The sequence below is a fragment of the Hippopotamus amphibius genome, chromosome 16, assembly GCF_030028045.1.
Source record: "Hippopotamus amphibius kiboko isolate mHipAmp2 chromosome 16, mHipAmp2.hap2, whole genome shotgun sequence".
NCBI lineage: Eukaryota > Metazoa > Chordata > Mammalia > Artiodactyla > Hippopotamidae > Hippopotamus > Hippopotamus amphibius.
In genome coordinates, this window is record NC_080201.1 from 26,855,973 (window position 1) to 26,928,061 (window position 72,089).

At 44.9% G+C, this 72,089-nt stretch overlaps 1 protein-coding gene and 1 pseudogene across 1 annotated transcript; one reads left to right on the plus strand and one right to left on the minus strand.

Moving 5' to 3' along the window:
* The first annotated feature begins 2,612 nt into the window (after positions 1-2,612).
* Positions 2,613-15,606, plus strand: LOC130838047 (inactive serine protease 54-like; annotated as a pseudogene).
* LOC130839375 (coiled-coil domain-containing protein 113-like) lies at positions 15,388-45,822 on the minus strand. The gene is made up of 9 exons (XM_057713619.1): positions 45,756-45,822; positions 39,016-39,142; positions 37,869-38,030; positions 35,012-35,167; positions 33,954-34,034; positions 31,448-31,603; positions 26,681-26,788; positions 17,092-17,247; positions 15,388-16,132 (listed from the first exon to the last, which is right to left on the minus strand). The coding sequence occupies exons 2-9, from the start codon at positions 39,106-39,108 to the stop codon at positions 16,007-16,009; spliced, it is 1,038 nt and encodes a 345-aa protein (XP_057569602.1). The 5' UTR covers positions 39,109-39,142; positions 45,756-45,822; the 3' UTR covers positions 15,388-16,006.
* Positions 45,823-72,089: the final 26,267 nt, after the last annotated feature.

The following is a 72,089-nucleotide window of genomic DNA, read 5'->3' on the forward strand; positions in this document are numbered from 1 at the left end:
CCGAGCCCCCAGGACATGCTGCAATTGCAGATGTCCTTTGAGAGTTAGGATTTTCCAACTTAACGAAAATAAAGAGTAAAAATAGAAAGCGACATGTTGAAAAAACGACCTATGTTTCATGCTGTCACTTTCCTGGGTATGGAGCTCTTGGCGTACGATTGCAAATGAATTTCCTCTCAAAGACGTAAAAAACATTTATGGTTAACCTTCATAACCAAATAATTATTTAAAACGTTGTGATTTACCTAAAATTTACCTGAAGTTGACAGTCTGTATTCAGTGGCCCAGAGAGAATGAAAATTTAAGGCCCGCTGTCTGTAAGGTCTGCTGGGCCCCTACAGGACTCTGAGCCTTTCTTATTGTGGGTTATGCTAGATTCTTCCTGTGAGCAGACAGAGAGTTTCTGGCAGCTTGCAAGTGGCTTCTTCTCATGCAGAAATTTAAAGAGGAGTCTGGAGAGAGCCAGGGTCTTGGGCACTAACCTCAGCATCCCCACTCTTAAAGGGCGGCCCCTGACGTCGTGCCAGTCACTGTTTCCACTTCCATCCCCTCTAAAGGCAGCATGTGGTCCAGGCTGAGACAGGCAGACTTGGAGATCGTTGACCACCCTGGAGCCGGAAGGATCTGGGTTGGAGTCCTGCCACGTTCTCCAGGTGTTCGGCTTTAGGGACGTGACTTTCCCACCCCGAGGCACTGTGTTTCCATCTGGAAAGCGTGGGTAATTCCCTCATCCTGGGAGGGTGGCTGTGAATCCTGACAGCAAATGTGAAAGCGCTGAGACCTGCCATGCGGCAGAGTGAAGGATCAACAGCTCCCGTGTCTCCCACGGCCTGAAATCTTTCCCATTCTATGCTCCCAGCAGAAGCCAAGCCCTGCCAGGTGACAGAGGCTCGCGAGGCACATGGGATGGGCATCAGGAAAACCAGGAGTGGAAGCAGAGAGTGGCTTCTCTCTAGTCAGGCTTTGCTTTCTAGCCAGCCATCCTTCCCCCCATCAGCCATTCATCTGTGTGTCCAACAAAATGCCATTTACGTGCCTGCGCCAGTAGCCTGCGAGCCCTCTGGTTCCGTGGAGTTACATCTTACCACCAACATTGTCAACACGTTTCTGGCACTTGTGCTGAAGCCAGAGCGGTTCGTAGCGGCCAGGGTGCAGATCCATCTGGCCCTGTGGTCTGGCAGGGCCCTTCTGGTAGCTCCACGTGGACACACAAGCCAGGGGGCTAAAGAAAACTGGGCTGAGCTTCCAGGAAACCACAGTGGGAGTGTAAGAATGTCGTCAGGGATGGAAAAACCAAACCCACCCAAGTCGTGGGCGTCCTCCGTCCAGTCAGACAGGCTCATGTAGACACAGGGCGGGTGCTGAGGAGGCAGACAGACCACGGCCACGACTGGACAGGAGTCTGTGATCTAGTGAAAGGGATATCGTCTCAGCCAGACTCCGGGAGAGCCAGGCTTCCAGAATAGCCCTGCCAAGTTTAGAAAACAGGCAGGCTTTTCACCCTGACTCCTCCTGCATCCCCATGTCCAGACGTTTGCTTGGTGGCACCATGGTAACCGTGATGCCACAATGGAACATTCTTCCCAAGGTGGTAGAAGGAATCCCTCTGTTGAGCTGTGCAGTGTAAGGTCAGAGTGAGTTCACGTCTCCTTTAGCAGGAGCAGTTCACGGAAGAACTCTGAGAATCATCCTGACGACAAGAAACATTCTGGTGTCATGAGCGGAACGTGGTGACTGGAAACGGCAGGCAGGGCTTCCTTGGGTTCTTGTGCATTGCTTGAGGCAAGGGTAGGCCTGGGGGTGCGGCGGATGGCGGAGCACGCCTGGGCTTTGAATTCCAGCTCCACCACTTGGCAGCTGTGTGACCTGGGGTGGGATTCTCAACATCTCTGAGTGTCAGCTTCTGAATCCGTAAGATGGGGACGATGCTGGTGTCCACCTCACAGGGTTACTGTGTGAATGAACGGAGAGACGTACCGGGGGAGTTACTATGTAAAAGTAAGAGCTGTCACCAGTTAAGAGAAATTCCAATAGAGTTTAATAGGAGGGACAAAACCAGGGTGGCCTTTCACGGAATCCCTGCTTTTTGCTTTCAGCAGCATTTTACGGCTACAGACTTAAGGCAAGGGTTGAATTCCACGAGTCAAAAAATGACCCCTTGGGCTTCCTAGGTGGCGCAGGGGTTAAGAATCCGCCTGCCAGTGCAGAGGACATGGGTTCGATCCCTGCTCCAGGAGGATCCCACATGCCATGGAGTGACTACGCCCGTGTGCCAAAAAAAAAAAAAAAAAAAAATGACCCTTTTCTGAGACTCAGCTCTGTGGAAAACCCGGGGACCCTGGCTGGATTGTGGAGAAAACTGGCCGGCGTGGCTGCCTCCTCTTGCTGGGCCGTCTTACGAGCTGCCGGCTGAGTATTGGGGCTAGGCAGCTGGTCCCTGCCTCATCTCTGCACGCAGCCAAAAAATAGAGACGTGACAGGTCTGTTTCCCATGTCTTGGGAGTTTTGTCAGTGGAAAGGAAAGAGGCAGAAACTCTGATGGGGGAGGGAAACCACCACCTTGGGGAGGAGGGGAAAAGCCCGTGCGTCTGGCTGTTCTGTGTTCACAGCTGCCCATGGTGCCTGCTGCGGCTCTCCTTGGGAATGGCAGCGATGAGAGGGATGCTCTTGGTGCTGTTCTGCGTCTCCCGCACTTCCGCCAGTGAGTGTGTTTCTCTCTTCCTTCATGACTTTAGCCGATCGTGTGACATGGCAGGGGGAATCGTCTCGGAAAATGAAATGGTCCTTAACGTGCAGAGAGGGACTCAGGGGGTGGGTGACTCACGGCGCTTTGCTCTGGGCAGCACGTGTGTGTGGTGGGAACCAGGCAAAGAAGCGGGACGTGGGGCGTGGATGTAGGAAACTATGGCCTCAGCAGCCTGATGTCAGGCCTAGTCCTCAGTGAGAGTATGGTTAGGAAAACAAGCCTCAGAATACGGAGAGGCCCTCTGGGTAGAGGGGGTTGGCATGAGGCCTGCCTCCCCACTCACAGCCCTGCCCTACTCTTCCTGGGGCACATCTCCCTCTGTCAGGTGGGGGACATCCTTCCTGAGCCTGTGTGGGGACCTGAGATGTGTCTTATGCACTTGGGCACCAGGCCTTCCCTGTGTTTCTATTTCAGCATCACTGTTCCGATGACGCTCTTTATCCCTAGACCTTGATCGTTACCTCTAAACTGACCCCCAGCTGCAGGACTGGGCCCGGGAGCAGGGAGGTGCCTTAGAGGCTCCCTGGTCTCTGTCGGCAGATGTGTCAGCTGCAGTCCTCTCCGACTCCCAGCTTGTCCAGGGCTAAAATTCCAGCCTGGAAAGGGGCAGATGGAGGAGGGGCACTTGATGAAAGCGGTCTCTGCCTCAGCTTCTGCCACCCCAGCTGCTCTCTCCTGGCTTCCTGGAGTTAGATGGGAGAGATGAGCGAGCTCCCCGAGCTCTCACGCACGCACGTGTGTGTGTGCGCGCGCTCAGGAGGACCACCCCGCTTTCCCAGCTTCCTCCACTTCCTTCCAGCCCAAGGAGACAAAACACAGAAAGGGCGTCTCCTCCCTCTTAAAAAGCCTCATGCGAGTGACCTGGGGCAAACATTTCATCTCTGGGTCAGATTTCCTCATTATATCCTGGCCTTTCAAGGGCTTTATAAGGTCAAATGAATCAGCCAGCTAGAGCTTTGAAAAAGCAAAACTCATCACACACCTGTAGGTTCTTGCTGTGTTAGGAAGGGTTGGCTAGCACCGTGTTCACCACAGATGGCCCATGTCCTGTGGGAAAAAACAGAATTCTTGTCTCTGGTGACCCTGAAGTACGTGGTGGCCTTACAGACATCATCTTGCTAACAATCAGCTCTCGCTGTTCCAGCAACGTCTCCAAGTGTCCATTCATAGAGATGTAGAGATGTTTGATCACATGATGCCCTAGCATGGAGAGGTCTGCTGTGGTCCTTTATGACTATACTGAATGTTCAGTCAACGTCAGCATCTTGGTTTGGCAACTCTCTGTCATTGGTGCTCACCTCAAAGGTCACCTCCTGGGGGAAGCCGTCCCAGACTTCATGTTCTGGGCAGAATCCAGAATCCCCCTCCTGTGTATCCTCCGGGCACAGTCCCTTGTGTCACAAGTCTCTCTGTATGCCGTCACTCTCCAGCCTGTCTGTCTCCCCTGTGCACTGCGACCTCCCCTGGGGTGGGGACAGGATCCTGACATCCTTCCCTGCCAGCCCAGCCTCTCACTCAGTAGGGCTGTGTGTGTGGTTGGATGAATGGCTGAAAAAGAAGCCACCCATGACCTGACTTCGTCCGCTGGTGCGACCCCACCATGTGACACACAGGACCCAGGGCCAGCGATCTAGAAACCAGCACTGGGGACTCATGCGGTGGCACCCAGAGCAGTGGTTTACATGCGGGAAAAATGGGATTGTCCGTTGGGCTTGGCATTACCGGTCACGGGGACACACCTCTCCTCTTGTGCGAGGCGTGTGCTACCCCAGCTCTCACAAAAGGACACTGAGGCCCAGAGAGGGGAGTGGCTCGTCCCAAGGCTCAACACATAGTTGCCCCAAGGCCAGCTAGACTTGGGACCCTGTGTCCAGAGCCTTCCTAAAACACTAGTGGTTCTCAATTCCGAACACACATTAGAATCTACCAGGGGAGCTTTTTAAAAAATGCCAGTGCCCAGGCCTTGTCCCCAGGGGTCTGGCAGGAGGTGGGCAGCAGGCGGAGGAGGTGTTCCGTCGGGTTGAGAATCCCTGTGCCCCACTCTGCGTAGGCGAGGATGAGATGGGCACCCCTGAGTCCGCTAAGGAGGCCGAGGATGGGGACTCATTGGGACGCGGCACGTGGACGAGCGGGGGAGACCCACCAAGGCTCTTTTATGCGGAAGGAGACCCACTAGGAAAATAAACGTGGGTGGCAGAGTTAGTGGTGACCAAGACAGAGAGCCAGAGTGGGGGACCAGCAGGAGAGCGAGCGGGCCCTGGGCTCTGGTGCGGTGGCGGCGGCCACAGGCCTGGACTCCTCGCCCCAGCAGTGAGGCCCCTGCACACCCCCTGCAGGTTGCGGCATCCAGAAAGTCAATATTGTGGAAACTTCCGAGGAGGGCCTGGTGGAAGACGAGGAGTTCCCGTGGGTGGTGTCGCTGCAGGATTCCCAGTACAGCCACCTGGCTTTCGGCAGCATCCTCAGTGACTTCTGGATCCTCAGCATTGCATCCCCCTTTCAGAACAGGCCAGTACCCCTGCTCTGGAGCCCACACAGCCCAGTGAGGCGGGGCGGGGGCGGGGGGGGGGGCTCTGTTTCCTGCTCAGCGTGGGGAGGCCTGGAAGGTGGATTCCTGGTCACAGGACAACAGAGCTTTTTACCAGTTCAGCGCTTGCTGTGAGTTGGGGAGGGTCCTAAAATCACCCGTTGCCGAGGTTGGTGCAGTCTGTGTCTTTCTGCTGGGAGGACTGCCAGCTGCACAACTGCAAAGTGAAACGATGGCTTCTTCATCCACTGCAGGAAGGCTATTCATTCCCATCCTACTACAGTCACAAAGGCACAGACTCCAGATACTAGAAGTCCCTACCGCTTACCGTGTTAAGCGAGTTGATAGGAGCCCCTGACCTTAAAACAGTTACCTGGGGCCTTTACAATGTGACTGCCACAAACACACGCACGTAGAGGAAAGACTTGAAGGAAATGCGCCAGCACTTGAGGAGCGCCCATCTCTGGGTGCTCAGAACGCACACGGTTTCTGTTTTCTTCTTTGAACTTATCTGTATGCTCCAAATTTTTTACAATGAATGGGCATTTTTTTAAACCATAAAAAAAAAAACCTATCTGTGCTATTAAAAGAAAAACTTTTTTTTTTTGTAAAACAACTCACTTTCAGACCCAGATTTCACTTTTGGGTATCAAAATTAAGGAAATAATTTTAACTATTAGAAAAATTTTATGCACAAAGTTCTTCCTAGGATGGTTACTTACACACAAAACACTGGAAATGTAATGTGTGATTATCATGCATAAATAATGATATAGTTACTCGTTCATATATAGTTTATAATATATGTTATATATAACACACATTGTAGTATATAAATACTATATGCAATTACATATAGATCTATCTATATTAGATACATGTGATGTATACTCTATATTATAGTATAGTATATATACTATATATTATATACTATTTATACATTATATATTATATACACACACACAGTATGGGGGGAGAGAGTATAATTACTGCAGCTGGCTAAATACATTAAAGTGTAAACCCCTGATGGAATATTGTGCAGCTGCTGAATTTTTTAACATGTGATTTGTATTTTTTATTTGAAAATACATGTGATACTATGATGTTCATGAGGAATCAAAGGGCATATAATGAAAAGCAGCTCCTCCCTTCCCCCCCCTTCAGTCACTGCTTCCCTCTCTTGAACCATTTCTGTCACCAGTTTCTTGGGCGTTCTTCCTGAAAAACTCCATGCACTCATAGATAGCTATATACCTATAGGTCTATCTATATTGACTTTTATATCTATTGACAGAGAGAGAATTTTCTTTCCCCCTCTGTATTAATTTGCTGGGGCAAATACTACAGACAGGGTGGCTTAGACAATAAACATTTCTCACTGTTCCAGAGGCTGGAAGTCCAAGATCAAGGTGTCAGCAGGGCTGGTTTCTCCCAAGGACTCACTCCTTGGCTCACAGACTGCCACCTTCTCTCTGTGTTCTCCCATGGACTTTCCTTTCCTCTGTGGGCACACACTCTTGCTGTCTCTTCTTCTTATAAGGACATTAGTCCTATTGGATTAGGGCCCCACCCAACGGACTCGTTTAATCTTAATTACCTCCTTAAGGACCCTATCTCCAAACACATTCACTTTGAGGGTTAGGGCTTCACCTATGAATCTAGGGGGACACAATTCAGTCCATAACACCTGCCAATACAACTGGTAGCACACCATACATGTTTTTCCACTCAGCTTTTTTCACTCTGCCATGAATGTTGGGTGATCTTTTCTTATCAATACATAGAAAGCTACCTCATTATTTTCATCAGTGTCCCACATGGATGTTTCATAATTACATAGTCCTCTAATAATGGAAATTTGGGTTGTTTCCAGTCTTTCACTAGTAGCAAAAAATGCTGCAGCAGATATACTTGTATACACATTATTTCATATATGTGGAAGCATATTGCAGCACGAATAACATAGGAGTGGAACAACTGGATGAAATTTTGATAGCTGTTGCCAACCAGGCCTCCAGAGAGGTTCTGTTTTCTATGTAGTGTTTTCCTTACTGCTGTTTTCTATCTGGTCTGCTGTTTTGGTTTTGATTTCCTCTTTGACTCTAGGTTTTATTAAAGATCACTTAAAAATATCCAGGTGAGAGGGTATTTTGTTTTGTTTTCTAACATAATTTAATTTTGAGTTAGACTGCATGATGATCTACTCAGTATTTTGTTGATGTTGTCTTTGCAGTCTACTATGTGGTCCATATGAATAATTTCCCAGGTAAATTAAAAAGCTCATTCTCTGTCCTTGGAGTACAATTGAATACATGAAATTGGGGCAGGGAGTCCACTTGATCTGTGCTAGGCTGACCAAGGTGAATTACAAGCTTCTGGCTTTTTCTCCTCCTATTTTCTGGAATTTAATTTGTGAACATTGTGTCACTGCAGATATTTATAACTGAAGTCTTCACTGTAGACCGAACTCCTTACCGTCATGAAAAGCCTTTCTTTGTCTTATTGCATGCTCTTCTGCTCTGATGTTCAGAATGAAACTCCTGCTTTTTATTTTAGATTGTTCTGTTTTTATTGCTTCCTGTTTTTCTTTTCATTCTATGGCTTTGTTTTGTATGTCTCTTCTGACAAATATGGAAAGTTTGAATTTGTTCTGGTGTTCATCTTACAGTTATAATTTCACGGAAGACACCCAAATCTTCTGTTTCTCTCTGGATGGTCCTCTCTAGACTCTTCTGTGGCCGATGCCAAAATTCTTGTCTTTTCGCTTCTTCCCTCCTTCTTCTTGATCTCCCGATTTTAGTAGGTTATTTATGTACTTTAATCTTTACCTTGATTCATGTACATATTTGCACACCCTTGTTATTTCATATATTAGCTGTAAATACATAATAGTTTCGACTCCCATAAAAGATGAGAAAATTGGTGTATACACCTTCCTCTGCTTTTATTTTAGCTTTAGTTACACCATTTGATTATTGCCAGGGTTTACATCATTACTCCAATCTATAACTTTAAAAGTTTTTCTTTCATTTTAATTTTAGACCCATATTGTAATGAATTCTGCACTTACTGATAGTCCCTTTGCTGGATTTTTTCCATTCAACACTAGAACTGTCTAAAATTTGTCATCAAGTAGTTTCTTTTTTTCTTCTTTTTTTTGGGGGGGGGGGCACTCAGCACAGCATATGGGATCTTAGTCCCCTGACCAGGGATGGAACCTGTGCCCGCTGCAGTGGAAGTACAAGAGTCCTGACTACTGGACCACTGGGGAAGTCCCTCCAAGTAGTTTCTTAAAGGGCTCCCAAGAACCATGTTTCCTCGGGTTTTACATATTCAGAAGTGTGGTGCTGCCCTGAATGACCACGTATGTGTAGAATTCACAGATCACGCCTGCTTCCATTTGAGGACTTCATAGGCACTCCCACCTGCCACTATCCCTCAGCTTCGGGTATTAAATCTTGCTGTGGAGGAGTCTGAAGCCATTCTGATGTCTTCCTCTGCAGGCGGGAGCCCACACATCCTAGTACTCCCCCCGGGCGGGGCCTGCTTTACACTTGTTATCCTATCTTAGCACCCCTTTCACTCTCACAAGTTCCCCGGTTAGACCATAAATGAGAGGCCAAACTTAGGATGACTTAATCTGTTTTGTGTGGTTGCCCAAGGATTCCTTCTTTGTCACTGAAGTCCAGCAACTTTACTAGCTTTGCTGAGTCTCTCCCACCTGCCCCTCCAGACCCACTCTCAACTCTTTTCCACTCTGCTGGGTCCCAGGAGGCTGACCTGTGTGGGTTACACCAATGGGCGCTCTTGCCTCCTGGGTTCCAGTTGGGTTTGGCCAAAGGGAGCACTGGTAAGAGATCAGAGGGAGGGAGGAAGTGAGGTCAGGGTCCTTATTCCCCTGACAGGTGCTGCAGACTGGCTGCCTCCTCCAGCCGGGGGACCCACTCCCACAGCTCTGTCTGACCACGTCCTCCCATCAGCACACTGTTGTTACCTCAGCAGATAGCTGTATATGCCACCTGGAACCCAGCACACTGTACTATTCTCTGTGATTTCCCTACATCCTGCAAGACCTTTGTAAAGAGTCCCTTTACTAAACTTCCCTCAATTTACCTTATTTGAGTGTGTCATCTGTTTCCTGCTGGGAGCTGACCAGGGTATGTCTCAGTGTTAATCATTCTGTATAGATTTTCCCCTAGGATATGGGGTACCCTTCCACACTGTAGACACAATTCTTATTTCTGGAAACCTTTCCTAAATTAGATCTTGAAATATTTTTTTCTGTTTCATTATTTTGGTTACCTTCTCTGCAGTCTGCTGACTCTCCATGGACCGCCATATCTGTTATTTTCTCTCCAGCCTTTTAAAAATCTCTGTTAATGACCATTTCATTTTGGTCCTTTCTTGGTCCTACCTTCTGTGTCCCTCATTGTGTTTTCTGTGGTCTCTACTCTCCTTTATGCTGCTTCCAACTTGGCTTTCATTCTGGTCATGGTTTCATTTCTCTACTTTCCATTTCTTTGCTGAGAAGTGTGTTCAACCAGCTTTATCTGACTCTGCGGCAGTAAGTAGCATCTGTAACTCCCTGTCCTTGTGTAGTCCTTCTACTCTCCTGTCAGCCCTTTCCCTGATTCCAGGGTTTGGATGCTCTAGCGTCTCTTAGTTTTATGGTGTTTTCAAATGTTTCTCATTATCGTAATTCCTCGGGTGATTCCAAAGAGGAGAAGGGGAAACATCCAATTGAACTCGATCACCATGAAAATCGAAATTTCTCTGAAGTGTCTATGAGTATATAATATGAAAAGATGCTTGAATTAAAATGTCAAGTGTGAAAGTCAAGAATCAAGATTACATCTTGGTTGTGACTACAACTATGTAAATATATATGTATATATAAGATTATCAGCCATAATATGACAGATTATCTTTGGGTGGTAGGGCATATGCCATTAAGACAGAAGAATCCTCAAGATCCTATGGGCTCACAAAGGAGGACACAAGTCTAGGGGTTCAGAAAAGATTTCCTGACAAACAACTACATATAAAATAGATAAAAAGACAAGGTCTTACTGTATGGCACAGGGAACTATATTCAATATCCTGTAATAAACCATAATGGAAAAGAATGTTAACATTCTTTGAATCACTTTGCTGTACACCAGAAACTAATACCATTTGTGAATCAACTATACTTCAATAAAATGGGAAAAAAAAAAGATTTCCTGGGGACTGGGTTCAAAAGGGTGAGTAAAAAGTAGCTCTAGGAAGATGAATTGGATGAGTGTTCCAGGCTGAAACAATAATAAATGTGTAAACAGGGAAGTGTGAGGCTTCCTCGCTGTTTGGGCTTCTGAAGATTCCCTTGCTCTCTCCCCAGGAAGGATGCTGTCGCTATAGTTGGTATAGCGGAGATGGATGCAAAACTGATTGCTCACGAAGAGTATCCAGTCAACACCATCATCATCCATGAGGACTTCGATAATAAAACAATGAAAAATAACATAGCCCTCCTGAAGACAGACACAGCGATGCGGTTCAACAACCTGGTCCGGCCTATCTGCTTCCTCGGCAGAAAGCTGCACTTGCCACCAGCCTTGCAGAACTGCTGGGTGGCAGGATGGAATCCCACAACTGCAGTTAATCCCTTCTTCTCCTAGAGGAGGCTGTGTGTGTGCTAGCAGTGGGGGTGACTGAGATGAACTCTTCTAGGGCTTAGCTCAATAATTCAGGGGGCCCAAGGTTCTAGAGTTGGGCTGGAACCCTCACTTAACCAGCCAAGATTCCCAGCGCTTGCCCTCTTTGAGACCATTCTTACATTTGGTCCTTTTTCTTCTATTCCTACACCAATATTGGAAGTACACTGGAAGTACATTGGAAGCAAACAGCCTGAAATGTGTGCAAGGTTACCGAGGGGGCAGGGGACATTATTCCTGGAACCAGAGCTAACAGCCCTCTTGTCTGGGCCATCCTTGTTTTCTTTTATTCTTGGGAAGTAAACAAGGAAATGCATTCATGCTCTGTAGATGTGAAGGAGGGGTGAACATGTTCTCTGCCTATTTTCACATTTAAGTTCAAAGCAAAGGTAGTTTTCAGTAAAAACTCAGACACAGGTTCTGATTTCTATGAGGAAAAGGGGGTTTATCAGAACATTTCCTACTCACTCCCATCTGGATATGTGGGTTGTAGTTGCGTTGACCTGGGGGATGTCTTCTTGTTAATAATTCTTGGGCTCTCTGTTGTCCAGACGGGAAATCACATGACGATGAGTATCCTGAGGAAAATCTCCGTGAAAGACATCGACTTGTGTCCCTTAAACAAAGTTGAGAAAACAGGATGTGGCCATCACATAGAGATGGAAACCGATGCCGTCTGCTTGGTAAGACCGCAGTGGCGTAGAAGCCACATGCTGAGGGTAAGCAGTGGTCGCTTCACGGGGAGCCTGGGGACTCGCCCTCGTTGTGTTGTGAGCTCCGTGAGGGCAGGGACCGTCGCCTGGGATTCACGGGCGTCTCGTGGGCGAACAGCGCTTGGCAGGTAGCAGGTGCTGCATAACAACCTGCTGAATGTACTAACCAGTCACCGATTTCACTGGGATATGACGAAGCGCGGCTAAGTCACGTGTTTTCTCATTCGCTAAAAGTTTGCAAGAGTGAGTCCAAACCACACATGCAGATGCACGCGGAGCACGCCTACAGCGTGGGCTCGCTGTGTTCAGCTTCTTTGGAACCTAGACTGATGCCGTTGCTCATCAGTTACGGGATTTCTTTTTTCCTGTAAGAAGCCCGGCCCTCTGCCTGGATGTGGGCTGTCCAGATGTGGCTGTCCTACTGCCACAGGAAATGCGTAGAATTCACAAACACCTGTCCAGGGCCCCTCGTATCCACATCTGGAAAAAGTGTGGCTTATCCGGGCCACACGGTTACTAACCGTTAAAGACGAGAACCCAGGTCTGCCAGATTTCCGGACAGTTTCCCTCCTCGCCTCTAAAATTGTCCAAAACACTGATCATCCACTTTTCTCGAAGGAACCTTCAAGATTCCCTGATGGGGAATTTTTTTTTCCAGATGATCTAGAGAAAGCTTTTTAGAGAAAGGGGAAAAATACGTGTACGTGGACGGTTCTTTCTTAAAGTCATTTTATTGCAAAAGCATGAAGGACTGTCTTTCATCAGGCAATAAGTTTGCCCTTCCAAAGCTGGTTCAACATTTATTGAGTGCCTATGTTGTCCTGGGCTCTTTGCCAGGTGGAGGATTGTAGCAGCTTCTTAAATTAGAGAATGTGTTAAAATACAGTAGAAGATGTAGCTACTTAACAAAATCCTGCCATCAGTCACTCCATCAATCTAGTGCCACACTTCATCAAATCCAAGATGCTGTCGGTTGTAGAACGCACTATTATTTTATGTAACACTGAGAAAAAAAAAATGCTGCCACTGAAACTCTGGAAGCAGCTGATTAAAAGACACATCCCATTTCAAAGATGTTAATTTTTAAGAGCATCTTAGATTCACTGGAATATGGTACGCTGCTTACACGCTAAATGATCACCTCTTTAAACCACCCACAAAGTTCAGATTGGTTTTTAACTGTAGCACACCTGCAGACAGCCTGTTTTTTAAGAGAATTATGCTTGCAAACCGTCTCAGACCAAAAAAAAAAAGGTGACTTGTCTACCTAGGATCCTTCCTAGGAAATGTGTTCTAGTGTACAGAGGTTCTCAAAGCCACACTTCTAACATGTAAAATAAGCCACCCAGGTTCAGTGTCTGCCTTAATGGGTGCTCAGAAACCCAACAAAAGTAGAATCACTCTGAACTCACCCCTCCTTTTTTCCCACAACTGTTAGGGCTTTTGCTGAATGTCAAGGTTGAGGTTCATGCAATGAAAGGGCCCCTCTATGACGGGGTTGCTCCCCTGAGAGATGAGGTGGGACTGCTCCAGAGGAGCACCTGGTACTTTTGGCCTCCATTGCTTGAGCTTCAGAAGCCTCAGCCTTACACGTTATGGGGAAGAGAAAAAGTAGCATGTTCTACACCCGAGTGGAACGGCAACTTACAAAACCACACGATAGCCAGGGATGTTGACCCCACAATCATTTGTCAAACTATTTGTCCTGAATTGCATTCTTTTTCTTCCTCAAGCTGTAAAAGCACAGTTAAAACAAACTGGGCGTGGGACTGGTGAACAGAGGGGAGGCCACTCCATTCTTGGCCAGAGAGCCTCTGTGCCCCAGGCGGACACAATGGGGTGCAGATGAGAGCCTGTTCACCAGTCCTAGGAGGACCAGCCAGAGCTCAGGGATGAAATCTCGACCCTCTGCCATTTGGCAGCATGGGATGCAAACAGTAGAATGTGAAAAGCTGAACGATGAAGAGTTCCACACTCAAGCACCTTCTTCCATCTAATGAGAAGCACAGAGTGAAGTCTGGAATGTCATCCTGGTGTGTGTGTGGCCATGGGACAACCGGGGAATTAGGGCAGCCTTGCAGAGCATGCCTGCCATGGCCCTGCTTGCAGAGTTGCTCTTTTCCTCTCCCATTCACCTGCATTTCTGTTCTGGTTTTACTTCGCCAGAAAAAGGAGGGTTTAGTGAAAGAGGCTGCATGTGTGTAGAAACCCAAGAACGCTCAGACACCCAAGCCTGGGAATGGGCAGGGGCTGAGGTGACCACTAGAGGCACTGTTTTGCTCTCTCTAATTCTCATTGTTGAGTCTGTTCAGATTGTTTCCCATGGTCAACTGCAAGCCCCTCCCTCCAGGCCTCAGTTCAAACAACAAGAGCAACGTGTGACCGTCCAGCCCTTCTCGCCTGGCAGGTCACAGAGGTCAAAGTGGCTGGCCAGCCTTTGATGATAAACCCCCTCTTGGACCAAGATGGACTACAGGTGGGGCTGGGGTGCAGGTATTCCTTTAAGAGGAGGCCTTGGTGTGCTGGGGGTGGGGGGAGACAGGTAAGCTATATTACACCTAGTAGCTGTCTTGTTGCTTTTCCCACATTCCTCAGTTTTTCACATAAAAATGATGGCCTTTTCTCAACACCGGGGTAATAGCAGCTGTTTCCTGAGTGCGTGCAGTATGTCAGGCCCTGTACCAGGAGCTCTGCCGGTGTTACAGGCACTACACTTGTCCCCACGTTAGCTCAGAGAATTAGGTAACCTGCCAGGGTCACGTGTCCAGCCAAGTGTGCTGGGCTTCTGCCCACCCACCTGCAGGGAGGTAAGGTCCGTGTGGCAGAACTCCCGTGGCCCAGAGGACGGCTCCCGAGAGCGTGGCCAGGGGACGGGGGCGCAGGGTGCACTGGCCGACAGCTGCCCGTCTGGAAAGGCTGGGAACCCAGCCCAGTGGCGTGTGTTCCCCAGAAGTCTGACTCTGACCCAAGCAGGACTGTGAGCAGGTGTGCTCAGCTTAAACGAAGGATGGAAACAAAAGAGAGAAGAGAACGGAAAACGGGAGCATCCCAGGCCAGAAAGGAATAAAGTAACATTTGAGGAGTGAGAAACCAAAAGAGGGGGAGCCTTTATTCAAAGTACTGGAAAGGGGCAAGAAAATGTAACGGGATCCAGGAAGCGACAGGCAAACTGCAGGAGCCTACACACAATTTGTATAATAGAAGGAAAAGTCATCTTGTTGGAATTTGTGGTGCGGTGGCCTGGACTGGAAATATTATCCTATAATTTACCCCGTTTCCAGTGAGAACCAGTGTAAAGCTTTTCTAGAACAGATAGTAAATTGCACAGGGACATATTAAAAAAGAAAACTTGTTCTAAGACCTGAAGCCTTCTGTCCTTTGTCACAGGGGGACCCAGGGAACCCAATGATGTGTCAGCTGCAGGAGCTGAATCTGTGGGTGCTGAAAGGAATCCTGTCCCACAGTGGTGAGAAATGCCCCGGTGTCTTCCTGTACATCAGGGTGGAAGACTACAGCAACTGGATCACGTCCAAGACCAAGAAGACCAGCCCGCCCCTGTCTTCCTTCCACCACTGGGAGAACCCGATTCCCTCCCCCAGCCACTCATCACGTGATGTTGTGACACAGAAAAAACATGCCAGGCTGAGCCAGGTTGGAAGGTCCCAACCACACTTCCAAGGACAGAAAAGGGCCACCATGCATTCACGGCCAGCAAATGGCGCTCAAGTGAGTCTAGACTTTAGGGAAAAGGGTCTGACGGAGTCAGACCGGTCTGAGATGGCCATCCAGCCCATGTACTATGACTACTACGGTAGGGAGGCTGGGGACAGTGTGTCTCTATCAGGCCAGAACAGGTTACATCAGCCCCAAGCAATTACCTTCTTTTTCTTTGTGCTTGTTTTCTTTGGTAACGGTATCTTAGTCTAGGAGCTAACCCTCCAAACTGAAGAGTCAGCTCAGAACGCTGAGTGCCAGGCATTCACCACGCTGTTTTGGTGTCTCTTTCTGAGAGTTGCACAGCTGGGCTGCCGCGGACAAGGCCCACAGTACACACTGGGCCAGCTCTCCCTCTTCCGTCCCACTCCCACATGCGGGAAGGTCACTGTCATGTGTGCTTGTGAACTAAAGGTGGGCTAACAAGTGTCAAACCATGAGAGTGCCCTGTGGTTCTTTCAGTGTTAACGGTTCCCAGAGCCAGGCTGTGAAAACAGTCCCCAGGGTCCGAGGTGGCCTGGGAGGTGACCCGCAGCCTGGCTGGAGAACTGGGGACACCAGCCATCACAGGGAGCAGGGAGAGGACCCCATGACTGGAGAGGAGCCAGTTACTTTAATGGGTCACTTTTGGGTCGGCAGCCGTAGCCTCCCTCTGGCTATTTCCCAGGGGGGCAAATTGCAACTGCTCGTTGGTGGTTTTCATTTTATTCCAAGCCTTGCGGTAGCCTTTTAAGGACATCTGCAAAAAGGAGAAAGGGGGAGGAGGGAGAAGGTCATTTGGGACAAACGGATTATGCCTATTCTACCCGCATCCAGCCCTGTGATGGTGTGGATGACCTTGTATGTGGGGCAGTGTCTGCGTGCATGCGGCAGACACGGGCCACCTTGGGGCGTCTGGAAGAATCTTCTAAAGAGCTTGTTTCTGTTCCACGAAGGGAGGAGTTGCAGGTTTCTGCTGTGATTCTCTACTACTTCCTAGCCCAAGATTTGTCGGGCCTGAGTATGGATCCTAACTTACCTTTCTGCTGCCAAGTGACCACCGGAAGGGCAGGAAAAAGGACCGTGGGAAATGGAGCTGGGGTCTAGATGTGAGAACACCAAGCTTCCCAACTGACCTGACTGGGGTTTTAAGCTACTCTAAGTATGTCTTAAGTGCCCTCAGTGTGCAAGCTGGCCTGTGGCAGTCTCAGTGCTTTCCTTTTTTTTTTTCTTTTTATGCCAGCATATGGTTTGCACTTTGCTTTTTTCTCCTCCATGGCTTACGAGGGGCAAGGGTGCTTCTGCGCACTCTGTACCATATGAAAAGGCTGTGGGGTGAGTCAACATTGCAAAGACCCATGGCAACTATGTACATGCATGGAATCAGGTTCTGAGTGATATTAAAATCCATTATTATCTCAGTTTTTAAAAACTTGGTTTCTCCATGTATAAAATAGCCATCAATCATCAATGGCGGGGGGAGGAATTCAGAGGCTCCCAGAATTCAATAACCTGAAAAGACCCTGTCCCTAACAAGGAGCTTTAAGGAAAAAAAAAAAAGCCATCCTTTATTTTGCTGTAAGAGTCGAAGCAATGGCTGGGATTTCTCACACATATTACAAGTCTAAACGCCAGTATTCTTAGCTCAGAAAACAAAATCCTAAACAAAAATGTGAGGGGCATAAGACACGGCAGGTCTCGCGACGCCCTGTGACTCACCTCTGCGATCTCCACTTTCCTCTCCCACATCCTGATGGTCTTCTCCAGGTCCCCGTTTCGGATCTTCTCCTGGACGTACAGCATCACCTGTGGCGCTCGGAACTCAGACAGCTGCTTCCGGAGCTGCTTGTTCAGAGCCATGGCCTTGGCTCGGTCCTGGGTTGGGAAGGACCAAGTAAACATGGGGCTCCCTGGCAGTTCTAGCCTCCCGGGACTTACTGACCCTGGCATCTCTCCCCAGTTTCCATGTAGTTCTAAAAACGTCTACATTTGCAAAGGAGTGAGTGAAGTCACGAGATTCTGATTCTTTGCAGATCGCAACATTTTCATCCAGTGTAGAAGCACTAAGTACAGTCTAAAACAGGCTTTTTTCTCTCCCTTCCTTCCTTTCTTCCTTCTTCCCTTCCTTCCTTTATTAAGCAATATGCTCTCCTGTTGATTGCTTAGGGGTTTTTTTTTTGCTTTGGAAAAATTATGTATTTAAGTATACTTTGACTAGATCAATTTCAATTCATTTTCCTGTCTTTTTTTTTTTTGGCAAAATATACATAACATAAAATTTCCCATTTTAACCATTTTTAAGTGTACAGTTCTGTGGCGTTCAGTACACTCACACTGTTTCGCAACCTTCATCACCAGCCATGTCCAGAATTTTTTCATTCTCCCCAACTGAACCTCCGTACCCATTAAACACTAACTCCCCAAACCCCCTCCCCATAGGCCCTGGCAGCTCCCTTCTATTTTCTGTCTCTGTGAATTTGACTACTCTAGGTACCTCATATATGCAGAATCATACAATATTTGTCCTTTTGTGACTGGCTAACTTCACTTAGCATAAATGTCTTCAGGGTTCATCCATGTTATAGCATGGCAAAACTTCTTTCCTTTTTAAGGATGAATAATGTTCTGTTATATATCCACACAGCTCATTTTGGTTAGTCATTCATCTGTTGATGGACACTTGAGTTGCTTCTACATTTTGGCTACTGTAAATAATGCTGCTACAAACATGGGTGTACAAATACCTGTTGTTCAAGTTCACGCTTTCCATTATCTTGGGTATATGCCTGGAAGACAACTTGTTGGATCATGTGATTATTTGATTTTTTTTTTTTTTTTTTTTTTTTTTTGGGCACACGGGCTTAGTTGCTCCGCGGCATGTGGGATCTTCCTAGAGCGGGGATCGAACCCGTGTTCTCTGCATTGGCAGGCGGATTCTTAACCACTGCGCCACCGAGGAAGCCCGATTATTTAATTTTTTAAGGAAACTGTCTTTCTAAATTTTATTTTTAGAACTATTATACAGTAAAATTAACTAGTCTTTTTCTTTTGAAAAGTGGCTTTTCGAAGAAACATTGTCCTTTTAACAATTGTTTTGCATAGGCAACACATTCAATTCAAATGGTATAAAAGTACACAGTGACAAACTCTCAACCCACCCTTGACCCCAGGCACGCAGGTCCCCCTTCCAAGAAGCATACACTATTTTTAGGTTTTGTGCATCCTTCTAGAAATCTATATCCATACAAACACATGTGTTTACCTTTTTTGACCCAAAGAGTAGCTAATTCTATTCACTTTCATTCATCCAACTTTTGTTTTCCACTCGATAAATCTTGAAGGTTCTTCTGTATCAACACATAAAGAATGTACTCATTCTTTTAAACAGCTGCATAATTTCCCATTGTATGGATGTACCACACTTTAACAAGTCCCCAGCAGTCACTTAGCTTCTCCATCTCTTGCAATTACAACAGAGAGTTCTGTGATTATAAATCTTCTGGGTATATAACATTTTGTAAAAATGCAAGTGTATCAGTAGGATAAGGTACTGAATGTGAAATTGCTTATTCTAAGGCAGTGGTTCTCAATCAGAAGCTATTTTGCCCCCAGGAGACATTTGGCAATGTCTGGAGACATTTTTGTTTGTCACAATTAGGGGAGTGCTTCTGGCGACTCGTAGGTTGAGGCCAGGGATGCTACTGAACACCCTACAGTGCACAGGACAGCCCTCACAGCAAAGAATTATCTGATCTAAACTGTCAGTAGGGTCTTGGTTGAGAAACCCTGCCCTAAGCATAGGTGTTTGTAGGGTAAATTGTGTTAACTTGCCCTCTATTATAATGATAAAGCCAGTTATGCTTCTGCAGCAGTGTCTGAGACTGTGTTTTCCCCAGTTCTCTAGACACAATCTTACTTTTCCATCTTTGTCAATCTAACAGAGGGAAAATGGTAACTCATTATATAGCTTTATTTTCTGCTCCTTATGGGTGAAGAGGAATATTTTTCATATGTTTGAGATTGTTTAGCTTTTCTGTAACTTTATTTTTTTTAATGCATAAATTAAAATTTTAATGTACTGTGTTTCAGTGTGTAACTTTAATTCTTTGGCCCAGTTTTTTTTCCTATTTTTTGTTAGACTTTTCTTGTTAAATTTATGACATTTATGTTTTAAGAAAATTAGCTCCTTGTGATATCAGATACAATATTTTTCCAGTTACTTATCTTTTGGCTTGCTTATGATGGCTTTTGCCGTGCAGCAAATTTTTTATTTTTATATAGCTGACTTTATTGATTTCATGGTTTATAGGTTTTATATTTTAAAAGTCTTCCGCATTCCAAGATTACAGTAAAACCGTTCCCACTATATAAGTTTAGGACTTCAGTGCTTTTATTGTTAACATTTAAATCTCTGATATGCCTGGATTAATTTCACCATTACATATAGTTCCAAATTAATTTTTTCCTAAATGGCTACCCAGTCATTGCAAATCACTTACTGAATAATCTGCTGTCTCTCACTGCAATGCCATCTTTATCATAAACTAAATGGATCAATATCAAAACTATCAGATACTTGATCATATACATATCATATATGATCTGTATTGGAGTTCATCATACGGCTTATACTTTTTTCTTTGATCTTCCAGTCTATTCATGGACTTGTTTTGTTGTTGTTGTTGTTGTTGTTGTTGTTGTTGTTTTTGGCTGTGTTGGGTCTTCGTTGCTGCATATGGGCTTTTCTTTAGTTGTGGCAAGTGGGGGCTATTCTTTTTTTTCTCCCCACATGTTTATTGGAGTATAATTGCTTTACACTGTTGTGCTAGTTTCCACTGTACAACAAAGTGAATCAGCTGTATTTATACATATATCCCCACATCCCCTTCCTCTTGAGAGGGCTACTCTTTGTTGCGGTGTGCAGGCTTCTCAGTGTGGTGGCTTCTCTTGTTACGAAGCACGAGCTCTAGGTGCATGGGCTTCAGTAGTTGTGGTGCATGGGCTTAGTTGCTCCACAGCACGTGGGATCTTCCTGGATCAGGGATTAAACCCATGTCCCCTGAAATGGCAGATGGATTCTTAACCACTGTACCACCAGGGAAGTCCCCATGGACTTGTTTTAAATACTGTAACTTCATGACATGTTTCAGTATCTAGTAGGGCTAGTCTCTTCCTTATTAAGAACTTTGTGGATATTCTTATTTATTTTTCCAAAAGAATTTTTGAGTCAGCTTATTTAAGCCTTTAAAAAAAATCTCCTTGTTATTGTAATTGGAATACTAGTATTTCACAGATGAACTTGAACAGAGCTAACATTTTTATGATGTTGAATCTTCCTACCCTAGTACTGTATTTTGATTCCTTGATTCACAAAGTACAATCTGTGACACTGGCATCACCTGGGAACTGGGTGAAAATGTAGAGTCTCAGGCCACCTGAGACCTATCCAATCAAAATCTGCTTTTAAGAAGATCCCCAGGTGACTGGTTGTCACCTTCTGGTTTCAGAAGTGCTGCTTTAATTCAGTTTGAAGCAACCCAATACATTTATTTTTTTATTAACTTGTTTTCAGAATGCAACAAAAATTTGTCAGGAAGCGTTCAGTGCATGTCTGCTGTCTAGCATGACATACAACTGTGGGGAGACCTAAAAAAGTACCCAGAACCATCAGTGGACACTCTTGTGAGAATGGTGATTAGAGAACACCTAAGATAAAATATAACGAAGTAGCAAGAATTAAAGCATTAAAAAATAAGTACTAGCTACGAGGGATATTCTGAGAAGACCAGGGACTGCAGTCCCTACCCAGCACCCCACTCGTAGAACAGGGGTGAAACTACAGGAAAGGCAGGCCACTGTTCCCACATCCAGCTCCAGGGCAACAGTGTAGAAATTTTGCCCAAGGGGAGAGGCTGTAAAACAGAAAGCTCTGGAATGCTGCCTAAGAAGATGAGCTTTATTTGGAACGGAGTGTGGGGAGTTCATGCCTAAGGACTTTGTGGAAAAGATTGGAGATCTTTGGGGTGAGCGATTAAGATCAATCTGATAGCTCCATATTAGTAGCAACAAGCAAGAAGTAGGTCAGCTAGATGTTTAACTTAACCAGAGAAAGAGACAATTAAGAAGAGCCTCACGGGGTTAGAGCGAGCCTCAATGACTGGCAACACTTTGCCCCTGTGATGGGGCCTGACTTTAGATCGGAATGTAGAACAATTAACGTCTCAGGGCGTTAAAGCAATAGAGTGATCAGCTAGTAATTAATGGAGGCTGATAGCTGGGTGTGATACCAATAGAGGTAGACTGGCCAGAAGTTTAGCTGGAAGATGGAGGCGTCAAAGAGAACTAAGCTGAAATCACCCTGGTTGTCAGGGAGATTGCACCCATGATCAAGGCTGAACCCTCTGGGGAGCCACATCAGAGGCTACTAACAGCAGGAGAAATAGACTTTACTGAACTAGTCCAGCCAAATCACTAAACAACAAGCAAAACCAATGACAAGACCGAGATCAGTATCCAGTGATGCTAAAGTGTACTATCTAAAACGTCCAGTTTTCAACAAAAATTATGAAATAGGAAAGAAACAAGGAAGTGTGACCCACACAGGGAAAAAAGCAGGCAACATAAACTGCCTTTCAGAGAGTCCAGATGATGGACTTAGTGACGTCTTCAAAGCAGCTGTTATAAAGATGTTCAAAAAATGAAAGGAAACCATGTTTAAAGAATTAATATATGATGATAATGTCTTCTCAGAGAATACCAATAAAGAGGTAGAAATTATTTAAAAAATAAAAAAGAAGAACCAAATAGAAAATCTGAAGTCTTTCCAAGCGGAATGAAAAATTCACTAGAGGGGATCAACAGTACATTTAAGCCAACAGAAGAAATAATCAATTAAGGTAAATTGATAGAGATTATGCAATATGAAGGATACAGAGAAAAAAGAAGAAAGAAAAATCTTGGAGAAATGTGGAACACCCCTAAGTACATCAACACACGTGAAAACTTCCCACATTTGATGAAAAACATTAAGCTATACATCCATGAACTTCAACAAACTCCAAGTAGGATTAGTGCAAAGAAATCCATACCCGGATACTTCATACTCAAAATGTTGACCGACAAGGCAAAGAGAATATATTGAAAGCACCAAGCGAAAACAATTCATCACATACAAGGGAAGCCCAATAAGATTAATAACTGACTTTTCATCAGAAACCAAATGGGGGCCAAAAACGTGGTGGGATGATATATTCTAAGTGCTGAAAGGAAAAACAAAAAACAAAAAACCGTCAACCAAGAATCTTACATCCAGCAAAACTGTCTTTCAAAAATGAAAGAAAGCAGTGAGCACACCCAGATCTTGGTTTCCAATATTAACCAAATAAAAGGACCCAGGACTCCCTGGGGAAATGGCTAATTCTAGGACTGGGGTAGGAAATATACAAGAAGAGCCTGGAGCATCTTCTATTTCCATAAAGGAAAGAGGTGCTCAAAACAAAACAGACACACATATGATGACAACAACTGACAAAAATAGGGATATGCTAACGGGACACAGGAGCTGACTGAAAGAGCTCCCAATGGCCAAACTGGAACAACGGGAGCAACAAAATAAATAATGTCAGATTATAGCCCAATATATAAAATTAATATTCATGAGTTGCTGCTATAAATAATTTTTAAAATAAGTTTATTTATTTAATTTGTTTATTGGCTGCGTTGGGTCTTTGTTGCTGCACACGGGCTTTTCTCTAGTTGCGGCAAGCAGAGGCTACTTTTCCTTGCAGCGTGCGGGCTTCTCATTGCAATGGCTTCTCTTGTTGCGGAGCATGGGCTCTAGGCATGTGGGCTTCAGCAGTTGTGGCACATGGGCTCAGTAGTTGTGGCTCACGGGCTCTAGCACTCAGGCTCAACAGTTGTGCTCACGGGCTTTCGTTGCTCCGTGGCATGTGGGAATCTTCCCAGAGCAGGGCTTGAACCTGTGTCCCCTGCACTTGCAGGCGGATTCTTAACCACTGTGCCACCTAGGAAGTCCCCAATGCTGCTATAAATAATTTTTAAAAGAAACAAATGGGGAAGATTTCCAAAAAAATTTATAACTCCCTACTTCTTAAGCATGGGCTGTACACAGGACCTTCCTCCCAAAGAGTAAAGTCTGAAAAGTGGGAAAGAGTACCTCTGCAGTGGAAAAAGCTGTGAAACACCATCTCAGCCAGGTGATCAAGCTTAACATCGGCAATGAAAAGACATGTTGACAGGATGCTCCCTTGATATGATGTGATGAAAATGGCACTTTACTTCTGTAGAAGAAGACTACATCCAAGAAAACAAATAGCACAAGCAAAGGTAATTATGTAGGTAATTATAAAAAAACAGTATAATTGCATATTTTCCTGCTCTTAATTGATTTAAAAAGCATTTTCATAAAATAATGTATATAATTTTATATTGGACCTATAACATATAAAATGTAATATATTTGACAATTATAGCACAAAGGAGGCAGGCTGAAATGAAGCTGTATTTGAGTAGGAAAATAACACCAGATGGTAACTCAAAGCTACAGGAAGAAGGGAAGAGAACCACACAAGTGGTAAATAGGAAGGTTAACATAAATTCTATGAACACACTGCATCTCCTTTCTTCTTTTAGCTTTGGGAACCCTTTCTCACACCATTTACAAAGTAACTCACAATGGATCATAACCTAAATTTAAGACATATAAGACTCTTAAAAGAAGATGCAGGAGTAAATTTTCATGCTATTGGGTTAGAAAATGATTTCTTAGCTACAACACCAACAGTACAGGTGCAAAAGAAAAAATAGATAAATTGGAGTCCATCAAAATGAAAAAATTTGTGGGAATTCCCTGTGGTCCAGTGGTTAGGACTCCGAACTTTCACTGCTGAGGGTAGGGGTTCAATCCCTGCTTGGGAAACTAAGATCCTGCAAGCAGCACAGCCAAAAAAAAAAAAAGCCACAATTTTTTTAAAAATGAGAAAAACTTTTGTGCTGCAAGCAATACCATCAAGAAAGTGAAAAGAGGGCTTCCTAGGTGGCGCAGTGGTTAAGAATCCGCCTACCAATGCAGAGGTCACGGGTTTGATCCCAGCTCCAGGAAGATCCCATGTGCCGCGGAGCAACTAAGCCCATGTGCCAAAAAAAAAAAAAAAAAAAAGAAAGTGAAAAGAAAACCCACAGACTGAGAGAGAATATTTGCAAGTCATATACCTGATAAGGGATTTGAATCCAGAATATGTAAAGAATTCTTATAACTCAGTGATATAAAAAAAAATACTCAATTAAAACTGGGCAAAGGCCTTGAATAGACATTTCTCCAAAAAAAGATAGACATGTGGCCAAAAAGCATATGAAAAGGTGCTCATTGTCATTAGTCATTAAGAAAATTCAAATCAAAACCACAAGGAGATACCACTTCCCATCCACTAGGACAGCATTAAAAAAACACCTGAAAATAACAAGCGTTGGTGAAGATGTACAGAAATCCCCATTTCTGATGGGAATGTAGAATGGTGCCACTTTGTGAAACAGTTTGGCAGTTTCTGTAAATGTTAAACCTAGAGGTACCATATATATAACCCACAATTCCACTTTCAGCTATATGTCCAAGAGAAAAGAAAACATCTATTCACACCAAAACTTGTACATAAATGTTCACAGCAGCATTATTCATAATAGCCCCCAAATGAGGACAATGCAAATAGCCATCAAACGGATGAGTGGATAAACAGAATGTGGTACCTACAAGGGAGTATTATTCAGCCACGAAAAGAAATAAGTACTGCTACGTGCTACTACGTGAATCTTGAAAATATTATTAAAGCTAAAGGATTACACTGTATGGTCCCTTTTATGTGAAAGGTTGAGGAAAGGCAAATTCACAGAGACAGAAGGTTGATTAGTAGTCATGGCTGGAGGGTAGGAATGCGGTCAGGTGAAATGGAGGATTTCTAATGGGTCCGAGCTTTCTTTCTGAGGTGACGAAAATGTTGTAAAATCATTATGTTGATGGTTACACAATTCTGTGAATCTACCATAAACCATTCAAATATACACTTTAAATTGGTAATTTATTTAATATATGAATCATATCCCAATAGAGCTGTTTTTTAAGAAGTTAAAAAAATGAAAATATACTAAGGCGTGAATGCTAGGCTTTTAAAAATTGATTTCATGTTTTACTTGTAATCTAATAGATATCAACTCAAACAGAGAAAGACCACAGGAACCCTGCGTAGAGAGAGCACACAGACTTTTGCTTCACCTTTGTTACAGGCCACTCTAGTGAGACCAACTTTTTTGCAAAGGGTACTGGTTCTCCTTCAAGGATATGGTACGGATGCAATGGCAAAACTGAGTTGGAGGTAGTAACCCTGTGGCTTTTTGGCCATTGTAGGTGGGTTTGGGGTCATACACACTGCTGGGGACACGTCAGGTTTATTCCAGAGAATGACAGTAATAACTGAACTAATGGCTTTAAGAGGTTGACAAAGCGTCCTCTTATCTGATTACCACAACAAGGGCTGTGACATCTTTTTCACAGATGTGGAAACTGAGTTCTAATTCAAAGCCTTGTTCAAGGCTAGAGACTGGCAACAGCAAACCTGATGCCAGGCCTTCTGAATACAAGTCCAGGACTCATTTTCCCCCACCGTCCCCCCAAAGTCCCCTTTGAGTCATACCCTAGGTGCATTGAACTGGTGGAAATCAACTCTACATGCTCAGCAAAATAATGAGAGCACTCAATCCCAGTGCAGATGTAGGGAGCTCAGAGGACTCCACACATTTTCACAGGGTGACCGCACACCCTGGAGTGTGTCCGGTACAGACGTCACAGGTCTGCCATTCGAGCATCTGCTGTACTGAGTGAGAACGCCATGTTTAAAGAGCTTTCTCTCCTTTACATAGAACATTATATTTGCCATGTGTTCTTTTTCTCATACCAGTTACATTCTCACATGCATCATACACTTTTTGCCAGACTGAACACACGACACTTTGAATTTGGTAACTTATGAGTCACTTAAGGAATTCTTGAGAATCATTTGGACTCTGTAATTTCTAGATGACTTTGAGATTTCTGACTCCAGATTCTAATGCAACACCATGGACTGGGAGCCTCCAGGGCCCACCTTCTCATTTGAGGGCCCAGAGCTATTTTGATTTTTACGATCTAGGTTTTTCTAGACAAAAACCAAGGTGGCCTAGATCTTGGTGAATGCTGACTCAAGCCCTTGTAGACAGAAGGAGAAGAACACCAGAAACAGCATGTTTTACCCTCTCCTACCTCCTCTACTTGTAGGGTTTCTTTTTCGATTTTTTCAAGTAACTCTTTTCTCAGCAAGAGCTCCTTGTCCAGATTGAGGGACGTTTCCATGGCTCGGTGTAGCTTGCTCTGAAATATAATAGCACAGCAAGTCTTGAGCAAAGATGATTGCTCAGAACTATAGGAAGGATAGACAGACAAACAGCTCTCTGTAAGCAGGACAATAGCAGGACCATCCAAGAACTTGGGCCTGACCTTCTCACAGTTGCCCAGATTTTCAGAATCCCAGTGTCTACGTGACAGGGGAGGAGAGGACCTTGGGAGGCTTGTCCTCACCGGCAAAGTCGTCAGACACACCTGGATCCAAATCCCACCCCACCACCTACTAAGAGAACCTCTCTAAACTTGGGCTGGTGGCCTTGTAGGGTTGTGTGAGGGCTTAAGGGAGACAAACCTGGTAAAGTGTTGAGCACGGTGCCTGACACGTGGAGAGCCCATGGCACAAGGCTGCCATCCCTACCTCACCTGGATGAAGAGATGGATGCTACTGTGAGCCCACAGTACAGGTGAGGGAGCTGACTCTTGGGGAGGTGAAGCAACTCCCCCAGGGTCACAGAGACCAGGGGAAGCCAGGAGCTGACCCTAGGCAGCACGATCTCACAGCCATGGACGCCACCACTGTCTCCAAAGCCTGCGGGTGCTGGAGGAATCCTGCAGGAGCTGCCCCACAGCCTCCCACTGCATCATTTGCTGCCACCCCTCACCAGCTCCTCCCTAGCTCCTGCTTCTTAGATTTGCCCCCTTTGGACCTCCATCTCCTAGTGGGGAAGAGTCAACCTGGAGGGGCTGGGATGTGCTCTGCTTGGCTGAGGAGGAAGGGGCCAAGGGACAGAAGCCAGTGACTCCAGTGGGCTGGCTCGACAAACCCTGAGAGCCCACCCAGGCACTGGTCAGCGAAACAACCTACGGCTGCCACCAAGGGGCCTGCTCACAGCCCTGACGGAGGTGCAAGAAGAAATGCCAAACTGTAACTGTGCCAAGCACCAAGAATGCACGGACAGTGATCCAGAAGGTTTCCCTGGGGGAGGGGATGCTGGAAAAAGAGCTGAAAGGTGAAGTCAAGTATGTCTAGGTAAGAGGGATGGGAGGAACATTTCAAGCTAAGGAAAGAGCTTTGAGAGAGGAGAGTCTAAAAGGGGCTGGGGAGAGGAAGGTACTGGCGCGATGCCCAAGGGTATCAAATCTTCAACCTGGCAGAAAAGCCTGGAGCCACCTGCCTGGGGGAACTTAGAGCACCTGGGGCAACCTCCCTCCCCGTTCTTCTTGTCTCCAATCCCTTCTTTAAGGCTCATTTCCTGGTCCACATCTTGCATGAAGTTGCTCTGCTGAGGAAAGCAAAAGTGGATAAGAGGCCAGACTGAGGGGGTCAGCTGTGGGGAAGGGGAGGCAGACAGGACTTCACTGCACACCAGCCAGTCGGGCGGGAGAAAAGGAAAGCAGAGGGAAGACAGGCATTCATCCGACAACTAAGAGAGACAGAGAGACTGGGCAGGAAAGAACAGAACCTCGAGGCAGTCCTTGGCTCTGCCGGGGCGGGGCCTTCAAGGAGGTGTGATGAGAGCATCTGCGACCCTGAGCAGGATGACGGTCACCAGAGGCGGCTATTTCTAAAAAGGCATGTTAGCTTCCTGCTGCTTTGTAACAAACGGTCACAAATTTGTGTCTTAAAGCAACACACATTTATTATCTCACAGTGTCTATAGGTCAGGAGTCCAAGCACAGTGTGGCTGGATTCTCTGCCCAGGGAGGGACCCACGGTGTCGGCCAGGGCTTTCCTCTGGACTTAGGGTCCTTGCCAAGCTCACAGGTTGTTGGCGGAAAACGTTTCCTTGAAGTTGTAAGACTGAGCTCTCCATGTCCTTTCTGGCTGTCAGCAGGGGGTGGTCCTCGGCTCCTGGAGGCCGCCCTCAGACCCCTTCCATGTGGTCCCTCTATCTTCAAGGTGGCCATGGAGAACTTCTCATCCAGAGAAAACTCCACTTTCAAAGGGCTCATGTGATTAGGTCAGACCCACTGGAATAATCTCTTCATCTCAGGGTCAACTGTGCCATCTAATCTAACCTAATCATAGAACAGAACGGAGCCTACTAACAGAACCCGTCACAGTCAGAGCCCTGGGCAACGTGCAGGGTGAATAAACCAGGGGGTGGGGAGTCTTGGGGGACATCCCGGAATTCTATCTGCCACAGGCACCACTAGTTTATACACGGATCACTAGTTTACAGTCAGTTAAGAGTGACACCTCAAAGCTGTAGTCACATGCCTATATTCTACCAGCTTCCATCAGGCAGGGCTTGAGGGCACAGCAGAGAAAAAGGGGCCCCCTTGACGGAGACCCACTCATAAAACTCACTGAAGAGAAGAGACCGTGTCTGTCTCCTTCACAGCGGTACCCTCAACACTCAGCCCTGTCCCTGGCGTTGCTGTAGGTACTCAGTACATTAGGTAATAGAGGAAAATTATTCTGTATATTTTTCATGAGGTCTCACACGTGCGTGTTTGACATTTATATGAAAGTGATCCCTCCCGCCGCCCTTCCATCCCCTACACATACACCTGAATTTTCAGCAGTTTGAGACGATACTGGCTGAGCACGTGCTTCGGCCAGACACTGTCCCAGACCGGCTGGAGCTCTGTCCTGGTGGCGCGTCACAGAAACCTGCTTCTGAGAGGTGACGCATCGCCCATGGTCCCCCGTGGAGTCCCCATCCAGGTCCCCAGGAGAGGCCTGACGCGACAACCCACAGTTGTTGGGCCTTGTTTCCCCAGGAGACCTGAGAACTGACACACGGAAAAGTGAGCCTGTCTCTCTCTCAGTCCCTCACTGTGTCCCCTTAGGACTCCAGCAGGTGTCTCCTCCCAGCTCCACCACCTGCCTGCTGCTATTCTAAACAGGCCTACGGGCACCCTGGCCCCTGGGATTCTGACCAGAATGGCTCCCATTCCACCCCCCATGGCCTGTGTTGCCCTGTTTGGGGATCACAACCTACAGGCACGGTGCCTTTAGATGTCCTAAGGAGCTCAAGCCCTGGACCTGGCGGTTGCATTTTATAAACCAGTAGCTCCACTCGAAAGCCCTGCCTTCTCCCCACAGGACCAAACTGGCCCTGTGCCGCCCAGCTGATTCCTCAGGGTAGGATCAAGGTTCGATGTGATGTAACCACCTATCTCGTGGCTCTTCAGTCGAACACAAGAATGTCAGCATGTGAGCACAGCCTTGTCGACACACGGTACGCCAGGGGGAGGCCGTTGGGTGAGGTGGGACACGCACTGCACTAGGAGTCCCAGCTCTGTCGCACACATGTTGCTTGAATATGGTCATGACTCTGCCTCTTTCAGACTCCACTGGGGACCATGGACGGACGCCTTACCTCTCAGAAGCAGGTTTCTGTGACGCGCCACCAGGACAGAGCTCCAGCTGGTCTGTGATGTGTCCCCATCCCTGAGGACAGTGCCTGGCCAAAGCAGGTGCTCAGCCAGTATCGTCTCAAACTGCTGAAAATTCAGGTGTATGTGTAGGGGATGGAAGGGCGGAGGGAGGGATCACTTTCATATAAATGTCAAACACGCACGTGTGAGACCTCATGAAAAATATACAGAATAATTTTCCTCTATTACCTAATGTACTGAGTACATATGGCATGCAGGTTTTTCATTTATAAAAGGAAAATGTTGGACAAACATAAACCTAGTCTAAATACATTGGAATTCACATTTTGAAATGACACTTTGTGGGCCAAATGAAGCTTACCCGTGAGCTACCTAAGCCCGTGGACACTGTTGCCGCCTAGGCACTAGGCCAGGGATCAGCAACCTTGCTCTGTAAAAGGCCAGGTAGTAAATATTTTAGGCTTTGCAGGCCAAGGGGCAAAATTGAGGACATTGTGTAATTATATTAATAAGAAAAAAACCCAACGTTCCACAAAGGTTTTATTGATAAAATTCAAAATAAAAAATATTAAGTATATTTTGGAATACAAGTGTACTAATGAGAAGAATGGAATTTCTGGGGGAGAAATCAATTTTGCTTAATTGGGTTTCAAAGGGAGTGTTCTCTATCAAATCAGGTGCAAATAGTCTGTAAAAACCATCCTTAGCTCCCAGACCAGTGGGCAGGAGACACAGGCCCACAATTAGCTGACGGTTGCCTCAGACAGTTGCCAGCAGGGTGACCAGACAGCCTGGTCTACCAGGGACAGGCCAAGTTCATGCCCACAGTCCCTGGTTAATTATCAGTAGTGTCTCTTTCTCTACAAAAAACATTCTGTGTGGATGAGGGATTATTTAGTAGTTTTCTGATTTATAGCTAAGATGATTTCCTTTGCAGGGTTTTAAGCAGAGAAGTACTTATTACACATTAAATTAAACAGGGCCCTGAATGTGGCTGGTTCTCAAAACTCACTGCACATAAAAATCATTTGGGAGTTAAAAAAAAAAAGATGCACGGCCTTCACCCCCTAACTCAATTGGTCAGGGGTGGATTAGAGTGTCTGTGTATCTTTAAAAACACAAAAGTCTCCTTGGATGGTTCTACTGCGCAGCCAGGATTGTGGGGACATCTGCAGTATTTTAGGAGACATGGCTTTGTCGGGAAAAATCATAGAGCAGCAGAAGAGTGAAGGAGGCCTAGGCTCTCAGCAAAACCACAGGGGTGCCCTGGAACCTCGCTGTGGCCGGAAAGGTGGGCACAGAAAGCCCTGGGGACCTGGGCACCGGCGCGGACCTTACTTTGTACGCGTTGAGGATCTGCAGGGTGTTTCTGGATGCCAGCTTCAGCTGGATCAGTTCTCGATTCCTTGCTTCAATCATCTCTAAAAACTGAGCATTCTCGATCTTCAGCTGCTGAAAGTCAACATCGTGGAGGGCCTCGCCCACCTCTTCCTTCTACAGCTCAGAAAGAAGAAACGATGTGAGGTTGCGACTTCTGAACGTATGGCTCGCACCTTGCAATTTCAGGGGAGGTTTTGGAAGTCAGTCATCATTCAGTCATTCAACACACTTGGACGGGGGATCTGCTTGGTGCCAGGCATGGTGTTAGGCACCAGGGATAGAGATCTGAGTAAATATGATACTTCCACACTCAATGACAGTTCACAGGTCACAGCGTGGTATAGTGGGACACACAGGGACAGAGGGCAACAGAAGCCCCTCAGCCAGGCCAGGAGAGAAAGGCTGGGTCAGGGGAGGCTTCCCCAAGGACATGGTGCCTAAACAGGGCTGTGAAGGAAGAAAGGCTATTTAAACGCTGTTTTTAACCTGGAAAACCCAGGACGAGCAGCCCATAAATGCCCTTCCTTTGATCGCGTGACATTTCCGCATGGGGGATGTATTAGTGCATTGGGTTCCCTCCCTGGCCCCGGCCCCACCTTACCTGCCCCACCAGGTCTATGCCATCTTACATGTGCGGTACACAAGAGCCAGACTCGGGACTGTTCCCTACCCCCACGTGCTACTCATGCCGTACTCCCTCCTAGAAGGCATCTTCTTCCCTTTCCCCGAAAAACACAGCAATTTCCTTAAGCCCCAACTGACCCACAATCCAGCTCAAAGGTTCCCAGCCCATCTTCCACCCGAGAGGGTCATTCCTCCCTCCACGCAGCCTCTGGAGGCTGTGACACCCGGTCCCTGTCGCTGTTGCCTCTGCACGACAGTTACACACCCACGCCCTTCCTTCCCATCACCACTCCCCGACAGCCTGTGAGCCCGCGGGGGCACGACCACATCAGTGTCATCTCTCTGTAGCAATGGCTTTTAGGTTAAAGGTCATCCATCTGCTTCCCCTCTCACGCTTCAGGATGCCTGGGCTTGCATGAAGCCCAGAGAACCAGGAACTCGGTATCAGGAGGCAGCTCTGCTGAGGCCACCTTTTTTCTTACACTGAACTCAACCCTCCTTGGCTGACACCTCCACCCCCCGGCCCAACTCCACCCTGGGGGACCTCCCAAGGGATGTGTTCTCTTCCGCACAGCGGCCAGAGCACTTGGGGACAGCATCCATGGCCCTTGTGGACCCCTTCTCGTGGGCCGCATCAGTCACGTGCTTTCTCCCCTCTTGCTCTCCGTTTCCTCTACTGTGTGGACTCTAGTTTACAGATTCTTTCAAGCATGGAGCTCTCCCCAAGACACAGTGCTCCAGGTGGGCTCCTCAGAACAGAGTGCAGCAAGAGCACCTCTTTTGGGGGGCCCTGTGGAGTGCAGCCTAGGCCACAGCACCACCCCCAGCTGAGCGGACTTTACCAGCTGCTCCGTGACTGAGCCACCCATGACCTGTGCAGATATTTGGGGCGATCAAAGTGGAGGATCTTAACATCTGTCCTTAGTCACTTTGTGTGTTAAAGTTGTCCCGGCCTGTTGAGCCTTTGGGATCCCAAGTCAATCAAGCAATGGTCCCCCGACATGTTAATTCTCCTCCCCAACTCGGTGTCACTGTCAGTGGCCACCTCTGATGCGCACGCCACCGCTGCCCATTTAATGAGTTAATAACAAAGATATTGAGCTAAAAGAGGATGGAGCTATGTAACCACATTCTAGCAGCCCCGTGCCATGTCTGCCTTACCGCCTTTAGTCGGGAGCCTTTAAGGTCAGCTGTTCAAAGACTTACCAAGGCATACTCCTAACTGTGCCACCCAGGCCACATTCCCCAAGAGGGTCAATAAGTATGTCATGAGGGTCTTTTAAATTCAAGCCAATTTCATCTACTAGCACAGCCACTGTGTTCGTTTCCTATTGCTGCTGTGACAAATGACCACAAATTCAAGGCTTTAAAACAACATAAATGTATAATCTTATAGCTCATGAGGTCAGAAGTCTGAAATGGTTCTTTGGATTAAAATCAAAGTGTCGGCAGGGCTGCATTCCTTCTGGAGGCTCTAGAGGAGAATCTGTTTCTTTGCCCTTTCCAGCTTCTGCAGGTGGCCTGCATCCTTTGTTCATGATCCCTTCCTCTAACGTCAAAGAGCATCACTCTGATCTCTGCTTCTTTTACCACAGCTTCTCTGAGTCTCACTCTCCTGCCTCCCTCTCATAAGGACCCTTATGATTACACTGGACCCACTCAGATAATCCAAGATAATCTCCCATCTCAAGATCCTTGACTTAATCACATCTGCACAATCTTTATGCCACATAAGGTAACATAGTCACAGACTCCAGGAATTAGGACATGGACATCTTTGGGAAGACGTTGTTCTATCCACCACAGTAACCTTAAGAAAAAGAAAGACAAAGCCACATACCTGCCTTAACTGTAAAAGCATCTTTTTCCTCTGGACTTTGAGAGAAACATTTTTCAAACGTAATTTATCCTTCATATTATCCTAAAAAAATAAAAGCAAATTTTAATCCATTGTTTTTCTTCTTCCCTTTTGGTTTGAAAAGTTGGCAAGTCTAGGGCTGCAGAACTAAACCTTGAGCGCTACCATGCAGTCGCCTATTTTTAAGTCTTTTATGGCTACTCAAGCTGGTGTTGCTATGGTATTTTACTCATGACCCAGAAGCAGAGGAAACTGGGTCTGCTCCATACAATTTTTCTATTGATTTTAAATTCAAGATAACTTGGGTATATCTTTGGTTATAGAGGCCTTTCCTGATAAGATGATCTTACAATTCCTTGGTCTATTATTCTCTTGGTAATTTATATAATTTTTACTACCTATAACATGTTGCGGTTAGTAACTCTACCTATCTCCAGGAAGCGAAGTTTGATATGCTACAAAATCTCTGGAAGTGAAGGAGCATTTTATATTTCATTCTTACAATAATGGAACTCAAAGAAATTAAGATTTACTTGTCCCACGCCACATAGTCACCTCCCTAGATAGACTCACACCTTTCTCAAGATAGCATCAGATCTTGAAACAAACTGCAAAATACAGTAAGTTCCCTACATACGAACGAGTTCCACTCTGAGAGCACATTCGTAAGTCCAATTTGTTCGTAAGTCCAACAAAATTAGCCTGGGTACCCAACTAACACAATCGACTATGCAGCACTGTACTGTAATAGGTTTATAATGCACATTTGCATCTTGGAAAGTTCGCAACTTGAAGGTTCGTATGTAGGGGACTTATATACAGTCTGAGATAGTATGAATATTCATCCTGCCTGGTTGATTTTAGACTCGATAAACGCGCATTTTAAGACACACACACTGTGAGGGACACAAAAAATCTGCATATGTGGGTAACATTTATGATGCATCAAAGGGAGTGGGGCTGCTTCACATGGACCACTTCTGGGTCATTGCTCTATGAATCTATCTTTCCTTCTAAGCTCTAACCGCCTGCCAACTTACCCTCCGGCGGTTCATATCCTCAATGAATTTCATCACTTTCTGAGTGGCCAAAATACTCCCTTTCTTCTTGGATATGGTCTTTAGAATATCTTTTTCAAACTCATGCACTTCTCTCTGAACTTCGGTCCATCGAATTTCAGCTTCCTCAATGATAGCCTGGGGGAGTCAGCACAAAGAGAGAGCAGTTGCCAAAAATTCTCAAGGATACAGCTGTCTAAGGAAACACGTATTGGGTGACCTATATGTGTCTCAATACATAACGTTTCTTCTTAGTCTCAGAAAGATATCCTTAAGATACAAATTAGACAATATGAATGTTGTTATTTAAAACCATGCCTCACAAAAGTTATAGTATCTATATAAAGGCAAAGAACAAACAAGAACAGGGCCTTGAGTATCTCCAGAAATATGCATTTCCATATCTGAAACATTATCATTAAAAATTATAACATCCATATCATATCATATATATGAAAAATATCTGGAAGGCTACATGCCAAAACATTAACCACAGTCACATCTGGAAAGATGGATTAGTAGGGAGGCAAAGAAGCACTTTTACTATATACTTCTGTAATGTAAAAAAAGATGTTATAAATGAATCTATGTACTGATATGGAAAGACATTATTAAGTGAAAAGTATAGTTTACAAAATAATATGATACCTTTTCATAAAGAAATTCATACACACATAGAAAATAATATGAATCTAGGAGATAAATACAAGAGCCAAATACAAGTCTGTGGTAAGACTGTGGTAAGACTGTGGATGTCTTCAAATGTTCCTCTTTTAGCTTCCCTGTATGTTTAAATTTTGCTACAACAGAGATTGTCTTTAAATAAGAAAATGCAAACACACATATTATTTTAAAGAATAAAATGAGTAGCTGCAGAGCAAAGCATCTTTGTTCAGGCTTTTTCACTGGGCACCAAGGAGCAAAAGCACCTTCCTTCATCAGCCAGCATCTGGCCCCAGCCTCCTCCCTCCACATCATCTTCACAGGCCAGAATATCCACCCCCCTTAAATGCTACTTTCTATTCATCACTCTCCTGCTCAGTTATCCTCACTGGGGTCCTGATTTCTAAGACACCAAAGAGAAGCCCCTATGCTTGGCTTTCAAGGTCTCACAGCCCTACTCAACCTAATTTCCTACCACATCCCCCAAAGCACCCTCTTCTCTAATCACACCAGCCTCCTCAAGGTCATGAACTTGCCATGTTCATTCCCACCTCCACTTCCTTGTTCATGCCATTCACCTTACCTAGCTAGGGTGCCCTTGTGTTCCTATATCTGAAAAAAATGCCATCAGTCTTCAAGGCCACGCCAAGTCCTACATCCAGCCCCATCTCCTCAACACTGTCTTCTTTGACCACTCTAGCCCACACCGTGATGTTTAATCACAAGGTCTACCACATCCTGAGCTCCTTTAACATGTTAGAATTCAACAATGCATGTTTAGAAAGAGAAAGAAGGAGAGGGGGAAAGGGCAGGAGGGAGGGAGGGAGGGAGAGAGGAAGAGAGGGATAGGTTTATACAGTACAGATGGTTCTGTCAATGGAGACGGGAGTCCACTGATCTGTCTCTTTTGAGGAAATGAGTGTGCTTCTGTGTGTGCCTCCATTTAGAAATGGAAAAATTTAGAAATAGAACAGAAGCATCTATTTTTCATACAACATGGCTACCAAATGCAAGCCACCAACTTCCTCCCATGGGCAAATCAACAGTTATGCTTCTTCTCTGGAGGAAAATTGACTGCACTGGTCTCCAACAAGACATGAAGCACAGTCATGGATGTTGCACATGGACGGTGACAAGGGATTTTTCACCCAACTCACTGACTTAAACCTCAAGCCCCTTGTATTATTAGGGAATTATTCCAAAGTTTTAGAAGGACTTTTTAAAATTTCTCTTTCTTTCCTTCCTTTCTCTTTTTCTTTCTTTCTTTTTCTTTCTTTCTTCCTTCCTTCCTTCCTTCCTTCCTTCCTTCCTTCCTTCCTTCCTTCCTTCCTTCCTTTCTTTCTTTCTTTCTTTCTTTCTTTCTTTTTCTTTCTTTCTTTTTATTTATGGCTGTGTTGGGTCTTCATTGCTGGGCGCAGGCTTCTGTAGTTGCAGAGAGCAGGGGCTATTCTTCATTGTGGTGCATGGGCTTCTCACTGCAGTGGCTTCTCTTGTTGCAGAGCATGGGTTCTAGGCAGGTGGGCTTCAGTAGTTGCGGAGTGTGGGCTCATTAGTTGTGGCTCGCGGGCTCTAGAGCGCAGGCTCAGTAGTTGTGGCACACGGGCTTAGCTGCTCCACAGTACGTGGGATCTTCCCGGACCAGTGTTTGAACCCTTGTCCCTTGCATTGGCAGGCAGATTCTTAACCATTGTGCTACCAGGGAAGCCCAGGAATTACTATAAATTTTAAAGGGCATTTATGGTTATTATGGTTATAGGGTTTTTTTAAAAAGAATCCATATCTTAGAGACATAGATTGAAATATTTACAGATAAACAATATGTTTAAGACTCACTTCATAATAGCCCAGTGGCGTAGTTCGAGGGGGAAGATGGTAGGGATACGCAGGGAACAAGAGTGGCCATGCGTTGACGACTGTTACGTGTGGGTGTTGAATACATGAGGGTTCACGGTGCTAGCTTCCCCACATTTGTGTATTTTGAAATTTTTCATCTTAAAGAGTTTAAAATTTGATATCTCCTCAAGCGGATGGTAAGTTCCTTAAAGGCAGGTCCTCAATTTATCTTTTCCTACTTGTGTTTCTCTCAAAGCACCAACCATTACATGAACATACTACAGGTACTTCTCACTGAGGCAGAGGCGGGGAGCCCAGGGAGGAGGCCTGCAGGAAGGTATACCTCGTGATGCTGCAGGTCTCTCTCAGCATTTGCCCTCATGTGTCTTATTTCATCCTTTGTGTCTTCCAGCTCTTTTTGCACAAGCTCGCATTTTTGGTCCACGCTGAGGCCTGGCACACGTTCCAGACCTACACGGGATTTGGATTTACGCCTGCCTCGTAACTATAACACAAGAAAAACAAAGCCATTGTCAAGGAGGAATTGGTAATAAAGCAGCCTAAGGTGGTCATCAAAATGACCACTCAGACCTGCTAGAAATCATTCTGAATGACAGCCAGAGAGAACCAAGTCAATGTGAAAGAATTCTGGATATTGGGCCTGAGGTGATGTTCATTTCGCAAGTCAACCTAAGGCACTGTGCCAAATACTTCAAAGGCCTATGCTTGACAGGGAACTGAAAATAAATAAGGGAAAGTGTCTTGACGGTGGGAAAACCGTGAACCTCCTATAGACTAGCATTCAAGTCCGTGTCAGGGAAAGCCCAGTGCTCAGGGCTTCCCAAACTGAACACAGAAGAGAAATTGCATCAGGGGCCACGGTGTTCAGCAAAAAACAAATAGACAAGAATTTTGGATTTCCTAGGCATTGAAACCAAAGGTCAAAAGCAGGTGGCCCAGGGAATGTGTGGACCTGAAGATGACATTGTTTGGTCCTCAAAAAAATAGACCTGTACACAGTTTAAAATTAAAAAAAAAATTAATTACCCACATTTGAAAATCAAAGGCTTCCACCAAAATAATCCAGATTTCCAGCTTCTCTTGAAAAAAATCAGCTGCTCTGGCAACACCAGGTCATCTGGCTAGCCCTTTTAAATGAGGGAGGAACTCTCCAGCACCCACACCAGGCCCATCTTCACTCCTTTATGTGGCTGGCCAGGCCTTGTACACATTTGGGTCCCCCAATTGAAGGGAGTTATTTCAAATAAACTAAGATATTCTGTGAGAGTCAATCCGCTGGGAGTTGGACCTGATTCCCTTCACACTCATTGGAAAGAGAAACCTTGGAGGGGAAGGAAGAATCAAAAGAAGAACAGGGAGAAAGTCACATGCCACTTGGCCAAGATGGAACACCAAAGACAGAGAACAAACACCATGTGCATCTAAAGGGACAAACAGAATAAAAGAATTCTTAGATCTCCCTTGCGTACCTGTGCAATTTCTGCTCCTGATATTTTAATTTCTGATAATCGTGGAGGTTGCTGGTCCCTGGGCTCCAATTTATTGTAATATTTTTCAAACATCTCTGTCTCAGTTTTGAGAGCAGAGTTCCCATAGCTGCAAGACAGAGGATGCCTGAGTTAGTTCCACCAGTAGGAGTTTAAACCCCAAATAACGAGTATTTAACACTTACTAGCTTTGTACAACCTTCTGCAAGATACTTAACCTCTTGGTGCCTCACTTTCCTCATCTGTAAAATGGAAATAATAACAGCACCTATCTTTGAGGGTTGTGATGAAGAATGCAAAGACTTTGGGAAAGTGCCTGGCCCACAGTAAATACTATTTAAGTATTCCATGTATTTTTAAAATACATCTAATGAGCCACAAAATTCAGAGCACTGGGATTACAGGCATACCTTGGGGATATTCCGGGTTCAGTTCCAGACCACCACAACAAATATTGCAATAAAGTGAGTCATATAAACTGTTTTGTTTTCCAGTGCATATAAAGTTATGTTTGTATTATAGTGTAGTCTACTAAGTGTGCAATAGCATTATGTCTAAAAAAAAAGTTCATACCTTAATTTAAAAATACTTTATTGCTAAAAAGCTAACCATCATCTGAGCCTTCAGCGAGTCCTAATTTTTGCAATGGTAACATCAAAAATCACTGATCACAAATCACCATAACAAACATAATAATAATGAAAAAGTTTGAAATATTGCAAGAATTACCAAAATACGACAGAGACATGACGTGAACAAATGCTTTTGGAAAAAATGGCACCAAGAGACTTGCTCAATGTAGGGATGCCACAAACCTTCATTCTGTAAAAAAGACAATATCTGCAAAGTGCAATAAAGCAAAATGCAATAAAGCAAAATGCAATACAATGAGATATGCCTATATATTTTAAATTGCTACAAGTTTCTGCTTCAAGTATCTTCTAACCCATTTGTGAGTTTCCTTCTGAGTTACTACTGAATTCTTGAAATTACACACATCCACAGTCTTCAGAGGTTTTCTTTGGTTTATATTTCTTAGCTCTTTTATTTCCAGCATGCAATGGATGAAGTATCCACTAGAATTCTATTATAAATGGTGGACAAGCTTTGAATAGATGTTTTTTAAACAACGAGCGATGATAAACCTAGTTTATCCTGGATATGCCAAGATTATGACCCTTTTAATTTATATAACATACATATAAGTTGTATATGAGTGTGTATAATACACATACGTATGTAAATGTATATATGAGAGAGAGCAGCTTTGATATTTTCATGTATTATTGAGTTGAATATCTGTTTATTGAGCTGAAAATCCTGTTTGGCTGAATTTTAAGATTAGTGGAAAAGGCTCACCAGAAAAGCACAATATAGCAAAGCATCTTTCTTTTTCAGTATATGTCATGTTCCCAGTGCAGGCTGGGGAGTTACACCTGAGTCTTAATCTTGGCACTACCACTGACTAGCTGTGTGACCATAGGAAAGTGACTTAATTTCTGTGTCTGTTTCCTCACCAACTTTCTGTGATTATTGTGCCTTTATATAACATCATATAGGCAAAATACTTGGCACATAATAAGCATGCAAAAGACTGTAGCTCTTTTAGTAATAATACCTCAGTTCGGACCTAAACTATTTATAAATATATTGAAGTAACACCCATTCAGCTGCCAGGCCAGGATATTCTGTGTGAGACCAGTAAATTGTACAATTAACCTCAACTATAACATGGAATCTTGATATCCAATTTACTTGCTATAGTAGATATTAAAATAGACTGCTAAAAATACAGAATATTGAGCTAGTCCTTCTTTGCCGTCCACCTCCATGCTCATGCTCTGGTTCAGGTATAAGTTGCCTTATACTAAAAACATCTCAATAGCTTCCTTTCTATTTGCTGCCACATTAATTTTATCACAGAATCTTAGCAATGGAAAGGGGCTTACAGGTCACCGGGTCCAAGCTGCCGCCACTCTGTAGAGGAACGGCGGCTAAGCACACAGTGGGGCACCAGACAGACCCACCAGGCTGAAGCTCTGACTTCACCAATTATCCTCTGGGCTTCGCACCACCTTCTGTTCTGGCGCTATCAATGGCTTGTTAGCGCCATGGCGGTGGAAACACGGGAATAAAGAGCAAAGGTAAGCGCCTTCCCCACTTTGAGGGTGTCAGTTTCCTGTGTTCCATGCGGACCTGGAGCATCTCGGTGCTGGACCAAGCTCGGAGCCCACACGCTGAGGAGGGACCGCCCCCAGAAGGCGGCGGGCTGGTACCTGAGCTCTTCCACCAGCCCGCACAGCTGGATAACAGGCAGCTCGCTCTCATCCTGGGCTTGCACCTCGGAGGCAGAGGTCTCAGAGTCCTCGTCCGTCATCACTGCCCAAGCTACCCTGGTCAACGCCCCTTGTCAGTGCCGAGTGTGGCCAAGAGCGCCGGGTGCTAGCGGCCACGCGTCCCTCGGGCCGCGGCCTAGCAGTGCGTTGCCAGGGCGACCCGACGCCTGCGTGGAGGGGCGGGGCTTCCTGAGGCCCCGCCCAGCGCTCCCGCCCAGCCCCGCGCTGACCGGAGCGAGGTCACTGGGCTGGATGAGACACCTAAGCGCGTTCGCTGTTTACTTTCTCAACAATAATTCTTAAAATGATGATAATAACAGCTACTGTTTGCTCAGCACTTAGTATGCCCTTGGCACCGTGTTAAGCATAGTTTATGAAAATCCTTGCAACAACCTTGTAATAGTATCTATTCTCTTTTTCCAAGCTGGGAAACTGAGACCCAGGAAGTTCATTCGATTTGTCTGAGTGTCTTCCTTCTTCCACCTCACTCTGAGGCCTCTGTTCTGTTCACCACCTGGCACTTCATACATACCCACTGCAGTTTCTCTCAAATACTAATAACCTGCATTCCTGGAAGGAAAAAACTTGGCTGACTATTAAATGGGTATAAATTCGAAACATTTCTAAATAGGTATTGATCGTGCATTATGCCCTGAGTATCGTGGGGGAATGTATGGAGCAGACCATTCCAGCCCTCAAGGAGCGTCTAGGTAAGTGAAGAGATAGCCCGTAAACCAGCTGTTGCAACCTGGAGTGATGGTGGTGCCGGCGTTGTGCCTCACCCCGTTTTACAGTCATCAACTCATTTAATCCTCAAAACAGTTTTATGACATTGGTATTATTGTCTTCCTCTTACAGATCAGGAGACTGAGGAATATGGTAGCTTAGATGAGTTGCCCACGGCCACCCAGCAATGGAGTCGTGCTCCAGCTAAACTCAAATCCGTGCTGCCAAATTCTGCGCCAATGTAGGATGATCGGTGAGGCAGCAGGGTTGCTGTCTGTCTGCTCCCATCAGGATGGAAGAGGACAGCGAGCAGGGAGGGCAGACTTCTTGGAGGGAGGGTGGGCCTGGACGTAGTCAGCAAGCAAACTGTGATAAACTGCTTAGAATGAGGGTCAGCCATTCCCTGCCCACCACCCCCCCCACCCCCCAAGAGACATGTATTGGCATCAACACATAGTCACTGAAATCCAAAGAAGAACTTTTGTTTTGCTGCTTAGGATGCAGGAGTTTAGGGCCAGAGGAGACTTACTAGAGATGATAGCAGAGGAACTGAGCCCTGCCACCACCTTCTCTCTGCAGGCAGGCCTCTTGGGATGGGCTCTGGGAGCAATGCTTAATACGCTCATATATCACGTGAGACAAACAGGTGCCAGCCCTAAGGGGGCCCAAAGCAAGAGAGAGCTCTGCAGCAGGTCAGGCTATGGTGCAAACAGCCCTGTCAATTGGGCTATGTGAAACAGCAGGCCCTATGGTATTGGAGGTATTAGTCGTGGGGAAAGCATGAAGCTTAAAGCAAGATTCAGTGGGGGAATTACAGGACCTGGGCTTTTGGAACAAGACTGACCAGGCAATCTACAGCAGGAATTTTCATGCCTTCTGAGAAACAGCTCCTGGCCTGTTACTAGACCCCGGTAGGGACAGAATACTTGACTATGCATCCAGTCCTGCCCATCTTGAGCCGGGTTCTGTTGGAACCACCAAGCCATAAAGTTCGACAGGCCCGGGGAGGTAGTGCCAGGGCTCTAAAAGACGTGGGGAAGGGGTTCCTTAGAGGTGGGGGAGTGAGGAGCAGAGTGTTTTAGTGGCTCAGGGTTCCAGCTCTGACTTGGCAACTGGCCACTTGACTGGGATCATTCACTCAATGCTCTTGTCCCTCAATTTCTACCTCTGTGAAATGAGGATGACGCATTTTAAGTGACTACCCTATACATCTTACAAGCTTCCTCTTGGGCTCGAATGGGATGGAGGAAGAGAAAGCAGGAGTTTGCAAAGCAAGATGCCAAGATGGGAACCCCGCACCTCCTCCGTCTTTAAGAGCCACTGCCTGGGTTTGCAAGCAATCCATAGTAGATTTCTATGAGAAAAACTGACTCTGCTTGCAAATTATAAATAATAATGATAATGATCATTGCCATTGTTATTTCTTAATATGTTTATTACCAATTAGGTCATATTAGTATTGCTTAATAAAAACACAATTACTGTTTCAGTTACTGTTTGTTGAACAGTAATAAAGAAGATATCACAATTATAAAGCAAGAAGAGAATGCTTTAAAAAATGACCAGAGTGAAAACTTGCCACTGGACCGCCAGGGAAGTCCCCCAAGTACCTTTTTAACCCCCATTTTACTTATGTGGAGACTGAGGTTCAGAGATGTTTAGCAACTTGCCCAAGGTCATGTAGCTTTTCTGGGTGGGGCTGAGATTTAAACCCAGGTTCATCCCCCTCTGCTCGGTTCTCTCATCATTTTTGCCTCATTGGAGCAGCAGTTCTCAACAAGGAGTGGAGAGGGATCTATTTTGCACACACACCACCCCCCCACCGTCCACCAGACGACATTCTGCAATTTCTGGAGACATTTTTGTCTAACTGAGAAGGATACTCTTGACTTCTGGAAGGTAGAAGTCAGAGACAGTGCTTGTATTAGTTTCCCAAGGCTGCCATAACAAATCTCCACAAACAAATGGCTTAAGACAGCAGAAATTTGTTGTCTCACAATTCTGGAGGCTAGAAGTCCAAAATCAAGGTGTTGTCAAGGCCATACTCCCTCCGAAGGCTCTAGGGAAGAATCCTTCCTGGCCTCTGATGGCTCCCAGCAATCCTTGGCGTTCCTTGCCCTGTAGCTCTATCACTCCAGTCTCCTTCTCCATCTCTACATGGCCTTCTTCCCTAGGTCTGGTGTGGCCTCTCCTCTTTCCATAAGGATACCAGTCATTAGATTCAGGGTCAACCCTAAAACCAAGGTGATTTCATCTCAAAACCCTTAACTATTTCCATCTGCAAAGATCCTTATTTCAAACAAGGTCACATTCTGAGGTTCAAGATGGACATGAATCTTCAGGGATGCTTTTCAACCCACTGCACTGTTAAACACCTTCAAGGCACAGGACAATCTCCCACAACAAATATGTATATCAAAATATCAGTAGTGCTGAGGTTGGGGAACCCTGCTTCAGAGAGAGGCATTTCTTCTCTGGGAAGCAAGGAAGATGTGTCTCTGCTAATCCAGACAGCTACAAACAAAAAGGGTCTCAGAGTGGCTTGAAGTCCAGAGGCCACCCTCGCCCTCCATTTTTCTGGGACCGCTGCTTCCCATAGCCTCCAGTATCTCCATGTGGATGCTGCCCCCTGCCTGGCATTTTTGTAGCACTCTGCACTATGACTTTAGAATCGCATGATCAGATCCACCCAAGGTATTAAGCTTCAACCATAAATGAGAAGTGTCGGCCTCTTCTTCCCCCAAAAGAAAGATGCTCAAAAATCAAACAAAGGAACTTGGGCTCATGGGCAAGTGATATTTGTATGTTATGGGAAAGGGACTAGCCCTTCAAGGTAGACCATCATCTGTCTGATGGCTGCCAGAGCACTTTCCTCCATTCTTTCAACAAATATTTGCTGAGCCCTACTATGTGCTTGGCCCTGGGGATGCAGCAGCAAGCAGTAAGGCTGGTGTGTCTGCTCAGATGGAGCTGCCAGTCTAACGTAAACAATTACAGTCCAGTGGAGGAGTGCTATCACAGGGAAGTACAAGGTACCCAAATTTCAAGGGGTCCTGGAAGGCTTCCTGGAGCAAGTGAGGCCTAACCTGAGACTTGAAGACTGAGTAGGACTCAAATCCAGGTGAGTCAGACTCATTAGTCCAAACTCAAGTACAACATTAGCCCCCCAAGTGAAGATCAGAAGAAGAGTAGTTTGGGAGAAGAGAGAGCTTATGCAAAGGCCCAAAGAGGAGAGCGAACACATTTGGGGAATTGAAGGATGGTCATCTGTATTTCACCCCTTTAGACGAAAGTAGGGAAGGTCATTACTAATATGAACCCTCTGGTTTTCCTCCAGAAAATCAGAATCAGAGGAGTGGGGCTAAAGGCCAGGAGCCATAGTCAACATCACTTGTGTCTCCTGCTTCCTCTGGATCATAGAGGAGCAAAGGGGTTAAGATCCTGGGCTGTGGGACCAACACAGCCTGAGTTCAAATCCCAACCACCCCGACCACCTATGAGTTGTGTGACTTGGAGCAAGCCACCTCACTGAGCGTCATTCCTCACAACCACAGTGCTGCCCCCGTGAGGGGTGTGTGTGTGTGTGTGTGTGTGTATACATGTGCACATGTGCACGTGCGCAACTGAGGGGGCCATGAGACCACTCCCGTAAGAGCTTACCGCACAGCTTGACACGCAAGAAGACCCCAGGCCTCGGGGCCTGCTTCTTTCTCGTATTTGGCTGTGAACCCAGGCCCAGCCACGTCCTGCATCCAGTTTCCAGAGACGCTCTCTGGGCTGAGATGAGATGAGGGATGCAGGAAGCGGGAAAAGAAAACAGGCCCTCTCTTAGGATATTCTTTTTTTTTTTTTTTAAGCAAACATAATTAAAGAATGACAGGAAAATGTGCACAAATCATAAATATATAACTTGACAAAATTTCGAAGACTGAGCATACTCGTGTAACCAGCACATGGCTGAAGAAACAGAACATTACCCAGAAGCACCCCCAGCCCCGCCAAATACTCCCCTTCTGTCACCATCACCTCCAAGAGCAGCCACGACTCTGACTTCTGAAGCAGACATCAGCATTGCCTGCTCTTCTATTTACACAAATGGAATCACGCAGCCCATACTCCTTTGTGTCTGGCTTCCTTCCCTCACCATCCTGTTGACGAGAGTCATCCACACTGAAGGGAGCAGTTATAGATCACTCATTACTGTGGCTCTGCAGTATTCCATTGTGTTTATCCATTTCACTGTGGATGAGCTTTTGGGGAGGTTCCAGTACGAGGCTGTTGTAATACGCACCCCTAGAACATTCTAGTAAATGTCTTCTGGAGAATATATGCACGCATTTATGTTAAGTACGCACTCAGGAGTGCAACTGCTGGGTCATAGTGTGTTCAGCATTAGTAAATATTGCCAGTTTTCCAGAGTGATTGTACCAGGTGTTCACTTTTTAAAACAATCAGTGACATAGGGCACTGCGCCTTCCTGCCCCAGTGGTCAGTCGTTTGTTCACACACAGTTATGAAGCCTGGATCTGTGCCGGACACTGGATGAGCTATTGGAATGCCAGGGTGGAAAGGCCATGGGCTAGTCTTGGCCCCTGTGCCCTGAGGTCTATTCCTTCCCCTTCTTCTTCTGTGTGTGTGGGGGGGTGGGGGCGTGAAATGAGCCCTTTGGGCTGCATTTCCCAGGCTCCTGGGTGAGCTGGAGGGCACTGGCTGGAGCCCAGCGGGCAGGTGAAAGGAAGAAGCTTGGGGTATGGGGTGAGGGGATGGGTGTGGGAGGATGGGATTCTCCTCTCTCTCTGCCTAGGGCAACACCTCTGGTTGTGGCCACCGCATCTCTTCCACAGCTCCCAGAGGACAGGCCAGTCATGGTTACAGCTTCTGCAAGTGACCCTGGCCCCGGGCTCCAGTGATAGCACCTGCTCCCCTTGCCCCTCCAGCTGAGGGGTGGCAGTACCTTCCAACTCTCAGTGCCTCGTTACTCTTCCACCACATGTGTATCTAATTCTCTGCACTCATGCCCTCTTCATCCCTATATATTTCAGTGTGTGTTTCCTAAAAGCTGGGTCATTATCTTATAAGATAATGTTAAGACATTAACGTTGATTTCATATTGCTATCTAATATAGAGATCTTATTTAAATTTTGTCAGTTTTCTCACTAACGTCTTTTTTAAAATTAATTAGCTTATTTATGTATATGTTTATCTATATTTATTTTTATTTTTGGCTGCATTGGGTCTTCATTGCTGTGCGCGGGTTTTTTCTAGTTGTGGAGAGCGGGGGCTACTCTTCATTGTGATGTGCGGGCTTCTCAGGGCAGTGGCTTCTCTTGTGGTAGAGCTCGGGCTCTAGGCACGTGGGCTTCAGTAGTTGCGGTACACAGACTTAGTTGTTCCTCGGCATGTGGAGTCTTCCTGGACCAGGGCTTGAACCCATGTCCCCTTCATTGGCAGGTGAATTCTTAACCACTACGCCACCTGGGAAGTCCACTAACGTCTTTTTTAGTAAAATAAAGACATGAATTCTTCTGGTCCAGAACTGCATTTAGTGGTCATGTGTTTTCAGTTTCCTTTAATCTGGAACAGTTCCTTCATCTTTGTCTTCTGTGACCTTGACATTTGTATAGAGTCAAGGCCAGTTATTCTGAACTGCGCTCCTTGATATGGGCTTGTCTGGTGTTTCCCCATGATTAGACTTAGGTTCTAGATATTAGGCAGGAAAATCACAGAAATGATATGTCATTCTCAGTGCAACGTGTCAGGAGGCATTTGGTATCATGTGATTTTAACTTTGATCACTTGTCTAAGGTGGTGCCTGTCAGGTTTCTCTGCTGTAAGGTTACTGTAAGGTTTTCTCTTTGTCCTTTATAAGTGTCTTGTGAAGAGATACTTTTAGTCTGTAGATATTCTGTTTCTCATTATACTCTCACCCACCATCATTGGTGATCTTTGCCTGAATAAATTATTACAATGACAGCTGCCAAATGGTGATATTTCTATTATTAGTCGAGATTCTGCTTTATTTATTTGTATCTGTGTGGACTCATGAATTCTTCTTTTATTCCATGATTTATAATCCCTTACTATCATTATTTAATTTAATGCTCAAATTATCCCAAATTTGGCCAGTGGGAGCCCCTTCAAGCTGGTTCCTTCACCCTTTTGATGTGTCCCCACCATTTTTTGTGTGTGCTTGCTTAGTTTCTGGCAAACTAGATGTTCATCTACATTTCCTTTACCCAAATCTAGAATCAGCCATTTCTCCAAACAGCCTTTAGAAGAGAATTGATACTTCAATTTTTAAAAGGAGGAAGGAGAGGAACAAGGAAAAGGAAGAGGAGGGGAAATGTCCAAGAAGCAGGGGATGAGGGGTTGCACATATTGTAGTATGTGTTTGTGTTTATATTTAGCAGATCAATAGTTTCAAAAAAAAATAGCTTGCAAATATAATTGTACTTCACTTAAGACGGTTACACCAAAAGTCTACACTTGTGGTTCTTCCTGAATATGGGTCCAAATTACCTCTCTGCCTCCCCAGTGCACTCCCTAATAGCCCTCTACTATGGTGCTCAAGTGAGGAGGAAGAGGGAATTCCACAGTGTGATGGTGAATCTCAGAGAGCTCACCTCTGGCTTCTTTGAACCCTGACCTTGACTCTCTCCCCCCTCAGAGTAGCTTTGTTAATATCCGTTTTCTATCTTGATATATTGGGGTTTTACTCGGTTTTATTTGGGGAAGTTTTAGGACAGTGGGGTGGGGAAGGTGGTTAAGAAGAGCCAGACTGGTTCAGTGGTTAGGACTCTGCCCTCCCACTGCAGGGGGCACGGGTTCCTGATCAGGGAACTAGGATCTGGCATGCCCCGTGGCACGGCCAGAAAAAAAAAGAAGAAGAAGAAGAAGAAGAAGAGTTAGACTACCTGATTTCAAATCCTGGCTCTGCAAGTGACACTATCTATGCCTCCGTTTCCTCATCTGTAAAATGGGCATGTACCACCCTCAGAGGATTTTGGAGAGGGTGGCACCATTGAAGGTATGTCAAGCACGAGGAACAGCAGCTGGCAAAGGAGAATATTATTACACATGATGCTGGTGGTTGCCATGACTTCACACAGAGGCTGCTGCCTTTAGAGACACCTTCCCATTTTTATATTCTCTGCCCTCAAGGATTGGTGCTCACAAACTATCCCTCATGGCCCAGGCCTGGAAGATCTCCACTCTGATCTCTCTTCATCCCTGGGTACCTGCAGGCAGTTGTGCATCAGTCAGGACCCTTTCCAGTGCAAGTGACAGAATCCCAACTCCTACCAAGTTACACAAAACAAAATTCATTCGCTGCAAGGGTGCTTCCTGAACTTTCAGGCATGGCTGGATCCAAGGACACAATTATGCCATCAGGATACCAATCCCCTCCATCTCTTCTGGCCTCCCTTTTCCTCTTTGTTGGCTTTGTTCTGAAGTTTCGCTCATCTTCTGTGGCAGCAAGATGATCAATGGCACCAAGTTCACAGCCTACCAGCTGAGCAATCCCAGCAGAGAGAGCCTTTCCCCGGTAGCTCCATCTAAGCCCCAGGGCTGATGACTATTGATCTGCTTGCATCACATGCTGTGCTACATCTTTTCTATTTGCCCCTCCATAGCCCCTCCCCACCCTTTCCATCCCCTTCCATGCCTTGGGGGGCTGACCCATGTAGCCTATAAAATCAGGCTCTCCTGCCTTCTGGGTTTGGGTTGGGTTCAACACATCGAAGGCACAGGCAGGAGACTGGAGGGCATGGAGAGGGTAGAGTCAGGGCGTGTATTTTCAAGCTCCCTCCCTTCCAGGTCAGCATGGGCTATCTATCTGTCTACACTGAAGGTCCCAGCTTCTGCCAGGGTGTCTGCTTCATACAGCACCATTGGTCCTGGGCCCAGTAATCACTCCCTCTCCTTGCCCCTCACACTAGGGAAGATGACAGTTCCCTGCTGATACAGGTCCGGCACCAGTTCTTGCTGGTTTCCCTACATCCTGCCTTCACCTTTATAAAAAGAACTTTGTTTACACTCTCCTCAGTGACCCAGCTGAATGTGTCACCTGTGTCCTGCTGATGCACACGTGAGGTCTGTCCTAATCAACCACAAAAGAAGGGACAGACGGTGTGCCAAAGATGTGGGTGTCAAAAAGCTTTGTAAACCTCAAAGCCTCAGACCACATTGGGGGTGTCAGTCTGTAAGTAAGGATGCTCTTAGTCTTGCTTTCAACCTCCATCCTCTGACTTCCACTGAGCCATGGGATGAGGAGGGGAACTGGATTTGGAGTCCAAAGCCAGCCGCCCCCCATTCCTCTTAAATCTCCCACTAGCTGTGTGACCTGAACAAGTTACTCAGTGTCTCTGAGCCTCCCTTGAGGTAAGGAGACATTGCCCGCCTCCCCCAACAGTTGCTAACAGAACTGACGGCTGTGGGAGGGATTGCTGACGTCTGGAGTTCTCCACTCTGTGTGTTGTGGGGTCTCAGGACTTCTGGGGTACCCACAGCTACCTCCTTCCTTCTCACTTGTGGTTCTATTTGTTTCCATTTTGGCCACAGAGGATCTCAGTCCTCTGCCAGCCACTCTCTGCATAACCTCAGAGGTAACCTCCTGTACCACTCATCTCCTCCCCTATCCCATAGCCAGGATGCTATAAGGATCAAAGTGATAACATCTGTTTATGGTCTCTCTGTGCCACTCCCACCACAGAAGACCATAGCTTCTTGAGGGCAGGGATACCATCTGTTTGGTCCACTGTTGTACGCTCGTGTCTACGAGAGACCAGCACAGACCAAGTGCTCAACAAACGGGAATTGAGGAAGACCAGCCGTTGTTTTACTTGTATGTGTTAAAAAACAAAACAAAAAATTGTAACACAAGTTTACCGAAATTGCCCACTTGGTCAGCCTGGTGAGAATAACATTTCCTACTTTACAGGCTTGTTGTGAGACTGACATGAGATCATGAACATGAAGCACTCGGCGCAGGGCGCGGCCAGGAGCACATGCCCCCTCAACGCTGGGTGGATTCATAAGCTCAGAGATTAGCGTTGTCTGATGGTCCTTCTGTTCCTGCCAGCCTGGCATTATTGGATTTCAAGAGGTGGACCATTGTCTTGGGGACAGAGATGTCTTTCTGTTTCCTTCTCAAGGAGGGACACTGTGGCAGATAAAGGGGCAAAGAGAGGCTATGGGCCAGGCTGAGAGGACATTGCACCCAGCTACCAACATGCCCCTCAGATAAGTGGTCTAATCTCTCCAGGCCTCAGTCTCCTCATCTGGAAAATGGGCATATTTACACCAGTTCCTTCTATCTCACAAGTGGTCCCGAAGGCCAAATAAGAAAGTGACTATACCTAAAAGCTCTTTTAAATAAAAAGTCACTAATGAAGCACAGTGGATGACAAAAACTTTTCACTATCACAAACTCACACCCCAGAGGCCCAATGGGTCCCCAGACCTCCATTTTAAGGCTCTTTCCCAGTTCCCCTCTATCCCCTCCTCTTCATCCTTTGCTCTAATCAATGAACCTTGCACAACCCCTACCCACCCCCCAACCCCAGGCTGGCTCTAAGAGCGCCCTGTGCAAAGGCCCGGATTGAAATGGTCCCTTGTTTCTATTGATTTGGAAAGGATTCCTCCTTTAGGACGGCTGAAACAGGGCTCTCTGTAGGCTCCAGCCCCAGGGGCAGCTCACAGGGAAGAAGAGGAGGGAGCGATCTCCACCCCTCCTGAAAAGTGAGTCACTCCGTCAGCATGCCCATCTGATGTCATAGCTGGTTCTACCAGATGCCCCTGGAGCTGGGCCCCGCCTGTGCCAACCCAGAACCCTCACTCTCCTCCTGGGTCAAAAGCCAGAGACGCATGCCAGCCAGAGATGCATGCCAGCCAGAACCACCAAGACCCCAGAACCCCATTCTACTCTAAAATCTTTCAGACTATCACAGTCAAACTATTCTTACTGAATGACATGGAGGAAAAAGAGAACGTTTTCTCTGCCCCCCTGCCCTCCATCTCAATCCACGCCCCAAAGGAAACCACTATTAACAGCTTGGTGTGGAACATCCAAGACGCTGTATAATGCATATTCAAGTTTATTCATTAGGACTTTTTTTTTAATTTACAATGTCCTGTTAGTATCTGATGTCCAGCAAAGTGATTCTGTTGTGCATATACATATGTATATTCTTTTTCACATTTTTTCTGTTATAGTTTATGACAAGATATTGAATATTCTTCCTTATGCTCTATAGCAGGACATTGTTGTTTATTTTATATCATTAAGAATTTATTTTTTGGAGCAGTTTTAGTTTGCAGCAAAACTGAGGGGAAAGTACAGAGATTTCCAATATACTTCCTGCCCTTACACCTGCACAGCCTCCCTCACTACCAACGTCCCCCACCTGATGGTGCATTTGTTACAATGGATGAAGCTACATAAGTCTGTAGTTTATATTATAGTTTACTTTTGGTGTCGTGTATCCTATGAATTTGAACAAAATATACAAGTATCCATCATGATAGTATCATACAGAGTGTTTCCACAACCCTGAAAAGCCTCTGTGCTCTGCCTATTCACCCCTCCCTCCATCTCCAACCCTTGGCAACCACCCCTTTTACTGTATCCATAGTGTTGCACCTTCCAGAATGTCTTATTGGTGGAATCCTATAGTATGGAGCCTTTTCAGATTGATTTCTTTCACTTAGTAATATGCATTTAAAGTTCCTCCATAACTTTTCATGGCTTGATCACTCATGTCTTTTTATTAGTTTTCTTTTCTTTTTTTTTTAAATTAATTTATTATTTTTGGGGGTACACCAAGTTCAATCATCTGTTTTTATACACATATCCCCATATTCCCTCCCTCGATTCCCCCCCACCCTCCCTCAAGTCCCCCCCACCCTCCCCGTCCCAGTCCTCTAAGGCATCTTCCATCCTCGAGTTGGACTCCCTTTGTTATGCAACAACTTCCCACTGGATATCTATTAAACAGTTGGTAGTATATAAATGTCTGTGCTACTCTCTCGCTTTGTCTCAGCTTCCCCTTCACCCCCCGCCCCCCCCAAACCTCGAGTTCTCCAGTCCATTCTCTGTATCTGTGTCCTTGTTCTTGTCACTGAGTTCATCAGTACCATTTTTAGATTCCGTATATGTGAGTTAGCATACAATATTTGTCTTTCTCTTTCTGACTTACTTCACTCTGCATGACAGACTCTAGGTCTATCCACCTCATTACATATAGCTCCATCTCATCCCTTTTTATAGCTGAGTAATATTCCATTGTATATACATGCCACATCTTCTTTATCCATTCATTTGTTGGTGGGCATTCAGGTTGCTTCCATGTCCTGGCTATTGTAAATAGTGCTGCAATAAACATTATGGAACATGTTTCTTTTGGGATTATGGTTTTCTTTGGGTATATGCCCAGGAGTGGGATGACTGGATCATATGGTAGTTCTATTTGTAGTTTTTTAAGGAACCTCCAAATTGTTTTCCATAGTGGCTGTACCAACTTACATTCCCACCAACAGTGCAGGAGAGTTCCCTTTTCTCCACACCCTCTTCAACATTTGTTGTTTCCAGATTTTGTGATGATGGCCATTCTTTGATCACTCATGTCTTTTTTAACACTGAATAATACTCCATTGTCTAGATGTACCACAGTAGTTTATTTCTCCATTCACCCATTGAAGGACATCTTGGTTGCTTCCAAGTTTTGGCAATTATGAATAAAACTGCTAGAAACATCTGTGTGTGATTTGTTTTAATGTGTGATTACTGGATTATACGGCAAGAGTATGTTTAGTTTTGTAAGAAACCACAAAGCTGTAATCCAAAGTGGCTGAACCATTTTGCAAGCCCATCAGCAATGAATGAGCGTTTCCCATTGTCCCACATTGTCTCCAGCATTCGGTGTTGTCCGTGTTCCAGATTTGGGCCATTCCAATAGATGTGTAATGGAATCTCAGGGTTGTTTTACTTTGCATTTGCCTGCTGACGTGATGTGGAGCATCTTTTCATATGTTTGCTTGTCATCTGTATGTCTTCTTTGGTGAGATGCCTGTTAAGGTCTTTGGCCCATTTTTCAATTGCATTGTTTGTTTTCTTATTGTTGAGTTTTAAGAGTTTTTTGTAGATTTTGGATAACAATGCTTTATCAGATGTGTCTTTTGTAAAGATTTTCTCCCAATCTGTGGCTTGTCTTCTCATTCTCCTGATGTATATTCAACTTTTAAAATTTAATTTAAGGAAAAAAAAAAAAACAGAACAAAATCTGCCTTGACTTTTACCCTCTATCTGAGTCCATTCTTGCCATGGCCCATGCGTTACCTCTCCCAAGTATATTCTTCCCCACTTTTCTCTTTGTGCTTTTATTTGTTCATATTTCTATTCCTATGGGAAATATACAGCTCTGTTTTGTGTGCATGTGTTTTACATAAATGCTGGCATATCATACTTATTCTTTGCTAGTCACAGTCATACTGAGTCTTGAAGATCCAGTCATGTTAGGACCTACACAGCTATCTCGTTCTAAGCATAGCACTGTACTCCATTAAATGATATATCACAATTCATTTTGCCTCTTCTCTTTTTTTAATATTACTTATTTATATGGCTGCTCCGGGTCTTAGTTGTGGCATGCAGGATCTTTAGTTGTGGCACGTGGGATCTAGCTCCCCAACCAGGGATCCAACCAAGCCCCCTGCATTGGTAGGGCAGAGTCTTAGCCACTGGACCACCAGAGAAGTCCCCATTTAGCCTCTTCTTGGTGATGGATACTTGGGGTGCTCCCAATTTTTTCTTTTGTCCCTTCATAAAAATTATTTTTTAATTGTGATTAAATTCATGCATGTTAATGATATTAAAAATTAAATAACATTACAACGTTTACAGCAAAAGTCAGTAATGCTTTCCCCCACCCCACTTCCCCACACACATGTAAACACACATCCATCCCTCCGAAGTCCTGCTCCTCTGAGAAAATGACTTACTACTCTTTCAGCTGTTTCTTCTGGTATTTACCTCCATATTTCTGAATAAGATGCTTATGTGCTATTTCTTGATGTATCAACCTGAGACATGATCTGCTGCCTTCCTATTGTGGGAGATGCAGATTCCTTGCTTTATGCTTGCCTCCCCTCTCTCTGTCCTTCCTATATAGTTACATGACAACTTTCGGGTTAAATCAGTATTCTCTGTTTACATTATTGTGACTGTGGAAGTATTTTTTTCCTGCCAAGCTGTGGTTCTCAATGCTAACTGTACCCAGGGAGCTTTAAAATCACCCAGGGAGATTTAAATAATTCCGAAGCCCAGCCTGTACTCCAGATGAATTAAGTCAGGCTCTGCCTTCAACTTTTTCCTTCTCAACCTTCCAACGAATGCTTTATTGCTGCTCTCACATTTTTAATTTGCAAGAACTCTTTCTTGTTTTCTGATTGCTTCTTGTTAGCAGACACTGCTGCTATACGCCCTTGGCATTCACCCCTGTGCGCTGCCCAAGGCTGTTAACTGCAGATATCTATGATGCTCTGTCCAAGGGCTGTTTTCTTCCAAGAAGCATCCTCAGTCTGAGTGTAGGACAAGTTAGAAGTAGTGAAGGTCACTTCCCTCAGAAGCAGTGAATCCTTTTATTTATTTATTTATTTATTTTTTTGGCACACGGGCTTAGTTGCTCCGTGGCATGTGGAATCTTCCTGGAGCAGGGATCGAAACTGTGTCCCCTGCATTGGCAGGCAGATTCTTAACCACTGCGCCACCTAGGAAGTCCAGAAGCAGTGAATCCTTATACACTGGTTGGGATACGTCTGAGGGATGTTCTACGCTGTCTCCAAGGGGTCCCCAGCAAGATGCTCACGGTAGTAACAGGCTGGAATAATATGCCTTTTATTGACTTCCTTGCCCTTCCTGTCTCACTTCCCAACTCCTCAACCAGTATTTTTTGGGATGACCTGCCAAAAATCACGTGCACTGGAATCATTGTCTCAGATCCTGCTTCTGGGGAGATCCAACCAAGACACTCCTTTTCAATTTGATAGAATTGTATTCATGTTTCATGGACGCCATACCTTATTGTCTCTCTGAGGATATTAATTATAAGTGAGATCGAACATTTGTTTAAAAAATTTCACTCTTGCTGCTGCATAGAGACTTAGCTTGGCCCGTAATATCTATTGGTTGATTTTCTTGGGTTTCTCCAGAGATAACGCTCCAGTCTCCCACTGTGATGAGGATGTGAGCCCAGCTAGCAGCATCCTTAGAGCCAAGTGGCAGGAGGGGCCAGGGTTCTTCCTAGCCAGCACCTGGACTTTCCTATTATATGCCTGTTTGTAGTATAATGACTCTCCCTACCTTCCACTGTTCCTGGTGTCCTTAGGTAGGGAGGCTCCCTGGTTCCATTTTTCTGTAGAACAAATTTCTGTCAGGGATGGGAAGGGGCAGTTTCCTGCCTGGATCAGATCTGAAAGGAGCCCTAGGTGGTTATTATTCCAGTTACAATGGCTAAGTAAAAAGTCACCCAAAACTAATCAAAGCAACAACATGCATTTTAACCTCTGTCATAGCTTCTGTGGCTGAAGAATTTGGGAAAGGCTCAGCAGGGTGCTTCTGGCTTTTGAGCTCTCTCACGAGGTTACAACCAGAAGGTGATTGATGCTGGAATAGCAGGCCAGGCATATCTCTCTGTCTCTGTCTGTCTCTGTCTCTGTCTGTCTGTCTTTTCCTCTCTCTCTCCTTAGTCTCAGGTCCACTTCATGGGGTTTGGGGGCAACTTTGAGCTTCCTCACAGTACGGTGGTCTCAGAACAGTCACAGTGCTTACATGGGGGCTTAGGACTCCAGCACCAGAGTTCCAGCTTCAGAAATTACACAGCATTCTGCTATTACAAGCCGGCCCCAATTCAAGGGGAGGGGACAGAGACCCCAGCTCTCAACAGGAGTGTCACGGTCACCTTGTGGAATCCATGTGGAATGAGAGATACTGCTGTGACCATCTTGGGAAAATCCAATGTGCCACAGTGGTCTCATGGGTTCTCATATACGGTTCCTAGCCACGCTTCTGTGGGTGATCACTCTCCACCTCCAACACGTCGTTCTGACTCAATTACTGGCATTTTTGGATTTAGTCCATAAATCCTCCTGCTTCTCATGGGCGGCCCCGTGTACAGATTTGCAAGCTAGGCAGCACACAGTGGAATCACACCTTAGGGGATGCCATTCGCCTTGTAAACATTGTCACTTTGTCTGTTAAGATCATTTTCCAGCAGATGGCAGTAAAGGGGGCTGGGGTGGGAAAGACCATATTATGTCAATTTCCCACCAGATGGAAGTCAAGCATCTAGCACTGCTTCCTCTTCATGCAAAGGGGCTGTAAGGCTAGCGGCGAGCCTAACTGCCTGTTGGCACCCTCTTCTGCTGTTTTCAGCTTTGCTAATTCACCTGCTCTCCACGCCCCCAGATTTAACGCTTCTCATCTGCTACTGTTCTCTCACCAGTTCCTTTTGGTTCTTTTGTGGGTTGATACCTTTTGGTTAGATCCTTTGATTTTGGTAGGGCTTTGGGAGGGGGCAAATACATGTCCTCAATCTATTATTTTGACTGAAAACACCCCGCTTCCAATGTTTTCCCTAATAGAAATTGCTGCGATAACACCTCACTGTGCCCATAAGCAAATGTTAATACCTCTCTGTATAGCTCACTTTATAAAAATGGATCATGCTGTACATGTTGTTGGGCAATTTGGTTTTTTTTTTTTCACATGATATATGCTGGGCATCTTTCAAGGTCAGTTTATATAGATCTACTTTTTTCTTTATGGTAGCTGTATAGTGCTCCATGGTAGGGACAGGAACTTTATTCCAGAGGAAAGTAAAGGGGGAAAAGAGCACCTTTTCATCACTCCTTATCCCCCAGGGGGAGGGATGACTCTGCAGGAGAGTGCCCCCAGGTCCAGGAGAGGGTTTGGTGGGTGGGTATGGGGTGTACATAGTTTTAACTATATCCTTGACTCTAAGTACCTAATGATAATCACAGGGTAGACACGTCAGATCCTGTTTTTTTCTCCCTTGGCTTGTTGGTTAAAAACCAGGATTTCTCAACTTTGGCTCCATTCACATGTTGACCAGAGAATTCTTCATTGTGGGCTGGTCTGTGTGTTGGAGGATGTTTTGTAGCATCCCTGGCCTCTACCCACTAGATGCCAGTAGCATTTCTCCACCCCCCACCCAGCTGTGACAAACAAACTGTCTCCAGACTTTGCCTAATGTTCCCTAGGGCAAAATCACCCTCGGCTGAAAACGGATCGGAAGTTCTCTTAGCAACAAGTGACCCAATTAGCTGTTTTTGCTTCCTTTGTTTCTGGTAAAACTAGCTAGTTATGATTTTCTAGGAGTGGACGTATATTCCCACTATGCCATTCCCCTGTGTGCCCAGATAGGGGGTGAATGTCTCTTAATTGACTCCCAGATTTTTTTCTATCAAGTTTATTTGTGGGTTTTCTTTTAAATAACTTTGAGAAACTTTCAAATGGAATACATATTTTTGGTTGAAAGTTGGAAAATATGGAAAAGCACAGGAAAGAAAATTAGAATTTTCCCTTTAGGCTCCCTCCAGATGATCACTGATAACATAACTTTGGTGATTACTCTTATAGCCTTCCAGTCTTTTTTCTCTTTCTTCTTCTGTGTAGACTGTGTGTGTGTATAAACACACGTGTGTGTAACATAGGCAAAACTCTCTTTTTCATATAACATTGTCATATCTCTTCTTGCTTTAAGCCCCAGAGTCCTTTGCAACCACTCTCTATTCTTGCATCCAGAGAGCTACTCCTTACTGTTCACGTTCTGATTGTTTATACTGATTAAGGTGATCGCTTGTCCGTACCTTTTTTGAAATACAGCAAATGACCTCTGTTCCCTGTTAAACTATAACCTTAAGAACATTGGAAACATGACTCTCATACAAATGAGCATGCACCCTAGATATATTTAATTTGCTAATGAGGGAAACAGCAGGATGGTGAAAGATGGGGCAAAGGAGAATTAGAGGAAAAGGGATTATATAGCCCATCAGAAAAGACATGTTACAATCAGTTTGCTAGGTTAGAGACAACACTAATTACTATTCTACAGGGCAATAAGACTGTAACCTTTGGGGTTAACTTTTCTACCAGACAAAAATCCTTTGCATCTATACTGAACAAAATTCTACAAGTTAACACACAACTTTATAGAATCTAGGCCCCAAGCAATAGGAAAGTTTAAGTCCAAAAGAGTACTTTCTCCCAGATAATGAAATAGTTCAGAGGTGGTCTGTTAGACAATGTTCCAACATGAGCTGAGAGGAGATGCAGTCCTCCTTTTGCTTTATTTCCAAGTTTGGGATAATTTTTCTTAATATTTCTATTCTTTGCCCTGGTTCCCCAAGCAAATTCTCCTCAGTATTTCCCTAAAGGAAAGTGGCCATGGTTTCTGTGGTCCCCTTGGAATCTCTCATCTTCCTCCCTCCCTTCTACCCATATTCTAGGAAGGGGAGGCCAGTCCCCAGGGACCTGGGTGTTTCCAATGAGCCCCGTCTCTGATAAGTTTTCCTATTCAGTATGGCCCTGCTCCTTCCTTTCTCTCTCTCTCCCTTTCTTCCTCTCTCTCTCTGCTTCCTTTCTTTTGTATTAAACATATCCTACACTTTGATTTAATACGTGGTTTTTATTTTTATTTTTTAGGACACGCTGTGTGGCTTGTGGGATCTTAGTTCCCCAACCAGGGTTAGAACCCGGGGCCCTGCCAGTGAAAGCGTGGAGTCCTAACCACTGGACTGTCAGGGAATTCCCTCTTCTTTCTTACTTACTTTCATTTTAAAAAGCATAGAACTGCTTTACTGAGATATAACTCACAATACACTCATTTAAAGTGTACAATTTCCATTTTTTTTTTGTGGATTCACCGAGTTGTTCACTAAGTTTTAAAACATTTTCATCCCCCCAAAAAGAAACCCTATACCCATTAGCAGTCACTCCCCATTACCTCCCAGCTCCTGGCAAACAGTAACCTGCATTCTGTTTCCATGTATTTGCCTATTCTGGACATTTTCTGTAAATGGAATCATACTACATGTGAGTCTTTTGTGTCTGGTTTCTTTCATTTAGCATCATACTGTCAAGGTCCATCCATGTTGTACCATGTATCAGAACTTCACTCCTTTTTATTGCCAAATTGCATTCCATTGATTGGATATGTCACATTAGAATCAGCTGATAAACATATGAGTTGTTTCCACTTTTTAAACCTTAGTTACAAGTTTTTGTGTGGACATATGTTTCCGTTTCTCTTGGGTATATTCCTGGAAGTGGAATTTCTGGAGCATATGGGAACTTTATATCTGACCTTTCAGGAGCTGCCAAGCTGTTTTCCAAAGTGGCTGCACCATTTTACATTCCCACCAACAGTGTAGGAGGTTCTGATTTCTCCACATCCTGCCAACACTTGTTATTATCTGTCTTCTTGATTAGAGCCATCCTAGTATTACCTAACCAGGTTCCTTTGCCCAAGGTGCAACAGGCCAAAACACTGAGACGCCGAGTTTTGCAGCAAAGAAAGGGTTTATTTACGAGGCAGCCAGGCGAGGAGATGGGAGAACGTCTCAAATCTGCCTCCTTGAAGGTGAGGGGCTTGGGATATTTATGGGATAAAGAAGTAGGTTGGTCTTAGGAATGGGGAAAGGAGGCAGGGCAAAAGATGAGGTAATCCGTGCTCTGCTCAGGCATATCTGAGTTACGTACTTCTTCATAGGATGCATGTTCGAAACTGGAGGTGCTTAGAGGGGGTGGAGGAGGGTTGGGTTGGGAGTTTGGGATTAGCAGATGCAAACTATTATATATAGGATGGATAAACAGCAAGATCCTATCATATATTCAATATCCTGTGAGAAACCATAATGGAAAAGAAAAAAATCAAAGAAAATAAATAAAAAGAAAAAAAATGGAAGCACTTACCATGATCTGAGGGTAGAGTTTTCCACCATCTGACATCAAAAGGTCACACAGCGGACACTTGCACATGCCCAGTTGGAAGGTCAGTGGTTCTATCCAGTCTTAACCTGCTCAGCTCTAATTAGACACAGCTGAATCCAAGTTCCTGGGAAACAACTCCAGCAAACTTCCTGTTGTTTAGGCCAGGTGAAACTTGAAGGACATGCAAGGTTTTTGCAGCAGTTAAAATTACCTTGATTAGTGAAAGCAGGTTACAGGTGTCATGGATTTAACTCCTGAGTACCCATAGTTTCACCAGCGGGTGTGAAATGGTACCTTATTGTGCTTTTGTGGCCTTGCTTCTCAAACCAGTCTTGCATAGAAACCAATTCTGCACACAATCGAGGTCTTCAGCCCAGTGGCCTCAAGGTTTAAGTCTCTCTTGGTGAGTTGAGTCTGATGGATGAGGGAAGACTGCCCTGCCGAGCCATCCCACAGATGGGGACTCCCAGAGGGGCAGGGCAGCTAACCAAACCCTGCCCATCTCGGGGAAAGCATCTAGAATGCATGGTCTTCTGGCCAAGTGTGAATCATGTTCTTATGATAAATGGAGGCAGGAAATACTCAGGTTGTTGTATGAGGCAAGAGAGGGGAGGAATGCAGCCTGGCCCTGGGCTGGACCCCTTCAAGAAGGTCCCAGACCTCTGTAAGCTGTCCTTTGAGTATTGGCCAGAAGAAAATGACCTCCTTCAACACGCTGCCACGCTGTCAGAGATTCCACCACTTTCCCAGAGCTAAGTAAATAAGTTGCCGACTTTTTAAAAATGTGGATGCTTCTGGCATTTTGCAAGACGTCAATATCTTATTGTGAATTAGCTTATCAGATGCTCACCCACATCCTGCAGAGACAGGGCTCAGAGGAAGTTGGAGTTTTGACTCATTGGGAAGGGTTGGGGAGGGACAGGAGGGAGTTTGGGTTGAAAAGGGGTAGCTCTGCTCAAGGGGTAACGTTGCAGGAGGCTAGGATGAAGCCAGAGTTGGAATAAGGAGTCTGCTGGGAAAGTTTTCACCTTCATTCATCAACTGATAGTGATCATTATTGGTTTATTACATGCCCCAGGTTGAGCTAAGCGCTTTGCACACGTGTTCTATTTTATTTATTTATTTGTTTTTTTGGTTGTTTTTTTGTTTTTGGCTTGTGGGATCTTAGTTCCCCAACCAGGGATGGAACCCGTGCCCCCTGCAGTAGAAGCACAGAGTCCCAACCACTGGACCGCCAAGGAAGTCTCTATCTGTTTGTTTATTCATAAACACCTATGTAGCACCGTGTGCCACCACTGATCTCTCACCCTCCACCCGATACATCTAATTTATTACAAATTCCGTTGGCTCCCCCTGAAAAATGATTCTGGAACCTGACCCTCTCTCACCACCTCCCTAGCCGTGTTGCTCACCCACTCATTTACTGCAGGTCTCTCCTGCTGCTCTGCCGGCTTCCATATCTGCAGTCAGAGCAACCCTTTTAAAACAATGCCTCTCCTGTATTTGAAATGCTCCAATGGCTTCCTATCTCAGTCACTATAAAAACCAAAGTCTTTACCATGCAAGGCGCTACCTGAAAGAGCCCCTCTTACCACTGGCTGATGCCATCTGCCTACTGGCTTGGCCACAGGACTCCTGCTGTTCCTAAGACACACCTACATGTGTCCTGCCTAGAACACTCTTCTTTCAGAATCTACATGGCTTATTCCCTCACTTGCTTCAAGTCTCAGATTAAATGTTGCCTCCTCAGAGAAGACTTTCTTACCACTCCCTCCTCCATCTAAAAGAGCCTGCATGTGCTAGGTCGCCTGCTGTCAGAAAAGAGGACTACAGATGTAGTGAGAGAGAAAACGAGAATGAATTCTATGGTATTAGACTGGAACTGGAGATATGGAGTGAACTCATGGTTTCCAACATACACAGAGAAATAAATATAGAAGGAAATGAGGTGTGTGTGTGGGGGGGTGTGTGTGTGTGTATTTCTTAGCTCAGTCCACTGGAGAACTACTTTAACAGTCACCTAACTGGTTTCCTTAGCTAGTTTCTATATCCTACAGCTTCTCTCCTTAGCAAGCTTCCTATAATTCCTCTATCATCATGTCACTCATTTGATCAAAAAGCTTCCAAGGGCTCCTTTCTGCGTATCTGATAGATCTCAAACTTGAATGTGCATCATACACACCTGCGGAGCTTACTTATAATACTGGTTTCCTGAGCTGCAACCCAGAAAAGTTGGTTTAGTAGGCTAGGGTGGGGCCTGGGGATCTGTGTTTTAAGCAGGCTTTGCAAAACATTGGCCTATGTGGGCTTCCCTGGTGGCACAGTGGTTAAGAATCCACCTGCCAATGCAGGGGACACGGGTTTGATACCTGCACCGGGAAGATCCCACATGCCACGGAGGAACTAAGCCCGTGTGCCATAACTACTGATCCTGTGCTCTAGAGGCAGCAAGCCACAACTACTGAAGCCCGCGTGCCTACAGCCTGTGCTCCACAAGAGAAGCCTCCGCAATGAGAAGCCCATGCACTGCAAAGAAGAGTAGCCCCCGCTCGCCACAACTAGAGAAAGCCCGTGCGCAGCCACAGACCCAACAAAGCCAAAAAAATAAATAAAAATAAATTTATAAAAACAAACAAACTGGCCTATGTGGACAAAGCCTAAATGCTTTGTTCTAGCACTCAAGGATGTCCATGACCTGGCCCCAACCCACCTAACTCCTGATATGAATACTCTATTCTAGAAAGGCCATTGTCCTCAAACGTCTCATATAAGAGGCATTTCTAACTCAAAACCTTTGCCCACACCCTCCTACCCATCTGAAATGACCTCCTGCCTTCTTTCCTCCTATCCAAACACTATATATATCCTTCAAGTTGTAGTCTAAGTTTCATCTGCTCTACAAGACTTGAAATCCTTCAACTCTCCAGCCCAGAAGGGTATCACTCTTTTTCTGAACAATTAAGTCTCTACTGTCTGACCCCAATCCTTTTGGTATTTAACTGGTTTCAAGAGCATATACCTTTTACAGATTCAATGCAATCCCTATCAAATTACCAATGGCATTTTTCACAGAACTAGAACAAGAAATTTTATGATTTGTATGGAAATGCAAAAGACCTTGAATAGGCAAAGCAATCTTGCGAAGGAAAGACGGAGTTGGTGGAATCAGGCTTCCTGACTTCAGGCTATACTACAAGGCTACAGTGATGAAGACAGTATGGTACTGGCACACAAACAGAAATATAGATCAATGGAACAGGATAGGAAGCCCAGAGATCAACTATGGTCAACTAATCTATGACAAAGGAGGCAAGGATATACAATGGAGAAAAGGCAGCCTCTTCAATAAGTGGTGCTGGGAAAACTGGACAGCTACATGTAAAAGAATGAAATTAGAACACTTCCTAACACCATACACAAAAATAAACTCCAAATGGATTAAAGACCTACATGTAAGGCCAGACACGATAAAACTCCTAGAGGAAAACATAGGCAGAACACTCTTTGACATACATCAAAGCAACATCCTTTTTGACCCACCTCCTAGAATCAGGGAAATAAAATCAAGAATAAACGAATGGGACCTCATGAAGCTTAAAAGCTTTTGCACAGCAAAAGAAACCATAAACAAGACTAAAAGGCAACCCTCAGAATGGGAAAAAATAATTGCCTATGAAACAACGGACAAAGGATTAACCTCCAAAATATACAAGCAGCTCATGCAGCTTCATACCAAAAAAGCAAATAACCCAATCCACAAATGGGCAGAAGACCTAAATAGACATTTCTCCAAAGAAGACATACAGATGGCCAACAAACACATGAAAAGATGCTCATCATCACTCATCATCAGAGAAATGCAAGTCAAAGCCACAATGAGGTATCACCTCACACCAATCAGAATGGCCATCATCACAAAGTCTGGAAACCACAAATGGTGGAGAGGGTGTGGAGAAAACGGAACTCTCCTGCACTGTTGGTGGGACTGTAAGTTGGTACAGCCACTATGGAAAACAATTTGGAGGTTCCTTAAAAAACTACAAATAGAACTACCATATGATCCAGTAATCCCACTCCTGGGCATATACCCAAAGAAAACCATAATCCCAAAAGAAACTTGTACCATCATGTTTATTGCAGCACTCTTTACAATAGCCAGGACATGGAAGCAACCGAAATGCCCATCAACAAATGAATGGATACAGAAGATGTGGCATATATATACAATGGAATATTACTCAGCTATAAAAAGGGATGAGATGGAGCTATATGTCATGAGGTGGATAGAACTACAATCTGTCATACAGAGTGAAGTAAGTCAGAAAGAGAAGGACAAATATTGTATGCTAACTCACATATACGGAATCTAAAAATGGTACTGATGAACTCAGTGACAAGAACAAGGAAGCAGATACAGAGAATGGACTGGAGAACTCGAGGTATGGGAGGGGGCGGGGGGTGAAGGGGAAACTGAGAAGAAGCGAGAGAGTAGCACAGACATATATATACTACCAACTGTAAAATAGTCAGTGGGAAGTTGTTGTATAACAAAGGGAGTCCAACTCAAGGATGGACAATGCCTTAGCGGACTGGGGCAGGGAGGGTGGGGGGGACTCGAGGGGGGGGCGTCAAGGAAGGGAGGGAATATGGGGATATGTGAATTAAAACAGTTGATTGAACCTGGTGTACCCCCGCCCAAAAAAAAAAAAAAAAAAAAACCAAATTGGACATCTGCATCTGTAAAATTTCCAAAACTGAATGGAATCTTATTTCAGTTATTTGGAGGCTTCCAAATGTTATCAGGAGTCTAAAATTGCACCTCTGCAAAATAACATTTTAAGATCAACTGAAGCAAACAAAGAAAGATAAAATAGCTGCCAAAGCCTCATGTACCTCTTCCCTGGCTTCTGCATCTCAGATACTACCTCCAGCATCATCTTGTTCCTTTCCCCTGGTTTTGCCTCCAGTGCCATCCTCCTTCTTCCCTTTTATACCACTTATACTTCCTCTATATCCCTCAGTTCCCCCATACTAATTCTCTCACCAGACTTTCCCTTTTCTCTGAAACTCTCCTCACTGCCATTTCCTCTGAACTTATCAGAACCTGTCTCTTTAAAATTAAGTCTTCTGAGGATCCAGAGGCTAAACTATTAATTTTTTTATATCCCCTGGACTAAAGCGGAACTGCAAAGCCATCGTCAAAAATTTTCCCAAAGTAACTGAAATCCTTACAGATTTGCCAAGGAATTTAATATAGTCATTCAGACTTATCAACTCTGACTTAAATCAGCTAGTTCATATATTTGTCGGTGAAGGCCAGGCCCAGCTTTGGATAAAAATCACCAACTGGGAACATCCTGAAAGGTCTCTAGAATTACAGCTGGGAGACCAGCCCATTAACCTGTATGATCAAGCTCAGGCAATTGCTAAGTGACTTCATAGAGCAATTCATAGTGTTTTCCAAAGCCTGTTTATTGGAACAAAATTCAGGCTTGCACACAAAAATCTAATGAACCTGTTCATGACTATTATGATCAAGTTCAGAATGTGTTTAAGGAAAATCCTAATCTCACTTCAGATGTTGTTCCCCCTGGGTAGCTTTTAACCTATTTTTATTAGTGGGCAGAACCAGGATCTTTCTCTTCTAGTAAAAAAGACCAGGATGGACTGGGAGACTTTGTTCACTCCAGATTTAGTTAATCTGGCAAAGCAGCTCTCTTACACTCTCGATGAGTCACATAAAAGGAAGCCTGCTAACGTTTTTAATCTTCAACTCCAGAAATGGAGGCCCCTAAATAAAAACAAAACCCTCCTAGTTTCTGCTATTATTTCAAAAAGCCAGGATATCAGAAAAGAGATTGTTACCAATGTAAGCACTTGAAGTGCCTTCAGCCTTCTAACTTGTCTATCCAACATCCTCCCAATTCGCAGTGACAGGATGCAAAGGAACTATAAGGGCTATTCCCAATCCCTCCCTCTTCATTATCTTGCAGAACATTTCTCCAGATTAAGGATAAATCTTTTCCAGCCCTGACACCAGAGCCACACTCTTGGTGCTCAACCCCACTACAATAAAACAGTCTCTACCTTGGAGTACTAAGACAGTTCAAATAGTAGGGATCACTAATGAACCTCCAGAGGTTCCTGTCTCTGAACCTATTCTCTTTTGTTTAGGTCCTTTGAGAGATACAGACCCTTTCTCCTTAGTTCCTCCACCCCTATCCATTTCTTTGGCCGAGACTTCTTAGAAAAGTACAGTATCATGCTGGAATTTTTCTCTCCCAGAAGGAAGAAATAATTCTACAATTTGACAGTCGTCATCAAAGCAGTCAAGCAGGTGAATTAAATGACCTTTTGACATCATTTATTTGCTCTGTCTCTGATGGTACTACAGCTGATTCTGGAAACATTGATCATTTGTCCCTATTGGGTCAGCTACTACCCTCCTTATGGGCAAAATCTCCAACTGATATTCGTAAAATTCGCAGGGTACCTCCCATCAAGATCCAAATACCTCCCCCTCAACCCCCGCCAACTTCTTCCCAGAATTAATCAACACCCCATAAGTAAAAACGGCCTGCAAGGTAAAAAGCCCATAATAGAAGATAGCAAGGCTCAAGGCCTCATTAAGCCTTGTACCTGTAATCCTCTGATTTTACCAGTAAGAAAACCTAATGACTAAGGGTGGAAGTTTGTCCAGGACCTCTGAGCAATAAACAAGACTATTATCCCTCAACACCCTGTTATTCCTAACTTTCATACACTACTAATATCCATTTCCAACAGAAGCAAACTCTTTAATTGATTTATGCTGTGCCTTCTAACCAATACCTTTTTGCCTTCATTTGGGAAGAAAAACAATTCACCTGGACAGTAATGCCTGAGGGTTTTACTGAGAGTCCTTATTTCTCACAAATCTGAAGGCCGTTCTGGATGATATAAAGTTCCTTAGGGCTTCTACTTTGTTGCAGTATGTGGATGATTTCCTTCTTTGCTCTCCTTCTCAAGCCTCCAAACAGGAAAACAGCATCCACTTGCTAAATCTTTTAGCCTTAAAGGGACATAAGGTTGCCAAGGAAAAATCGCAGTTTTCCCAAACCCAGGTTTGATACTTAGGGCATCTGATACCAGAAAAAGGGCTATTCCTGGATCCAGAAGGCTTCATGATGTCCTAAGTTTCTGAAAATCCAAAAGTAAGCACCAACTGCAAGGTTCTCTCAGTCTGGTTGGATATTGCTGAAACTGGATTCCAAATTTCTCTCTTATGGTCAAATCTCTGTATCTTTTACTAAAGAGCAACCTCAACCCAATTTTATGGGAAGAACCAGACAAAACAGCTCTTAAGGCCTTAAGGGAGAATCTGATGAACCCACACATCCTTGGGGATCCAATGATCAGATTCCTTTTTCCATTTTTATATATGAAAAGGAAGGTAATGCCTTTGGGGTACTCAGCCCAAAACATGCGGACCACCATTGATCCACAGGGTATTACAGCAGCAACTGGACCCTGTGGCACAGGGACACTCCCTCCCCCCCAACACACCCCCCCCCCCCTTGCCTCAGAGCCATTACTGTCACTCCCTTTTTGGTTAAGGCCATCAAAAAGGTCGTGGTGGGATCCTTTTTAACCATTTTTGTATCTCCTGCAGTGGAAGCCCTTCTGAATTCTCACCACATTTAACATTTCTCAGTCAGCCGCCTCAACTCCTAAGAAGTCCTTTTGTTAACTTCCTCACATAACTCTTTTCAGTTGTAATAACCTTAATCCTGCTACTCCTCTGTCCTCCATCACCAATGAAGTCCCTCACAGCTGCTTAACACTGATGGATCACCTCCTGATGCCTCGCGATGATCTGCAAGAAAATCTTTTGGGTCATGCTGACTTCTCATGGTTTGCTGATGGCTCTTATTTAAAAGGTGATCATGGTAAATATTGTGCTGAGTATGCTATTGGATCTCCTTTTGATGTTGTTGAGGCAGCATCTTTACCTATGGCTACTTCAGCCCAAAAGGGTTGTACTTTAGCCAAGTACAAAACTGCCAATATTTATACTGATAGTAGATGTGCTTTTGGAGAAGCTTGTGATTTTGGAATGTTGTGGAAGCAACATGGCTTCCTAACTTCCACTAGAAATAAAGTTTAAAATGGCCCCTATGGTCAGGAATTATTGAATGTAATACTTTTATCTGCCACTTAAGCTATTATTCAAATTCCAAGGCATTCTAAAATTGACTCCCTGGAAGCTAAGGGAAATTACCTTGCTGACGGTTCCACAGGGAATACTGCCTTTCAAGGAACCAATAGCAGTCAAACTTCTGTCATGGTCCAAAGAGATATTTCCCCAAATGATAACTCAAAAAAAAACTGGCCGGAGAAGCCCAAAAATTGGCCTCAGAAAAGAAAAAACAAGATTGGAAATTCAACAACTCTTGGTTTGATAAAAAGTGAAATCTCTGGTTCAGATCAAATAACAACTCAGTCCTACTGGAGACTCTAAAATTCCTACTCCTAACGAACTGTACATGCACTAAACCACTGGTCTACTGACAAAATTACAACTTTCATGAGTCAATACTGGTGGGGAAACATGAACAAAGCTGCAAATAGTGCCTACCTCATTTGTCCCACTAGTCCAAAGGACAACCCAGGGAAGCCTGTTCTTATTGCTCCCAAACATCTTAAACTGCCTAATGGACCACTCAAAGTCTGGCAATTGGATTTCATACAACTTACTCCATCTCAGGGGTATAAATGTTTTGGTCATGGTCTGAATGTTTTCCCACTGGACTGTAGCCTTCCCTTGCAGACAGGCTACTGTCTCTTCTGTGGCTAAAATCTTTTTGGAAAATATTATACCTACCTGGGGAAATCCTCTCCAACTTCATAATGATCGAGGGACCAATTTTACTGGTCAGATGTTTTGATGTCTATGCTGTTTGGCCAGTTTTACAACACTTTCACTACGCTTAGCACCTTCAATCCTCTGATTTAGTCAAATGCACTAACAACATTATTAAAACTCAATTGGCAAACTTTGTATGGGCCCTCCAAATATGGTGGCCAAAAGCATTGCCATGGATCCTTCTAAATCTTATATCCATCCCTTTTGGGAACTCAAACACTCACCCTTTAAGATAGTCACAGGACACTCACGGCACTTGGCTCATACCTCTTTTGCCCCACAACTGACAAAACGAGAAATACTTCAACATTGCAAAGACCTAATTGCTTCTATTAAAAATAACCATGTTTTGGTAGAGCAATGTTTTCACAGTGCACTCTCAGGAGACGAAGACCTTAAGCATCCTTGCAACCTGGAGATTTCATCTACTGGAAAAGACACCTCCAGAAGGACTCTCTTTAACCTCACTGCAAAGGCCCCTATCAGGTACTACTAACCAACCCTTGTGCCATCAAACTCCAGGGAACAGATTCTTGGATTCACATGACACATGTAAAGAAAGCACCATACCCTAAGTGGACCTGCACAACATCTGGTGACCTGAAAGTAAACAGTTCCCAGAATTGAAGCAAACAAATCTGATGAGACAGTTTTCACAAGATATCTAGAACAGGCTTGTCAGAAGTTTGTCAGCCAAACCTTTGATGATGAAATAACACTTCATGTGATCTCCAGTGTCTATGATCTTGATGATATATGGACTTTAGATAAAAAGTGCCTCAGAGTTGTCCCTCCTATCCTTCCTTATTACTCAAATGTGACCTCAGCAGGTTTCCAATATGTGCACTTTCCTTCCATTGTGGGACACTACACCCAGGAAAGGTCCCTTCTGGCACTGAGGGACAAAAAGCCACCGAAACCAGAAAACCTGACTCTTACTCAGCGATGCTTTCAGAGAAAGATCATGATCAAAGGGAGGAAATGTAAAAATTAATAAACAAAAACCACAATGAAAATAGTCAAGAGGCCAGAAGGGGAAGCTCTCACACCCTATGACAACAGCAGAGCCCAACAGGAAGACTTTCTTTTCTTGCCTGGCAAGACTTCAGCCAATGAGAGATTGCCACAACTCAGCCAATGAAAAGCCACAAGACTTCGAACTCTCAATTCCTTCAATGGACTCTATGTAGTAGAGCCCACCCAACTGCCTTTTCTCTTCCTTGCTGTAAGAGGTACTTGTGTGTGGCTTGTCATGGTTGCAGACCCCAAATTGTAAATCTTTGTTGATCCCAAATAAACCCATTTTTGCTGGAGAAATAACTGGCCATTTATGTGATTTAGGTCAACACTGTTAATAAAAGGGGAAAATGTGTACCCAAAAAATGTGTGCAAAGTATATGGGAACTCTGTACTATCTTTGTAATTTTTCTGTATATCTAAAACTGTTCTAAAAAATAAAGTCAACTTAAAAGAAAGAATAAGTACAATACAGTTTGTCCAGAAAAGATGGAAAGACCCAGAGCTGAGGCAGTTTCCCTGGTCCCTGAAATCTCACTCACATAGCCTGTGAGACCCTTAACTTAATACACAGACTCTGAAACCAGACTGCCTGGATTTGAATTCTGGGCTTTACCACTTACGAGCTAGGTAAACTTGGGCAAATTACTTCACCTCTTTGTGAACCTCATCTCTTAAAAAGAATGATAGCTCCTCCTTTTTGTAATGTTATAATAAGGATGAAATGAGTTTAATATGTATGAAGTGCTTAAATGAGTGGTGGCACACAGTAAGTTCTATATAAATACTTTGTAAACTTAAAAAAAAATGATGACTAAAAGTTCATTTAGTGATTAACTGTAATCAGGCAAGGTAGGGAGATGTGGGTTTGCTGCTGGTTACCATGGATATGTCAGAACCTTGACAGCCATTGTGAGGACATCACCTTACCCGTTACAAGGGGGCAACTGAGCTCAGTTACTCTGGCAAGAAGGCTAGAGAGCTCAATACACTTTTCTGTTACTCTACCCATCTTAGGTCTTTCACCCAAAAAGAACCAACTTCTACTCAGATACATAA

What these genes read in the sequence shown, in the direction of transcription:
- LOC130839375 (XM_057713619.1), bottom strand. Translation starts at nt 39,108, where the DNA reads ATGTTTGAAAAATATTACAATAAATTGGAGCCCAGGGACCAGCAACCT. An exon ending in AGGATATGAACCGCCGGAGG is followed by an intron (nt 34,035 to 35,011) that starts GTAAGTTGGCAG and finishes TTATTTTTTTAG; the next exon opens with GATAATATGAAGGATAAATT. An exon ending in AAACCCTACAAGTAGAGGAG is followed by an intron (nt 17,248 to 26,680) that starts GTAGGAGAGGGT and finishes TTCCCAACCCAG; the next exon opens with GACCGAGCCAAGGCCATGGC.